The sequence below is a fragment of the Lissotriton vulgaris genome, chromosome 10, assembly GCF_964263255.1.
Source record: "Lissotriton vulgaris chromosome 10, aLisVul1.2, whole genome shotgun sequence".
Lineage (NCBI taxonomy): Eukaryota > Metazoa > Chordata > Amphibia > Caudata > Salamandridae > Lissotriton > Lissotriton vulgaris.
Genome location: NC_141698.1, coordinates 302934591 through 303006679, shown reverse-complemented (window position 1 = coordinate 303006679; position 72089 = coordinate 302934591). Strand labels below are relative to the sequence as shown.

Below are 72089 nucleotides of genomic sequence, written 5' to 3'. Positions count from 1 at the left end.
TACAGGAGAGTTCCTACCATTAAAAAGCTGAACATCAGCTAAAGAAATTAAAACATTCCTAAGTTTAAAAAACACAGTTAAGAACTATTACATATGTTGGACAAGCAGAAGGAGAGTATTACACCAGACCTCCACAAATAGTTTTGGAAAACTACACTTCCCCTAATCAATTTAAATATTTCATTCAATACTTGACCATTTCTGGGTATATTTATCGTTCAGGTAATGTGGATTTGGGGGATTGTGTACTCGAGAAGGTGCGTCAACGCGTTTCGATGGACTCAAAATTATTAAACCATCTTCATCAAGACCAAGAGATCACTCTCCTATGGGCTGGATACAGTTAAACATTTCGTGTATACCTAATATTTTCCAGGAGTAAGATATTAGGTTGACACCACCGGTTATTAGCCTCATTCACTCTGGCTATCTATTTGTGGGTAATTCTGTAGTAACGGGATACTAGGCAGACTAAAGTTGTATCTAGTCTTCACTCCTGTTTGTAAGGATTCAATTTTTCCTTTATTCTTTCCGTTTTCCTTTGGGTCCTTCACTCTGTAATTCTGAGTGTAGGGCTACCTCTTACATTCATGCCATCCGGTTCCTCCTCTTACGTTTAGGGATTTTCTTTAAGGCTAGTTTGTTCACGACTTGAATTGTTAAAGTCTGTGTCTTTGTTTTGACATCTCTCTCCGTGTCTCGTCCTCTTCAGTTACAGGGTATCTGAGCTTGACCTCTGTTCGCCACCGCTACCCTGCTTACTGCTCCCAGGGCCACCAGCAACCGCAAAACTGCTAGAGATTAATAGTTGCTGATTGTCAGTCTCTTTGGGTAGCCTAGTATTAAACTTTTCCCCCAGGGAGTTAGTAGCTAAATCCTTCTCTTTCTCTTTCTCTTGCACTGTTCTGCCCAGACTTTCCACTTTCTCGCCCCCTCCTTTGCCTCTTGCCCCCATACTCGAGTTCTCCAGCTTCTTACCCAAGGGGTCCAGGTAAAGCATTTGGTTGAGCTGTGCCTGGCTGAAGGGATAGGGCAGCGGTCTTGCCCTTACCTCCTCTAACCCCTTTGCTGGTCATCCTGACTTGGGTAGCCTGCTGCGTGCAACAATGTATCGTGGCCCTGATACAGCTTTTCCCTCCGCCACCACCGCCGTAGTCTCTGTTCCAAGATCGGGTGCTGCACAGGGTCTGTATTTTTCTCCTCCAACCACACGGGGAGCAGCCAGCTCGTGCAGCAGTTCTCTGAGATGCAGACACGTCGGGAGAGAGCAGCGCAGGTCAAACAACATCGAGGAGCACCGAACGGGTGCAGCGTCCTCGCGGCAGGGAAGGATTGCAGCGATGTGGAACATCAGTGACTTTTTCCCGATCGTGTTTTCCAGCCGCATTCTTGCTTAAGGTTCTTTTTTTTCTTACCATGCATTCCTTCAATAAACTTAATTTTTGAACTGAAAAAAAAAAAAGGTTCTTTTTTTTCTCTTTTTCCGATCTAGACGGGTTCATCCGTCACATCTGCTACCGGAGATTGTGCGTTTGTTATCTCCGGTCACAAGTCTCCATTGAACAGTTTAATTCGGGGGGAGGCTCAGCAGAGCCTCCTCACGGCGTTGTCAGTCGGCCGCCATCTTCCTCCTGACGCTGTAAGTAAGATTCTAAGCGAAATCACAAAACACAAACGTTTTCCCCTTTTCTTAAGGCAGAGTGCGGGAATAGAGGGAAACAAAAAAGGGAGAAGAAAAAGCAAGAACCACAAACAAATGCAAACAAATCACAGAGGACATTTTTTCTTTTTGCTACTTTTCTTTCCCCATTGCCTCCCAAAAAATAGTGCTACTTTCAACAAAAGTGAATTTGGAACAGTCATTACTGGAGAAACTTATTGAGTAAATTCCACGTCATTAGTATCTTTAGATGACAGTCTGTTTTTCCCCGTTTCGAGTCATTAAAAGTTATAATGTTCTTCTAACAGTTATCCTGTAGGTGGTTATTTGCCCCTCCATGCAAGTGCAATAATGAGTTTGCCAACAAGTATATATATGTATTAAATGTGTCACTTCAGAAGAGCAGTGAGGACACCTGGAATGATCTGATGCTTCCATTCAATTGTACATTGCCAGGTAACCTATAGATCACATTCAATTTGATAGAACTGGAGTCTCACAATAGCAAGGTTCAGCTAGCCTAACCTTTTAAAAAATGTTTCTGCTTTGGGAGGCACCATATTAGTCAGAGTCCATGATCTGATCTACAATTGATGTGTCTTTTGATACGCAAGTGACCCACTTCAGCCACCACGCTGCACGGTTACCGTGATTTCATGGGACTTACAGTCATTGAGACCTTTTTAAATGCTTCCATTTGCCAATTTCTGAACAATCCATCAAATTAGAATTTCCAAGTCTCTTAAACTAGGAACTCAGGTCAGGTGAAGTCTCTATTATACAGGCATTATCTTGCTTAATTTCAGTAATTACACATTATACTAGGTGCAACAAATTGACAAAATTATGCTATCAAACCATGTTGCATAATTATGCACCATTCACAACAAAAACATAGTGCAAGTGCACAGGAACAACGCAAATGACAAAAATGTGTGTGGCTGTTTGTGGAGCATGTGTTTTTTATGTTTTTTTTAAATCACAAAATGCATCGTCACAAATAAAATGAATGTGAGGAGGTATAATATAGTGTCAAAAGCTTGTTTTGCATCTCACTGAATTATATGTAATTTTTCTGAAGTTTTGAATAATTATGCAAATGCAAATTACACAAATTTTGCTCACCACTACAGGGACCAGATTGTTACTCTTTCATTTATTTCTGTTCATGTTCAAAAATCTCACTGGCCTGATGATAAGCTACTAAATCATTCTGGGTAGAAACTGTGTTGACATAATTGACAATTGGGCTCATAAATTTACTATCTGATTTTATTGAATTATTGAGATACAATAGACTCGTCATGTACCAATATCTTTACATTCCCATTTGATCCAGAGTCATGACGTTATTGGTTCATTAATTGCATATTTAAACAGATACTGAATGGAATCACTGTGTTCTGAATAGATACACTGTCCATGTTGCGGATGCGGGTGGCCCCTGTTTTTTTATTGAGCCAAAACATAAAGTGTTCCACTAAATCATAAAGAGTCAATTACCGTTATTTACTTAAAAATAAACAACATCATTTGAAACATTGGGATTAATTGTTATTTCACAATTATATTCTACAGTATTTTTAGGCATAAAATAAAGTGTATTGTGCCAAAACAACCTTAAGAAAACATCATCTTGAATTGGAACATGAAGATCCAATGTTGTTATAAATCAAACACCTATGTTATTCTAATGCATCGTGCCGAGATGCCGTTTGGAAGCTTCATTGTAGAATAAAAAATTGAGGTAAAAAATGAATTTACATTAATCAACAATGTTATTCTAGACATTAATACAGTGCATCGTAGCAGAGCTAGATTAAAAAGAAATATTGCATATTATACAGATATACTCTAATACTCATATAATCACTTTTTCCCTTCAGTGCTCAGATAGATTGCAATACATTATTAGATTTTTTTTAAAGTGCAATCGTCCCTAAGGTAAGCATATTTTAAATATTTACGCAAATAATATTGTTCTGTGCCTACATAAAATGCATCCTTCCATTTTGCACTCAAACTATACCTAGCAGCAAGTCATTCTTAATACAAAGTGCGACTGTGCCTAAATAATTTAGCGTAAGATTTCCTCATTCTATACACACAATGTACCCTGGTATAGTTTACACAATCTTACTCTTCAACACTTTCTATTCCATGCATAAATTAACATGCAGCGGTAAATCTCTAAATAGCCCCAACCCTTTTTGCAAAGGCTTCATCAAACACCTTTGTTCGATTAATTTTATCATGCCACTCTAGGTATGTTGATACTCTACTTGTCCTCGAGTTCTGCAAGATCGTATCGTGGAACTAGAGAGGCAATTGCCATAAATGTCCCCCCAAACCAGTGGCGAATTTTTGCTTCTGCCTTACCAAGCTAAATAGTACCACACCAGCCTCAGGTTCAATTATTTTCTGCAAGCCTACACTTAGAGCAGCAAATACTTTATCCCAAAACTGTACTATCACCGGCCAGGTAAAAAAAGTATGTACCCAATTGTCTCCCCTCCAGCTGCAGGCAACAAAGACAATGATCCTCAAAGTTCCGGATACATTCTGTGGAGGGCTTTAGGAGTATAATATGCCATCCATCGTGACAAAAACAACATTCTTTTAAAATTCGCATCTCTCAAGGCCTTATTGCCTAGTTGCAAGATATCCTGCCACTAGACCTCAGAAAAAGTGCATTGCGTTGTCTAAGTATTCTTATCTAAAAATCTTTTCACCAGGTGGCACTCTCCTTGATTCCATAAAAATCTGTACCAATTTCCGACCCCCCCCCCTTGTTAATAATATAATTCCTATAGGGGCATTATTTGTTGAGCTAATGCCTTAAACCATAAAAAAAACAATATCACAGTGTGTAGTATCTACCATAACCTGTATCATCTCTCTGTTCAGAGTTTCACAAATGTAAATGGTGAATACCACAATAATAATGATATTTTACATTGTTACAGGAAAGTCAAATTCTACCCCAGACAAATTGTACCAGGGTTTACTTTTATCTATAAAAAGTATCTTGGACAAATTAGTCTCAAATTCCCAATTGTGCTCAAATCTGTATTGTAGTCGAAGGGCTGAATCAGATACCAATGAAGTGAGACGTACTGAAGAAAAGCTCCTCTGCTTGCCACACTTTTAAGTATTTAATCCTGCAGTATCCGGTAGCCCAGAAAACCTGATGGTGCACTAGCCTTATTGGTGAACCCAAGAAAAGGGCGTCACCCGGAGGCAGATAGATGGAGACAAGCAGGAAGGGGTGGCCATCAGTAAAGACTCTGGACAAGATGGAACCTGCTTCTCATAACCAGGCCTGGGCGTAGTTTGCATAGCAGCACTACACGTAGCTTCACGTAGTCTGCGTAGCATAGCTGATGACACTGTGTACTTGTCTGCACTGTGAAGAAATTGCAAAATAATTGCAAATGGCATCCTGTATATTGCCAATTATGATAAAATAGGTATCTCTATCTTTATATGCTAAAGTGCATATAGTACTTTCACAAAAGTGAAACTGAAAAATTAGCAAGCAGTGAGAGTGTTGTGAGTGTATCTAGGACCCTAATTAAATATTCCTGATTCCTGCCCTTATGCGGTTATGATAAATCATGTCCTAATGAAGGCATAAGAATCTTACCCATATTCAGCCATAGCCCACGCAGCCCAAATACGGCAAGGCTACTTCCTTAGATTCCTAGAGAGCACAGCAAGTTCTTTCGACACACCAAACCTTCAGCAACCTGGGAATTCCCCATGTCTTTTGTTTTGATTTGTCATTGAACTCCTGCGAGCACTAAAGGAACAGTCAGTTCTTAGTGACATCTTTTATTGATGTCTTATGGCCAACCGTACGTCAAACACAGCATCTTCCAGGTATAAATATACCAACACTTGCCTTAAGCAAACACACGGTGGTGTGGAGCAGAGCGGCTATCTACTTATCTGAAGCCCAGCTGATGCGAGAGCTGAAGGAAGCCGCCCCTCACCTTTGACACACTGGAGAAGCTGCCTTTTCTCACGCCGAGTAATCCAGCTCCGGTGTTTCCAGTCATCCTTGCGGGTTACTGGGAAATCCAGTCCTGAGAAACGAGATACAAGACCTCCTTCATTCTATAACCAAGGTACGGAGCTGATTCAAACCTTAGAGAGAATTCTTGATTCAGATTCTTGAAAAAAAAACTAACTTAACTTAAAACTGCAACTTACTTACTCCTTCCCACGTATTAGGCTTAGGTCAGGTACAACCGGGGTAGGCGTATTTTAGAAGCACCAGTTGAGTTCGTTAGTCAATGTTTTATGTATGTAAATATTTTATCCGTTTTAAAGTATCATATGGCTAAGAAACCATATCAATGCTTTTACAGTATTATTTCATAATACTCCTTTTACTGTACGCACTTTACTTCATGATAAGTATTGCAATTGTGGCAATTCATCTCTTGCATGAGAAAGAAGACTGCTCAATAAAATAACACCTTTTATTGAAAACGCCTGTCTCTCTATTTCTCTGCACCCTGGTGAAATTAAGCATGCACGATTGACTGAGTAAAATAGTGTTGCATTCTAATCTAGGACCCTGATCGATACTGTGACCTTATGCCCCTATACGGCTATAATCCCCTTGTGCCCCTATATTGGCATAACCGATCAAATGCAATATTCAGAAACTCGTCTCTGGCCTCACACGAACAGAGCCACATTTCAGAATCGCTTCCTCTGCCACTTCCTTTGCAGCTAATTAGTGCAATGACATAGCAGAAGTTACTATCTAAGATTCCTAGATTAACACTCCGAGTTCTTCAACAAGATAAAAACTCAGCAACCTGGGAAAGCCCCGCTTGCTATGTTTTGATTAGTAATAGAACTCTAATGAGCACTGATAGACGATCACTTCCTAGTAACATCTTTATTGACGTCTTATGTCCAAAAACTTACGTCAAACAAGGCACCTTTCAGGTATAAATATTACCAACGTTGCCTTAAGCAAACGCTGCTGTTTTCGCTGAAGCTGAAGCTATCTCGCTGAAGTTACTGCTGTTATGCTGATGATACTATAGCTGCAATCGCTACTGCTATCGCTGCTAACGAGCGAACGATGGTGTGGTGAACTTAGGAGCTGAACAGCCGTCCCCTGCAAGAGCCCAGCAGATGCAAGCTGCCCGCGGACGCTGCCCCTCCTCCTCCTCCTCGACGCGCTGAGAGAGACGCTGTCATTTCTCCTGCAGAGAAATCCAGCTCCGGCGGTTCCAGCCCACTCTTGCGAGTGACTGGGATATCGAGTTCCCTGAAGGAGATACCAGACCTCCATCTTTCTATTCCAGAGGTATGGTGTTGACTAAACCCTTAGAGAGAATTCTTGAAGCAAACCTTGGCAAAACCAACTTAACTTAAAGCTACTTACTTACTCCCCTCCCAAGTATTAGGCTTAGGTCAGGTACACTGGGGTAGGCGTAGTTAGAAGCACCAGTTGAGTATTTTAGCCTAATGTATATATGAATGTATATATGTTTTATTCATTTTAAACCATTGTATGGCTAAGAAACAATGTCAATGCTTTTACAGTATTATTTCGCAATACTCATCTTACTGTACGTACTTTTTATAATAACAAGTCTTGCAATTGTGGCAATTCATTTCTCTTGTACGAGAAGAAAGACTGTTCAATAAATGTTACCCTTTATTGAAAACGCCCGTCTCTCTATTCTCTACATATTGTGAAAGTAATCTGTACTACAACTGACTGAGTAAAATAACTGTCTATTGTTTCACACGACTCTAGAGATTGACTCTTATCTGAGGAGCAAAGTTGTCATGTTGCACGGTTGTTGGAAAACTGAATCCCTTCTTGTCTGTACCAGGGAAGCTGATCACTTCCTATTCAGAGAAGAAAGTTTCCAGTGACCTCTGAGCTAGTTGGTAACAAACCCAATTAAGTTTAGCATAGTCAGTGGAGGCCTGGAAGATCCGCACTTCTACGTCGATACTACTGTTTATGTTATTCCAATGTGCAGGGCCTATTGGGACAATAGGAACTACACTACATGGCGCCCAAACGTTTGGTAAGGCGATAAACTAACGCAAGACGTTAGAGTAACTCAGTTGTGCATTTTTCACACAGACCCCTTTCTCCCGTAAATACTCCAATAGACGTCTGGAGTGGGTGAAAGGTTAAAATCCGCCCGACCTTAGTAGGAAGAGATTCCTATGTAAAGCTCTGGTTTATTCAACGTTGAAGGATACAGTGTTCCAAAATATTGTGCACCTAATCTTTGTCTCCTTGGAGACCTACTCTGAAAAAACCTTCCTGACAATAAAATGTCAGACAGTCAAGAAGAAAGGGAAGCAGCTAGATTGGCAACCCTACTAATAGAGGAAGACACGAGTCTCCTACAGACTAAACCGGATGCAATAATCATCCCGGTCAATTTAAGAAAGTCTATAACTTTAAAACTTATAGAAAACGGACTGACACCACAAGGTGGTACAGTGATTTTCGTGATAGAGGCACACGAATATCGGCAGACAGAGGTATTCTATTCATGGATAAACTTTCCAGCGGCAAACGCTAGAACAAAAGAGTTTCACTATTACAAAATAGAGAAACCACCGGATGAGTACGCTCCTTTTGAGGAGACTGAAATCCCATTAAAATACCAAGAACATTTACTTTGGTTTAAAGGCGCCCTAAAACATAATGATCATATTACCAGGCTCGGTCCACTAGGTAGACCAGGAGCAACGTGGCTGGTTCTAGCCAGCTACACACCACATCCGGACATTGAAAAATGTCAAAAGAAGAGCTGTTAGTACATCTAAAAACACTTATAAAAATACATAGGCAATTAGTCCAATATGTAATGCGGACTGCAACAGTCCAACCAGCTGTTAATGTACCACAGCTGACCCCTCACCAGGGGAACACTAATAAAATCACACCACAGAACATACAGTCATGTCTTGGTAAAACACCCGTAAAACGGGAACAAATTCCTTTCTGATTAGTGCAGACAATTACTCAAATAGAGGCAGTATTTCCGAATACTACCCCTATTGAGAAACACAGAATCTTGACCATCTGCTTTCCAATGGGGGTCGCACCACACGTGGAGGACTGTGACACTTAAGGTACAGTCTTTGCTTCCATTTACACAAAAACACATGGTGTTCCGTCTATGGCGGTAATACCAGAAGTGCTAAAACAGATTCAGAATGAATACGGTCCAGAACCTGCTTTAACTCTTGTCTCCCGTTGCGGTTGGTCGGCCGGTTTGCGCCGACGGAATCCCACTGAAGGACGAACCACTATAACCCAAAGGAACCCCTGCCGATAGCTACGAGTAACGACCACGGCTCGCGGAACTGCAATCACTGCACATCGCCTTAGTACAGCAGTCTAAAATCACGCCCGAAATCCCTGCCGAAAGCAACGAAGTCGGCCCCTGGAACCCTAAAAGCCTCTAATCACCTCCGGTGAGCAGTTTTAAAACTCTCCAGGATTGCAGTGCCCGATACAAGTGGAATCAGAAATCGCCACCCCCACTGTCCATAGGTCACCCGGCTATTATTACCTGTTTACTAAATACTAGGATCCCAACATAGTCCTTTATTGTAAAGTGTGAAACTCCTTATTCACTTCACGAATCTTGCCAGTCATCCTTATGCCCTGACATACATTATATTTTATGCCTGTCCCCCTCCCAGTAAACAACCCCCAGCCCTGACGAAGGTGCGGCCCCACCGGCCAGTCACCGAAACGCGCGTCGGCTTGCGTTTCCAGGAAAACGGCACACTGACCCATATTCACCAGGACTACTTTATACGTCGTCTGCCCCCTGGAATAACATTCTGACCTATGCAACAAACCTAACACCTTTATGTTGCAAGCACCAGGACTACATGAGTGAATGAAAGCTGAATGAAAGAACACTAGATTGATTGAAATGGAATGAGTGAGTTTGAGAGTATGAATGCAGTGTGGTATATTACTGGGTAGGCTATGTTATAGGACTAACCCTCTCCATTTTTTATCTTCCCCTTGATCATGTGTTGTTGGATGTTATAAATATAATGTGGATCTAAACAATGTAAACCAACTTTTGCACTTTTTGATACATAAAACCAAAGAAGATAAATAAATATATAAAAAAAATATATCTTCTCTGAGTATATTTGGAATGACTTGCCTCTTGTTATGTGCAGTGCTGGCTCCTAGATAGATCACCCCTTCAATATTGGTTGGATCCTTTCTGGGACCACTATATCATAGGGCAGGGTTGCTCTCTTGTGTTCTAATCATAATGTCTTGGTAAAACACCCGTAAAACGGGAACAAATTCCTTTCTGGTTAGCGCAGAAAATTACTCAAATAGAGGCAGTATTTCCGAATACTACCCCTATTGAGAAACACAGAATCTTGACCATCTGCTTTCCAATGGGGGTCGCACCACACGTGGAGGACTGTGACACTTGGGGTACAGTCTTTGCTTCCATTTACACAAAAACACATGGTGTTCCGTCTATGGCGGTAATACCAGAAGTGCTAAAACAGATTCAGAATGAATACGGTCCAGAACCTGCTTTAACTCTTGGTATGAAATTACTGAAAGACTTCAAGCAGGTCTCGGCTATATTATTAGCCAATATAAAGGGAGAAGCAGCATCTGTGGCGATCCGCCAGAAGTTGAGGGAAACAGATATAACAGATCAGCCAATTGAGCTTGCCAGAATCATAGAGAAATGCTATGAAGAATTAGGTAGAGACAGCTTGGGTGGAAAACCAGTAAAGCCCCAACTGCTCGAAAATCCTGAAAAATTATTTATTAAAAATAATTCAAACACTCCTAAAAAGAGCTGGGATGGAAATAAACAATCCACTCCCAAGGAAAAAGTTTTCCAGTCCAGAGGAAGGTCTCCTCGACGGAGGGAAAGAACTCCGACTCGAGAACACCAGTCTTCCCAGAGGGAGCCCTCTGAGAAAAGATATAACCTTAGAAATAGGGATAATTTGAAAAAACCTGATAGATATCAAAGTATTGATACACGTCCCTCTCGATCTTTTTCGCAGAAATCGGAAAGAAGAGGACGGACAGACCCAGGAGAGCACACCAAGTCCAAAGACAAGGAACCTGCTCAGAGTAAAAAATCTCAATTTCCAAAAAAGAAGGTAGCCAGTATTAGAGTAATCGAACATGCCGAGAGTACTGAGGACACAGTTGAAAAAGGGGGAGTGGGCACAGACAATGCTAGACAGTGCAGCAGAAATCAGTATAGCCCGCAAGATCTTGATGAGTCATCTGGAGACAGTGGACACGAATGAATACATTCAGGTTGAAACTGCTGACACCAGACTTAGCGAGCCCCATAAGATATACGAAATAACATTGCGTATAGAGGGTGATAAGACTAGGAAAATAAGGGGTCTATTTTGGGATAAACTCTCAAAAGGCTCTGATATTCTGTTAGCTGAAAAAGATTGGCTCCCTGAGTTTGTCAGGGAGTGCCCTCGTGGCGAAGAAATGTATATGCCTGCCTTCTCGAATCACATTCCGATTCACAAAAAATATACTTATGCAAGGAAATGGGCAGTAGCCCAGGCACCGGCATTATATAAAAATCATGTAGGATGGGATGAGGACTCTCCTCCTCACAAAATCCAGTTAAAAAGTGAACCAACTGCCCAAAGGCAGTATCCCATTAAGCAAGAAGCTAAAAAACAAGTCAGGGAGATCTTAGATCAACTTGAATACCAGGGGGTGATTGAAACATGCACCTCTCAAATGAACAATCCTTTGTTTCCTGTCTCCAAACCAGACAATTCATATCGTCTAGTTTTGGACTACAGACACCTTAATGTATGTTGCAAAACTTTTGCAGTACAAAATTCGCATAGTGCTGCACTAATGAATAACATAGTTAGGAAAAAATATAAAACGACATTAGACATATCTAATGGTTTCTTTTGTCAAAACATTGCACCAGAAAGCAGATACTTGACCGCTTTCTCCGTAATGGGGTCTCAGAAAATTTTCTCTAGGCTCCCACAGGGGTTCAAGAACAGCCCAGGACTAATCTCAGCTAGAGTAACAGAGTTACTACAAATATATGATGATGAGGCATTATCTTACGTAGATGATATCTATCTCACAGATGACGACTTGGATACTCACTTGAAAAGAGTGAACACCATTATACCTGGGTTCGCAGCAGAGGGTTACAAATTCAACTTTAAAAAGTCTCGAATTGCACATCTGACAGTATTATTTTTAGGATACGAATTATCAAGTGAAGGGAAAAGCCTAGCGGACAACTTCTTAGAGAAGTGCGCTGTACTCCAAGCTCCAAAAACTCTGAAGAATTTACAATCGATTCTAGGTTTTCTGAATTTCGGAAGAACTTACATTCTAAATTACGCAGAGAGGGTTAAACCTCTCTACGAACTAATTAAACCTGATTTTAAACAAATCACCTGGACTCAAAAACACACAGAAATTTTGAGATCACTGCAAACAGACATGTTAGCAAAAACAAAATTAGATACACGTGACAACACACGCGATCTTGTAATCCGAGTCATCCCAGGAAGATGCGGATTCACGTACCTAACCTCTAATGAGGGAGAAAAGGTACCAATTTCAATTAAATCTCACTTGTACACACAAGCAGAAAAATCATTCGGTCCCACAGAAAATACTGTGAAAGCAGTGCAAATTGCATTAGCAAATGAACGAGAACTAGCACACGGCAAACTGATTAATATCCTCATAGCGGAATCCGCCTTCGAGACGCTATTCAGCCCAGTAAACCTGCCTACAGTGTCACTGGATCCGAAATGGATACAGTGTGTAGATTCTCTTGGAGCGGGAGATGTGAAATACTATTTCGACCCGCAATTCGAAGAACTGAATGATTTAGAATATGAAGAAGAATATCCTCTGCCAATCGAACTTCTGCCTCTCCCACAATACGCCTGTATAATCTATACAGATAGATTTGTACAGCCTTTTAACGTAGAGAGCAAATCCTACGATGCAGCCTGTGCGATTATTAAAGGTCGTTGGCTGTGCGGTAAATTCAGACCGAAAATAACAAAAACTGAATCAGTAAAGTACTGTTCGGCTCAGAGAGCTGAAATCAGATGTTTAAAGATGGCGCTCGAAAATGCAGAACGTGAATTCCCGACACTTATCGTGTGTGATTCTCATTTATGCGTCAACTCTTACAACAATAAGTTGCAGAGCTGGATTGAAAACGATTACAAAGATGACACAGGTGCCACAATAAAGCATAAATTGCTCTGGAACCAGGTAGCTCTTTTACAGAAAGAACTACAAAAGACTCACGTGATACACGCACAGAGTCTTCAACGTGATGGTGTTCACGTTGCAGGGAATTCATTGGCTAACACAGCCACAGCGGAAGCAACTAAACCGGCTTCCGTAGCCACAAAAAAGCGTGCAGAAAAATACATAGACGGGGAAACTATGCTGGCAGTAAAAACGACAGTAAAAGGCGACTGTGCAGCACTACCCGTGAACTATCCACTCAATTATGCATGCGTAATCAATGCAAACTCCGTTCCTTTTGCTCGAATCCCTGGAGTGGGGGATAGGGTAATTCCAAACAGGGACCGGAGGGGCTTCCTCACACAGGAAGCACATATGGGGTTAGGTCTGAGACACCAAACAATCAGGGACTCTCTGAGAGAATTAGAACCAGAGTACTGGTGGCCGGAAACGAGTGAAGGTATTCATGAGTTTGCAAGAAACTGTGAAGACTGCAACAGAGATCGCAGTGAAGAACCTGCCAATGTAGTGTCAGAAGCCCTAATAGAAAGCATTAGGCAATCTATCCGCGCTATCAAAAAAGAGAAACGCGTCCCATTGTACATCATTAAGGCTAAACACACTTAAAAAATGTGGCCTCCAGCGCTCGGCTAACGCCAGAACGGTTATAAAAGATCTGCGAGTCTTTATCGGCACATACGCAATTGCCATGTTCCATTCTGACCAGGGTCCTGCTTTCAGCTCTCGAGCTTATAAGGAGGCCATGGCCAGCATGGGAGTTGGGTTGCGGTATTCTTGTCCGTCACACCCCGAAGGGAACAGTGTGGTAGAAAGAAAAAACCGGGACATAAAGCAATCTATAACAGCGAAGGTATTAGGTTCAGGCGCTGGGTGGGTCAAACATTTAATAAGTGTCCAAATAAGTCTTAATAATTTGCCAAGAAATTCTCTAAAAGGTTTCAGCCCATACGAACTATTGTTCGGAACTAGAATGAGAATTCAGGACCTAGATAGTCAAGTATCAGTGGTACAAGATAAGAAAACAGACTTTGACATCAAAGATCGTTTGGCTGTTTTACAGGACTTGAACGAAACAAGAAAATCCTTAAGCAACATAAAGTTAAAGCAACAGCCAGATACCACTGACGAGGCACCACAAGCAACAGCCCCAGCAAGGCCTGTCTGGATTCCAAAGATTGGGGATCTAGTCAGAGAAAAAATAGCGGTGAAGAAGGAATTTGGGCCTTCTTACAGAAAAGCAGTACCTGTCTTGGCAGTCACCGGAACAAGATCACTAGTACTACCGCCCCTTGCTGGTAAAAAGGAGAACAGAGTTGTATCAATCGACCTGGTAAAACCACAAGCATGTGGCCTATAATCAACAGTAGGCCCAGTGGACTCCCGAGAAACAACAGAATACCCAAACTTGCAACAATCCAAGAGGTTCAAACTGAAAGACTAATCACATTCGATCAGCCTGCAGTGCACAGAGAAGGACTATGCAATAATGCCATGGAACTCGTGCCTCTTGAGACACAGATTGAAACAGTTCGTCAAGAAACACCGGTCTACAATGATGTGGCATCAGAAAGTGCTACCGAAAGACAAATTGAAAGAACAATCCCAACAATTGACAGAACTGCCTCTGGTTATTTCATCAACTTCGACAACTTTTCCAAGGATCAAAGCAACCCCGAAATGATGCCAGAAACAGAAAAGACTTTTAAAGAAAAAGCAACAGAACTCTTTCATCAACTGAAGGAAATCTACCTTATTTCCCCTTGGTTAGAGTTCTGGTTCGGTCTAGGTGTATTTTTCCTCCTGCTTTGGTACTTTGTTTGGGAAAATTCATTGAGGGAAAATATAGTACAATGGACACAGCAAGTCAGAACATCAACCTAGTCCTGAAACTACACAGATCATCCCACATGAAGAATAGAGAACTGTCAACAGTAAATGTCACAGCCATTCCAATACCCGGTGGGGTAGTATGGGAGAAAACTGACTATGAGATCTATAGTCCGGTCGAGATCCTGAAGTATCCTCATCAACTGAAGGTTTCCTTAAGTGACTTTGTAAAACCTAGTACATTCTCTGATGATTGGGACTTTGATAGTATTAATAACATGATGTCTGATTTAGTAATGTCAGCTAGATTCACAGAACATGATTATTTACAAGGTTCGTCTAGTTATGAACAGATGTTCTGTTTTACACATTATGGCGATCATTATTTGCATAAATCTGCACAGCCTAGAAATGTTTTTAAGTGTAATCAATGGGAACATTGTGCTACACCACCTAAAAGCAGTTCTAAAACATTCTTTGAGAAATTCAAGTACTTCTCAGGGTTTAACACCAGTGGTGCAGAAACGTTTTATTACAAACTGTTAGATAGAACAGGATTGAAAACAATGCTGACAAACACTAAATTGATATATTCAGAAGCATTTTATAAAAAAATGATGACATTTGGTTTTGATTATTGGAAAAATAACATTGAAACAAAAACTATCTGGGGTACGAAAGATTGGCAGGTACAAGGCCTAGAAGCATTATTCAGAACCTGCATGATACCAGAACAAATGATGATTTTAAATGACACAATTCATCAAACATCTTGTCTTGGCCTAGCTAAGATCAAAGACCTAAACAAACCGTCTATTCCAAAGCCAATACCTGAAAATGCAACAACAGATATTGAGATAGACGTAACTAAAATTTTACATTTAAACAGAACACATCCTGATTGGAAAAAGTGGTTAATCTGGCCTACTGACACAAACAACTGTCAAGATAGATTCCTGAATAAAATACAGGGGTTAAAAATGACCAGACAAGACCCTAGATACTCCCAGAGACAACATCCAGGGATAGTAACAACATACAGTGTAGGGAAACTCTGCCTCGAATGGCTAGGATCATCCACACTGGCTGAAATTAAGCAACACTTGTCTTTACTTAAAGAGGGTGCTGATTTGCACGATTTTCTTATGGGACCACGCAAACAGCGTCAAAAGCGTTTCATAGCGACCAGTATCTATGCTGCATACAACGAGGCTTGGAAAGTCACACAAATTGAAACAGCTGAAAAAATACGAGAAATTGATCGTATTAATTTGGAAAAATCACTTTCTGTTGTGGACAATGGGTTAATGACTCTGTCCTCCAGAATATATTCGTTGGACAATATTGTATCCTCTGCCTTTGATATAATAGACAGAGACTTGCTAATGATACAGCATGGCCAGTCACAATTACGTTCTATTGTACAGTTAGGCTGGACGCTGCAAAATCTTCGTTCAGGCTATGTGCCTTGGCGTTTAATCAACACAACGTCATTGTTTTCCGTTTTTAACCTTACTGATAAACAAATCAGCTTGGTACAGAAAGGAGCAGACTATACAATCCTGAGCATCGAAAAACTTGAGAGATTACCATTGACAATGTCAGAAAGTCCTGTCATTGAATGGATAATACATGGGATTATCACAATTCCGATAATAACTTTCCGATTTAAAAAGTGCCTTGAGTACATACCTACTGGCCAGTATGAACGATTAGGTAAAGGTTATGTTAAGTTAGCATGGAAATTACCATACACACATTCATGCTATAGTGACAGCGACAAAAATGTATTTCTTAGTGGTGAAAACTGTAAACGTTCACTAAGCGGTATACTTTTGTGCCAGGGTATTAATTTACATGGAGCCTGTGAAGGTAATACTAACAACCTTTCATGCCACCAGCTTGTCACACCTGCAACGCAGATAGAGCCTTTCTTTATGCAACTCGCGAATGGGAGTTACATTCTAAGAACGGATCACAGATGTTGTGGCCTTTTGCCAGGGAAAGCATATCTCGTAAGCGTAACTTCCATGGTCAAATGCTGTATGCAAGCATTGTTCCCGAGCGGCCCTGGAGACTTAGAGACTCCCATCTGGCCTCGTCTGCATTTCTCTTCTATAAGAATTGATACTTTAAGCAAAATGAAGTCTGTGCTTTTGCAGACAACAGTGCCCATCACGTCATCAAAAGAGACGTATGATCTCCTAGTTGCAAGGACAGCTACGGAGGTTCATGACCTTTTATCAACAAATTGCCCCGTGCATTTCGTAGAAATGCTGAGCCAACTCCTTAACATGTCTAGTGCCACAGGCATCCCAGGCATATTTAAGACGATTTTTATGGGACTGCTAACACCATTTCAAGCAATTCTGGGAATCGTTCCAAATTTTGTCCATTCAGTCTTTGGCGGCATACCCCTATTTTCGGGACTTGTAGCAGGGATTTTATTTTTGACCCTCCTGCTCCGATATGGCAAGCCACAGCTGAGACATGACTCCTATGGGAATGGAAGAAACAATCCTAGCAGTGCGCTACCGGGACAGAATAACTAGAGTCCTTGGATTGGCCAGGCTGAGAGATCTAAACATGACCTGGTTCCTTTCATTCAGACCGATATGGCAAAACTGCATCTTACCTGTACTACGATGTATGCTATGCGGAGATGAGTACGTGTTGGACACCTGTCTTGCACTTCCATCAGCAGTACCAATGGATATCGATACTTTGCTAAGTCCGATAACGGCTCACGCATTGTGTTGTCCCCAGAGGCTACCAATCCTGAGGACGGCATTCGTTGAGACTCCTGTACTACGACTAGGTGGTAACAGTGGAGCGAGTGACAAAAGCAACATCACCCAGGTACAACCTTCTGTGAACATTGCTGATCCAGCCTTTGATGACAGCAATCATTCTCACACCTGCCAAGTTACAGCACTATCGAATTTGGTCGAACTGCCACCTGATTTTGTAGACCAATTCTTTGAGAGCCTGTCTGATATGATGTTCTCACCCAAACAGAAACAATAATTTTAGAGAAGCATTCCGACACACAGCGTTCCCATGAACTCTGAATTCGGCTTTCAGTTTTGAACAACAAAAACTGCTAAAAGCGTTGGAACTCTATTTTCCCCGTTCAAGCTAAAATTCTTTTGAATTGAACACTTTTTAATATTCACCTTTTTTCAGACACAAAAATTCTTTGCTTAAAGTAGAACTATTCATAGAGAACAGAAGCTTCTACTTCTACTTCTATTTTTAGATACATCTAGAGACATAATAATTTTACACCAGCCTCTAGCACATTTCACTGCAATGCATTTTTTGTGATGAAATTATCTCGCCCTTCTTTTCTGTATTCAGAGATATTTCATGTGTAATTCTTTTTGCAGAATCGTTCATTGATTTCATATGCTATAATTATGAATGATTTCTATGCTTCAAAAACGTACAGTAGCTACATTTTCACATATTACAAATACGCCTGTTTCAAATGCATATATGTATTTTGGGGTGGGCAATGTTACACATGCATCTTATTGCTCTAGTTTTAGTAATTTGATGGACATGAATTCGTGGAGTGGGTGTTGCGTTCTAATCTAGGACCCTGATCGATACTGTGACCTTATGCCCCTATACGGCTATAATCCCCTTATGCCCCTATATTGGCATAACCGATCAAATGCAATATTCAGAAACTCGTCTCTGGCCCCACACAAACAGAGCCACATTTCAGAATCGCTTCCTCTGCCACTTCCTTTGCAGCTAATTAGTGCAATGACATAGCAGAAGTTACTATCTAAGATTCCTAGATTAACACTCCGAGTTCTTCAACAAGATAAAAACTCAGCAACCTGGGAAAGCCCCGCTTGCTATGTTTTGATTAGTAATAGAACTCTAATGAGCACTGATAGACGATCACTTCCTAGTGACATCTTTATTGACGTCTTATGTCCAAAAACTTACGTCAAACAAGGCACCTTTCAGGTATAAATATTACCAACGTTGCCTTAAGCAAACGCTGCTGTTTTCGCTGAAGCTCAAGCTATCTCGCTGAAGTTACTGCTGTTATGCTGATGATACCATAGCTGCTATCGCTACTGCTATCGCTGCTAACGAGCGAACGATGGTGTGGTGAACTTAGGAGCTGAACAGCCGTCCCCTGCAAGAGCCCAGCAGATGCGAGCTGCCCGCGGACGCTGCCCCTCCTCCTCCTCCTCGACGCGCTGAGAGAGACGCTGTCTTTTCTCCTGCAGAGAAATCCAGCTCCGGCGGTTCCAGCCCACTCTTGCGAGTGACTGGGATATCAAGTTCCCTGAAGGAGATACCAGACCTCCATCATTCTATTCCAGAGGTATGGTGTTGACTAAACCCTTAGAGAGAATTCTTGAAGCAAACCTTGGCAAAACCAACTTAACTTAAAACTACTTACTTACTCCCCTCCCAAGTATTAGGCATAGGTCAGGTACACTGGGGTAGGCGTAGTTAGAAGCACCAGTTGAGTATTTTAGCCTAATGTATATATGAATGTATATATGTTTTATTCATTTTAAACCATTGTATGGCTAAGAAACCATATCAATGCTTTTACAGTATTATTTCGCAATACTCATCTTACTGTACGTACTTTTTATAATAACAAGTCTTGCAATTGTGGCAATTCATTTCTCTTGTACGAGAAGAAAGACTGTTCAATAAATGTTACCCTTTATTGAAAACGCCCGTCTCTCTATTCTCTACATATTGTGAAAGTAATCTGCACTACAATTGACTGAGTAAAATAACTGTCTATTGTTTCACACGACTCTAGAGATTGACTCTTATCTGAGGAGCAAAGTTGTCATGTTGCACGGTTGTTGAAAAACTGAATCCCTTCTTGTCTGTACCAGGGAAGCTGATCACTTCCTATTCAGAGAAGAAAGTTTCCAGTGACCTCTGAGCTAGTTGGTAACAAACCCAATTAAGTTTAGCATAGTCAGTGGAGGCCTGGAAGATCCTCACTTCTACGTCGATACTACTGTTTATGTTATTCCAATGCGCAGGGCCTATTGGGAAAATAGGAACTACACTACCATAGCTGCCTATTGTTTTCACACAACTCTGGAGATACACTCCTTATTCTGAGGGAGCAAAGTTGTCATGTAATATGGTTGTCAGAAGTTAATCCCTTCTTGTCTAAATCAGGGAAGTTAACCCCTCCCTATTCATTCGAGAAACTTTCTAGTGACCTCTGAGCTAGCTGGCAAAACTAATTAAGTCTAACATAGTCAGTAGAGACCTAGATGACCTCAGTCCTACGTCTACACTGCTGTTTATGTGATTCCAATGCACAGAGCCTATTGGGAATATAGGAACTACACTACAAGAGAGGTGACGATTTTGGTATCCTCCTTAACTCAGGGGGAGTACCAAACAGATGTCTTGAAAACAAAAAAGCACATCTTATTGAACGATTTGGTGGTGGTGGTACCATCCTCTTAGGACCACCCCAAACACAGTTATTGGCCAAAAAACATTCCAATATCAAAATAATTCTACAAAGAGCTGCAGTTCAACTGGTGGTTACTAGATGTCCCTCACAAGTCAAATGCAAATTCTTGATGAAAGGGTTTCAATGGCTTTGCATTTTACTCATGAGGGACATCTAGTAATGACCAGGTGAACTGCAGCTCTTTGTAGAATTATTTTGATATTGGAAACTATAATATTCACTGCCCACTGCTAATCTCGTCCCAAAATGCTTTGCAGAGCCTTTGGTTGGGATTGTTATTTTGCCAATAACTGTGCTTGCAGTGGTCCTAAGAGGATGGGACCACCACTGAAGTTAAAAAAAAATGTGCTTTTTGTTTAGGGGGAGACCAAAATCATCAGCTCTGTTATTGCCTAATGTTTTTATTGTAAAAGTTCACTTTTGTGAATTGGTTATATGTTTTTAAGCATATAAAATTGCTTTTCCAAAGCATCTGAGGATGCTGTTGATTTAGCTGCTACGCTACGTGATTAAGCACAGTTTTGGTTCTGTACTACGTGCAATTTGCGAAGTGCAAATTAGTACAAACTTTGCACGCTCCATTAGCGTAGCGTTGTATTAAGCCCAGGGTTACTCATAACTGAGGTGTCGATTAGAAAACCTTCATTTAATTGCTCATGGTAAACAGAAGGAGCAGCGTCAGTGCTTAATTTGAGGCAGTGGTTTCCAGTGCTCCGCACTGGCACTTAATTGTAAACACCGGCACTTGTGACAGCTGCCAGCTGTTTGTGTAATTTAGAAATTAGTTGGACAACAGTTGTTTTATAATTGAAAATAACTAATGCATGTCACCCATATCACTCTTTTAGCTTGGAGGGCCTCTAACAGTCTGAACTAGCTCATTTGTAGCAGTGTGATGGTTTGTAGTTGTGTAGGTACCTTCATTGGCAGCACTGGCAGGGCTAACGGTGGTGCAACTTACAGCGGCCACCTGATAAGGGCCCTGGCACTAATTGTTTTTTGCCAATTAAGCACTTAGTAGAGTTCTTCGACAGCTTCTGAGGTGTGGGTGGGGGGCTGCAGGGTTCCACAATGTGACATGCTGCTCCCTGAAGATTGAATTGATGTCTCTCAAGCTTTAGGCGGTGGATTAACCCAGCTCTCAACCACTGTCAACACAGCAAAAGACACATTACATATAATTGCTTGACAGAATAGGTTTGGTTGACCAACTTTGAATATGTTGCCAAGTAACATTTGGTGAAAGCTAAGCAGGTAGGATGCTATTTAGATTGTCCAGTGTGGAAGGGTTGCAGTTGCCAATTACAGCATTATAAAAGCACAGGAGGAAAGTTAGTGCATGCACAAAATTACTTCAACAACATTTTAATGGATTATTACACCACGTGGTAGTCACTCTCTGTTGGTTTAAATTGAATGCTGCTCCGTAGCTATGGACAGGATGCCAATCTGAATGTGTTAACATAAGAGAAGTAGTGGCTGAACCGTTTCCTCTTGCTAGCTGAGAATAAACCTGCCCATGTGACCTCAGGTACATAGGTATGACCACCAGACCTGTGAAATGCGCATCATGGAACACTGCAGTATTTTCCGGTGTCATAAACTTAACATAAAAATATGTACACATTTTAGCCTACTGCTGCATTTACTTGACTCCCTACGATGGGAATAGCTATAGGCACATCACAATGTTAGTAAGGGGGCCCTGTTTATGAAAGAACAGAGATGGGTTTACCATCTGTAAACCAATACACAAGGGTTGAATGAGGAAATTCCTTGGAGTACACTTAAAACTTGACACTCCCATAGACCAATATTGCAGAATCCCCATTCACTTTACAACTTGCACACTAAGGGGCAGATTTACAAGCCCCTTGCGCCTCTGTTATGCCGCTGTTGCGTCACTTTTGTGACGCAGCGGCAGCGCAAAAGATGCGCCATGGTGCGAGGTATTTACAACGTGAAGCATCTGGGAGATGCATCACGTTGTAAAGCCGTGCTCCAGAAGTAGGCATTCCTGTGCAGGGGGGGTGTTCTGGTGCAGGAACGCCTCCTAAAAGTGGCTGAGTGAAATCCACAAGATTTCACTCAGTCACTTAGGGGCCCATGCTGCGTCAAAACCCTGCGCCTGCTTGAGGCAGGCTTAAGGATTGACGCAGCATTAACAAGATAGGGCACCCTCGAGCATTGCTGGAGCTGCGTCGGGCTTGCGAAGCAACTCCAGAAATGCGCCGCCTTTATGACACAGATGCGTTACGCATCTGTGCGGTTTTTGCCCCATGGTGCGCCGCATTATAAATGTGGCGCATCAATGGTGGCAGAGGCATGGCGCACAATAACTGGTGCATCCCTGCTGTTAAGCAGGGATGTGCCACTTATTGTAAATCTGCCCCTGACATCTTAGCATGTATGAGCAAGGGTTAGATAACCCCTCAACCATGGAGATCACCATGACTCTTTTTGACACCTTGGAGGTTTATCACATACCAAGTGCGCTCTGTTATGATCATACAGGAATCATCTTAGAGTCTTGGTACATTTTACCTAACCTCCCCATGACTACCTATGACACCTTGGAGGTTAATCACATACCGAGTGCACTCTGTTATAATCATTTTACCTAACCTCTATAAATATGGCTTTGCTAATGGATTACAACTTCTTTTTAAATTGATATAAAGCAATATGTGAGTTATCACCACTAGACTTTGTTGGAGCATAATAGCAACTCCACATCACTCCAATATGGCAGTTCCCATGATCAGGATTTCACTTAATCCAAGATGGCCCCCACTGAATACCGGTTACCCTCCTATGACTTTAGAGGTCTAGTGTGGACTGCGAGTTAACCAGGAGTTCCCCGCCAGTTCAGCCTGAGTCACTTCCAGTATTTAATCAGGTCCACAATCCTTCCCAGTACCTCCAGATCCTGGCAGAAGTGGGTAGGTAAGAGAGCCTGTTGCTGATTCAGCAAACATGAGTACCTTGTGTCTGATAATGCTGTGCTTCTCAGGGTACACTTTTCCCAGATCCTTTGCAATTTTCCTTAATGTTGCCGTTTTTTAGTTACTTTGCAACACGCAAGCTCATCTAAAGTTTGTTTGGTTTCCATTATGTACCGTTTACCGAAACAACAAGAGCTTTTTTAAGCAGGGACCCATTATCTATGCAGTTGTTGTACCACACCAAACAACCTTTGGTACCTCCACCACAGACCAAATGTTTCTGTACTATTGTAACCTGGCATGTGGCATTTACACGAATATCTGTCCGGACAGGAAGCACACAACTTTTTAGCACACAAGCTTTACACCCAGATCATGTCTATTTCACCACCATGTGATCTGGGAGAGTCAGTTTACTTAACATATATTAATGCCTGCCTCTTGTTTACTGTTGATAGTGTTAAACAACTCCCTCGCTGCTCCATATACCTAATCATGTACCTACAACATCTTACGTGCTCTAATCTCATTTCCTTTTAACCTACAACCCACACAGTACATAGGGAAATTCCTTGTGTGAAACCTGCCGGGTATTGATGAAGTAAAATGAGAAACCCAACTAGGGTGAGTTCATCATTTCTTTATGCAGCCATGGTGGTTTTCCACCATATGTGCCTGTGTCATTTTCACGATAAAAGGTCTATGAGAATCACCCACATAGCACTCACGTCATGTATGTTTTTAGCCTTCACCACTGTGTGCTGTGAGCTTGTCACACAGGGAACACAAGAGTTTTTGTTGTGTTCGATTTTAGATTCCGAATGAATTTCTTGATTCATGCCCTTTTATAGGTACAATTCACATTGCCCTTATATAGGCATAGAAAACCAGTCCTTATTTAGGCATAGCCCATGCTACCCAAATACAGACATGGCTACTTCCATCCGTTCATCTACGTCTCAATGATTTCTTGGAAAAGCCGACTCTTAAGCGGCAGGGACTTTCCCTAGCCTGGATATCGATTTCTCTAAGATATCATCATTATGCATGGACATCTATTCCTTATGGGTTCATTCATGACGTTCATATGCCCGACTTTTACGTCAATACTGGCATTCCGAAACACATTCAAGGTATAAATATAAGTTCACTTGCTTTAGCAAAGCACAGTGTGGTTCGGTGCAGTTCGACTACCTACTTGCACGACGCAGCTCGCTACAGCAAGTGTCGAAGTAAGCCAACTCTCCCGCTGACGCACTGACCAGAAGCTGTCATTCTCCTGCCGAGAATCCAGCTCCAGTGTTTCTGACTCCCCTTGCGGGGTGTTGGGAAATCGAGTCCTGTGAAAGAGATACCAACCTCTCTCATTCTAAAGGTATGGATCTGATTAGAACCTAGAGAAACCTTTGGCAATTCTTGGCAAAACTAAACCTATGCTAAAGACAACACCTACTTCTTCCCTGGTACTAGAACAAGGTTAGGTACATTGGGGTACGCGTATTTTAGAAGCACCAGTTGAGTATTTTAGCCTGTGTTATTTATATATGTATTTTTATATATGAAATAGCAACAGACAATGCTATTACAGTATTATTTTATATTACTGTTTACGCTGTATGCATTATACTCCGAATTCTGTCTAACAATTGTAGCAGTTCATATCTCTTGCATGAGGAATAAGACTGCTCAATAAACCCCTTTTATTGAAATGTCTGTCTCTCTATTTCTATGCAACTCTGTAGAAACGAAGCATGCACGATTGACTGAGTCAACTAGTTATCTATTGTTTCCACAACTCCGAAGATATTGTTTCGGTTTTAGGGGAAACAAAGTTGTCATGTTTATGCAGTTTTCATAGACTAATCCCTTCTTGTTTATTCGAGAAAGTTTCTAGCGACCTCTGAGTTAGCTGGCACACACACAATTAAGTTTAGTATACTCGATAGAGACATACTGACCTCAGTCCTATATCAAATCTATAGTGTATATTATACCAATGCGCAAAGCCTACTGAGAATATAGGAACTACACTACATTTTGTTTATACTGAAGTCTCAGATCTTAATATTTGTTGTTATTCCATCACCAGGTTGGTCATGTTCTATCAGGTTCTACACAGAGTATGTGTTAGGCTGGTTTAAAGAGGTAGTATAAACCATAAAACCACCTGTGTGTAGATAGATTTGATTTTATAAGGTCCTGACGAATCGTCGCCAGATTAATTGACTACTAGGTAAGAAACATGTTGACCACACAATAGATCACCCTACCTGAGACATAACCTCAGACATGCGCTGTTGTCTCTTTTAATCAGGTTGTTAGACCTAGTGATTAAAATTGTTTTCATTGGTACTTCCAAACCTGTTTTAAACTTCCTTCAGGTTACACACCTCCACTCACTCATCTACACTTCTTAGGCTCCTCACCCACACGGCACCAAACGGCAATTTGGAATAAAAGATCTCCGCCAAAGAGCACCTCAAAGGGAGCCTGTCAGGTATTTCAGATGACGAGGAGCAGCCCTATGATGAAGCATGACACCCAGCTGGGTGTGTGAGGGCCCCGAATTCCAAGAGGAGGACTCCCCGTCCTCCTACATCTCATGACCCTTGTCTCATAATTAGAACAGCATACTTTCCGAATATTTACTAAGTTTGGGCATGTATGATGGACCTGTCCAAAAAGCCCAGTGCGATATTTGGCCCCTAAGAAGACTTCAGGCAGTAATTGTTTACCACAACAAAAGGTATCCAGGAGTCACAACCAAGTGTTTTTACTCTAGACTGACCACCATATGACTTACAGGTTAGATTGTGAATTAAATAGTGTTCATGTGTGAAAACCATTCAACTACTCATACACCCAAGATGCAACCAAGGTAGGAATTTTTCCCATCAGTTGCCGTTCTGTACCACCACTATCACATCATTTGGGTCCTCCTTACCCAGGAGTTAGTACAAGAGAACAGTCACACTATGTAGAGTGTGAAGACTGTGTGAGTGAGGGGACTAATGTTTGTTTGTTTCGCTGGGTGGTATCGGTATGGTGTTGAAATGATAGTTACAACTGAAAGAAAGCAGTGCAGTGAAAAAGAGTGGTAGTGAGTAAAATTAGGTGGAACTGAGTAGAATAAGTGCTTTATTAGTTTCTCTCAGACCCCCAAGTCTAAAAACAGGTGAACAGTGAAAAGTAGATTTAACAGAATATCTACTAGCAAGTGGTCGACATGTTTCTGCATATAAGCGGAAGTTATCCTATGCATTCATCAGGACCTAGATGTTGCTACTGCTTGCATGATTTAGTGATAAGGAGCTAAAGAAATAAAAGGGAAAAATTTCACCTGGATGTCAGGTGTTGATTCTCCACCACAATCTAGGAAAGTCATATGGATAAGGAAAAAGAGAAGAGAAAAACAACATTTGTCAAAGAATGCACTCCCAAGTTGCGCTATTCTTGTGGTCATGTATATACAGTTTTAGTCGACATGATAACACTCACCCAGTATTTGTAGGGATGGCGCCTCACCTCACCTGGCTGCAGCTCAGGTAAATAAGGAGCACCGCTCTGTTAGCAAAATACAATTATAGAGACACTCAACCGATTCAGTAAAACAAGGCAAGAAATGCTGATATTTAAACAGTTTAGTAGGTAAATCTATTTGTCAGGAGTCTTTACTAGTGGTACAGGAGAAAGACTTAACGGGTGAAAATTACTACAAACAATAGTTCTACCCGTTACGAGTATTTAAATATGTAACCGGTATGTCCCCTGCCACGTATATACAAGAGACCCGGTAGGGGCGTTTTTTAGTGACACGCCCGGGCGTTTAGGGTTAGAAAGCCACAAGATCGTATCGAGGCATTATCGTTTGTGTGGTCGGCACCGCTGCCAGTAAAGACATCTCACACACTCACCTCTCCGTCGGTGTCTCCCAACGTCCCTCTGGGCTATTCTGGGGAGGCACCGAACGAGAGAAAAGGGCGGGTATATCAATGAAGCTTGACAAGCAGGTGTGGTGTGTTCTGGGAATCGTAGTTTCCCTTCAAAAAAGCAGAGGAAAGTCAAAGATTCTAGATTTCAGTTATTTATGTTTTGTTGTAAAGGAAAGGATCTATCTTTCAGTGAGGTATCACGAGTGGTACAGGGATATATTTCACCTATTTGTTTACGGACAGAATCGGACCCAGTTACAGAGACATCCAAGGTATCGGTTTATTGAGACCCTCCTTGTCACTGTTTAGTTTATAGACCCATTTCTGTTCGATTCTCAACAGAAACTTGCCTATATCAGGACAGTGGTCCGGTATGGTAGGTTGTTCCAGTATGGTCCATGTGAAGTCACTAGGACCGTGTCCCTTTTCCAAAAAGTGAGCTGTTAAGCGTGTCGCTTGTTTGCGGCATCGGACAGTACTCTTGTGTTCACCAATTCTTATTTTCGTTTTACGAGTTATCATGCCCACGTATCTCTTAGGGCACGGGCAAGTGATCATATAGATGGTATTCTCACTGTTACAATTGGTGAATTTGCGCTGTTGCCATGGGCGCATGGTTCCGATGTCGACACTGGTGGACTTAGTTGTTTGGGGACATGCCGAACAATTACCGCAAGGATGGTGTCCTTGTACGAGAGGCAGATCCCACAAGGTGCCGACTTGTCTGGACGATTTGTTTTTTGGTCTAGTGTGGACCAGTTGATCTTTTATGTTGGGTCCTCTCTTAAAAGCAAATAGGGGATGAGGTAAGGTGTCTCCGCTGGTGTTCAAAATAGACCAGTGTTTGGTTATAATTTTACGAACCTCGTTTGATTTTGTATGAAAAGTATTCACAAATGTCATCCTTTTAGTCTTTTCTTTTGGGGTGGCAATGTCCAAAAGGGCGTCCCTGTTGTTGTTTGACGCCCTTTTCTTGGATTGGCGGATGATCTTCGTGGGATAGTTTTTTTCACGCAGATGTTCAGAAAGTGTCTCTGAGTGTTTCTCAAAAGCTTCTTTGGTAGAGCAGTTCCTCTTGAGCCTCAGGAACTGCCCAAAGGGCAGGTTTTCCCTGAGGGCTCTGGGATGACAGCTCTCGAAGTTGAGGAGCGCATTCCGTGCCATGGGCTTCCTATACAGCTCTGTTGTTAATCCATCATCTGTTGCCACTATAAGAAGGTCCAAGAAGGGCAGTTCTTTTCTGCTGAATTCTACTGTGAACTTCAGGAATTCATTGCAATTGTTTAGCCAGCTATGGAATTCCAATAGGCTGGCCTCGGAGCCTCTCCATACGACAAAGATATCATCTATGTACCGCTTCCAAACAAGAAGCGATACATAGTAGGGATTGTCGTGATTCAATATCTTAGTCTGTTCTAGCACATGGACGTATAGATTCGCCAGACTGGGCGCGAAAACGCTGCCCATGCTGGTTCCAGAGGTCTGGAGATAGATGGTATCTTCGAATTTAAAGTAATTTTCTTTCATCGCCAGCTCTGCTAGGTCCATGATGAAGGCAACTGGAGTTATCGATTGCAAATCACTTTCCTCTTGTAATCTCGGCAAGTGTTTGTGCGTAAAACAAACATTCACAATGGCCTCAAACAGTGGTCTAGCTTTTGAAGAAGCAGAGATTCAGAACATTCTAGATGAGAACCCCAGTTTACTGGAGAATATCCCCCTTGCAGTAAGCACCACTGATGAGGGTTGGAACAAAATCTTGATTTAAAAAAAATCCCATTCAAGAACTACAGTACACGGTATAACCATGGCACAATATCTACATGGCAACTGTGCACCTTCAGGACTAATCGTGACCAATACACCAATACTTTTCTTGGATGAGAAGGACTTTCTGAAAGATTGGTCATTGATTGCCTGGAGGTGCACTAGGGACTGGCTAGTCCTCATTATAAAAACGGCTAAACGTGTAGCTGATAAGATCCTAGTTGAGATACAACTACTTGAATGGAAAATCAAGGCTACTTTAAAAACTCCAGCCTTTAAGTCCGGGCAAGATGATACCAACAAGAAAAACACTGAATTCAAAGAATCCATTCTTTTCACGAAAATGGAGAAATTCAAAAAAGACCTAGCCAAATTCTCTAGTGAAAAAGTGTACCCATACACTAGTGATTCCTATGTAGCCCCAACATTTAATCAAAGTGGAGGTCGAAGAGGTTCTAGTTACGCCACCTCAAGCTCTGATGATAACTCCAGTGACTCTGAAACATCCCAGCGTGGCAATGGACGCCCCTTCAAGGGACGTGGCAACAGAAGAGGACGTAGAGGCAATTTTAATAACTTTGGTCAGAATCAGTTCCAACCCTTTTGGCAACCAGGCCCATGGATGTACGGTCCAAACTTTCCCCAAATGGGACCACCTTTCTTCCCTCACCAGATGCAACAAGCCCAAGGACAGCAGTCTTTTTTAGGGTTTGGCCAGAGGACCAACAGAGGAAGAAGAAGACAGGGACAAGGATCCCAAGTCCGATGGACAACGCCGGTACAACAACCGACAATGGACTTGAGGAGTGGCAAAAAGATCCCACAGGACGGAGCGGGAACGAGCGGAACAACCGACCAACCAGTCTCGTGATCAATCTGAGCTCCTACTCACTGTCTAATGAAGAAAAAAACCTTCTTAACCGTGGGTTGGGTTTTGTGGCAACCCACGAGGGTGATCAATTCAACACTCAAGTTGAAATCTCCAAACTATTCAGGAAGGTTAGACTCCACTATTTCTTTGCGAAACAGAACCCTGGAGAAAATACAGAATCTGTCGTCAACACCGGTCTAAAAAGACCGTCGACCTTCAATCCCACGACTATTGGAATACCTACCAGAGTCCAAACTTTTGAAGAGGCGGTGGAAACAGACATCGATCTGCTCTTTAAAACAAAGAAATCAAGACCTTTTGCTAATTTACCTAACAAAGAAAGAGCAGCCCTGCAGGCCTTAACAACCAATGAAGCAATCATAATTAAGCCTGCAGACAAAGGCGGTGCAATCGTCATCTTAGACAAAGAAACTTACAGACAAGAATGCCTAAGGCAACTACAAGATCGGAAGTCATATCTACCTCTAAAGGATGATCCCACAGAGAGACTGAAGACCAGGATCAGCCAACTAGTGGAAGAGGCAACATCAGAAGGATGGATTACTCCCCAAGAGGGCCAATATCTATGTACCTCCCATCCATCGATCCCTTATTTCTACTGCCTGCCGAAGGTGCATAAACCACAGAGACCACCACCCGGGAGACCAATCATCTCTGGCATTGGATCCATTTTGGAGCCATTATCGACATTTGTTGACTTCTTTCTCAATCCCATTGTCAAAGAGATGCCAACATGCCTCAAAGACACGAAAGATATGTTACGACTGCTTCCAAACATAAACTTTGACACCTCCATGGATCTACTCGTTTCATTCGATGTAGAATCCTTATATACATCTATTCCTCAAACAGAGACCCTGGAAGTGGTGGGCAACATACTCCAGGAAAGGGATTTGCAATTGATAACTCCAGTTGCCTTCATCATGGACCTAGCAGAGCTGGTGATGAAAGAAAATTACTTTAAATTCGAAGATACCATCTATCTCCAGACCTCTGGAACCAGCATGGGCAGCGTTTTCGCGCCCAGTCTGGCGAATCTATACGTCCATGTGCTAGAACAGACTAAGATATTGAATCACGACAATCCCTACTATGTATCGGTTCTTGTTTGGAAGCGGTACATAGATGATATCTTTGTCGTATGGAGAGGTTCCGATGCCAGCCTATTGGAATTCCATAGCTGGCTAAAGAATTGCAATGAATTCCTGAAGTTCACAGTAGAATTCAGCAGAAAAGAACTGCCCTTCTTGGACCTTCTTATAGTGGCAACAGATGATGGATTAACAACAGAGCTGTATAGGAAGCCCATGGCACGGAATGCGCTCCTCAACTTCGAGAGCTGTCATCCCAGAGCCCTCAGGGAAAACCTGCCCTTTGGGCAGTTCCTGAGGCTCAAGAGGAACTGCTCTACCAAAGAAGCTTTTGAGAAACACTCAGAGACACTTTCTGAACATCTGTGTGAAAAAAACTATCCCACGAAGATCATCCGCCAATCCAAGAAAAGGGCGTCAAACAACAACAGGGACGCCCTTTTGGACATTGCCACCCCAAAAGAAAAGACTAAAAGGATGACATTTGTGAATACTTTTCATACAAAATCAAACGAGGTTCGTAAAATTATAACCAAACACTGGTCTATTTTGAACACCAGCGGAGACACCTTACCTCCTCCCCTATTTGCTTTTAAGAGAGGACCCAACATAAAAGATCAACTGGTCCACACTAGACCAAAAAACAAATCGTCCAGACAAGTCGGCACCTTGTGGGATCTGCCTCCCGTACAAGGACACCATCCTTGCGGTAATTTTTCGGCATGTCCCCAAACAACTAAGTCCACCAGTGTCGACATCGGATCCATGCGCCCATGGCAACAGCGCAAATTCACCAGTTGTAACAGTGAGAATACCATCTATATGATCACTTGCCCGTGCCCTAAGAGATACGTGGGCATGACAACTCGTAAAACGAAAATAAGAATTGGTGAACACAAGAGTACTGTCCAATGCCGCAAACAAGCGACACGCTTAACAGCTCACTTTTTGGAAAAGGGACACGGTCCTAGTGACTTCACATGGACCATACTGGAACAACCTACCATACCGGACCACTGTCCTGATATAGGCAAGTTTCTGTTTAGAATCGAACAGAAATGGGTCTATAAACTAAACAGTGACAAGGAGGGTCTCAATGAACCGATACCTTGGATGTCTCTGTAACTGGGTCCGATTCTGTCTGTAAACAAATAGGTGAAATATATCCCTGTACCACTCGTGATACCTCACTGAAAGATAGATCCTTTCCTTTACAACAAAACATAAATAACTGAAATCTAGAATCTTTGACTTTCCTCTGCTTTTTTGAAGGGAAACTATGATTCCCAGAACACACCACACCTGCTTGTCAAGCTTCATTGATATACCCCCCCCTTTCTCTCGTTCGGTGCCTCCCCAGAATAGCCCAGAGGGACGTTGGGAGACACCGACGGAGAGGTGAGTGTGTGAGATGTCTTTACTGGCAGCGGTGCCGACCACACAAACGATAATGCCTCGATACGATCTTGTGGCTTTCTAACCCTAAACGCCCGGGCGTGTCACTAAAAAACGCCCCTGCCGGGTCTCTTGTATATACGTGGCAGGGGACATACCGGTTACATATTTAAATACTCGTAACGGGTAGAACTATTGTTTGTAGTAATTTTCACCCGTTAAGTCTTTCTCCTGTACCACTAGTAAAGACTCCTGACAAATAGATTTACCTACTAAACTGTTTAAATATCAGCATTTCTTGCCTTGTTTTACTGAATCGGTTGAGTGTCTCTATAATTGTATTTTGCTAACAGAGCGGTGCTCCTTATTTACCTGAGCTGCAGCCAGGTGAGGTGAGGCGCCATCCCCACAAATACTGGGTGAGTGTTATCATGTCGACTGAAACTGTATATACATGACCACAAGAATAGCGCAACTTGGGAGTGCATTCTTTGACAAATGTTGTTTTTCTCTTCTCTTTTTCCTTATCCATATGACTTTCCTAGATTGTGGTGGAGAATCAACACCTGACATCCAGGTGAAATTTTTCCCTTTTATTTCTTTAGCTCCTTATCACTAAATCATGCAAGCAGTAGCAACATCTAGGTCCTGATGAATGCATAGGATAACTTCCGCTTATATGCAGAAACATGTCGACCACTTGCTAGTAGATATTCTGTTAAATCTACTTTTCACTGTTCACCTGATTTTAGACTTGGGGGTCTGAGAGAAACTAATAAAGCACTTATTCTACTCAGTTCCACCTAATTTTACTCACTACCACTCTTTTTCACTGCACTGCTTTCTTTCAGTTGTAACTATCATTTCAGCACCATACCGATACCACCCAGCGAAACAAACAAACATCAGTCCCCTCACTGACACAGTCTTCACACTCTACATAGTGTGACTGTTCTCTTGTACTAACTCCTGGGTAAGGAGGACCCAAATGATGTGATAGTGGTGGTACAGAACGGCAACTGATGGGAAAAATTCCTACCTTGGTTGCATGTTGGGTGTATGAGTAGTTGAATGGTTTTCACACATGAACACTATTTAATTCACAATCTAACCTGCAAGTCATATGGTGGTCAGTCTAGAGTAAAAACACTTGGTTGTGACTCCTGGATACCTTTTGTTGTAGCAAGTCTGATGTTAGGGGCATGTGTCCAGTTCAGAGTCTTTAAACTAGCCCTTAGACCCTCATTTATATAGTGTGTTTAGTAATTGTTTACCCACAGAACTCTGGGATACAGTTGAAGGAAAAATGATGCAACCTTTACTGCATCCTTAGGACCATTGCTGGTTGGGAGATTCTTTTGCTGTGCTAGACCATAATGTTAATGGGTGTGGTCATGACGAGCTCAGCTCTTCATGAGCAAACGAGCACCGTGCCTCATGACGAGCTGAGCTCGTCATGAGCACTCAAGGGGTTAAAGACTGCCTTGCCACTAACTGCACAGGAATTCATTAATGTGGTTCTGAAACCACCAAACAATGATCCACTTAACGGGACATCCTATTGATGCCTATTGATGCTCAACTTAAACTATTAGATTCTGAAACAGGTCCTGGCTATGACGCTGATATGGCAGTATTGCTTAGTCTGCTCCACCCAGACCACAGGGGGTTTGTGCTAAGCAGGTGGACCTCCACAACTATCTGGAATATTTTCCATATCCTAAAGAGCTGCCATGGGGGTTACTCTGGAATTGACTACGGTTTCCATTAAGATGAAAAAAAACCTTGCAACTAAATCAATAAGCAGTATCTTTTTGATGTATTGAGACACATTTGCTGCAGTGTGTTCATCACATGGATACAGTTCTTGTATTTGCAGCCTACAGCACGCATTAAGACAGGTGCTGTTATCTCAGTTTACTTGTTAGTATGGAGAGTTGCACATCATAGTTGGCCTCTGGTGCTGCCCTCATTTACTTTAGCAATAGAGCATTTGGCATGTGACAAGACATATAGGTACAACAAGTGGTACCAATATCATTCATACAATTTTATTAAATTCAGACAATGTCCTTCTTTAAATGTCAAATGCCTTGCTGAGTTTTGTGGCTCTGATGCAACATTCAACTGTGTTCACCATTGTCATTAAGTCAATGTGAAGAAAAGCTGTTTCTTCCCCGTAATGTACCATGATTCATGTACACCGATGTCTCCAACAGATATGGTATGGGAACCATACCAATTTTGCGGCCTTGGTATTCAAATTTACAGGCAAGTCAGAGTATCTGATTTGCGAGAACTTCACTAGGGCCCTCACTAAAGCTCTGTCTTGTATTGCTTTATTTAAATTTCTCAAATATCAACAACAGATAAGGTGACCTTGACCAAATTGTTGCTCCTTCCTCAACTGTTTTTCTATTTTCTCATTGATTATATGATTCCTAATCAACAACTCTTATCACAATTTGATTCCTTAAGTGTGGAATTGAACTGTATTCACCAATCTAAGATGGTTGCTTAGGTGCACCTGACTTTGAATTTTGCTGTGTGGCAGCAAAATACATTGTGTAATATGAAGGCTGTATTCGGAGTGAGGGCTGGGTTTCAGTGCATATATAGAACATTGGGCAGGACAAATATGACAGATGCTCTGTACGGAACTGGAGGGCTTGCCTAAAGGTCCACCCACATTGAGTGTAGCTATCTACTGTTGGGTCAAATAACTAATATGGACTGGTCTTAGTAAAGTGTATGCTCCCAAGCTGCGCATGCAATGCTTCTGAGAACTTCGAACACAGGTGAGGATGGTGCCTCACAAATCCTGGGCTGCTGTAGATGTGGCTCAGATGGGCTGCTTATATCACTTGAGTGATCTTTGTTGTTCTCAAATACATGTGGGGATCATAATATTCTGATGTGTGCAATTCTTGGCACCTGCATTTCTGTTTGGGACAGATTAATAAATTGGTGGTATAAGCTCTTGAACCTACTACAGCAAACATTTTGAATGATTCAATCAATTTGGGAGAGTCTATCAAGGAGGTGACAATCTTCCAACAATCTTTTAGGACAGTGATTGCTTGTGATTTAAATGATCTAAAGATGATATGGAATAATGATAAGGGTGTTAGACTTTTGGATGAAGAATGGGCCTAAGAACTGGTTCATATAGACAAGGAATCTTAAAAATGTAGCTACAAACTTTCCACCTGAATTATGCACTACAATTATCTAATACCAAAACAATTAAACATTATGCATCCAAAGGGTCATGGATTCTTGTGCCAGATTTTGAGAAGGCAAATCAGCCTTCTTTTACTTGATTTGGGCTTGTACCTAATTAGAAGAGGTAACTGACCCCCGTTCCTGTCTTGACAGGTGGATGCAATTTGTGTAATTGTATGATAGCTCTGCTTAGACTGAAGTCCTGACACTGTGAAATGTTGGTATGTATGCTGGCCCTGTGGCTTGAGAGGTCCAACTGTAGATTTGTTGATGTTGCCAACAGATTGAAAGCAAGTAACTGACTGTCTGCTTTCAACATGGCATTATGGACATCTGAACTCTGTAGTGTACAATATCTGAAAATGAAATATGTATGTAACAGTGCAGGAGGGTGGAGATGTGGAGGTGTTTCTACTTAATCTAGTCTCAAAATACGATGAAGTCCACCATTTACATCTAGATTTCTGTCGTATTGGGTATCCTCTTGATAGCAAAGAAAGACAGGTTTTTGCTTTGCCCCTCCATCTGACATTCAATTTATTCTTTAAATAAGAGCTATGTTTTGATTTTGTTTGTATTTCCTAAGTTACCTACCACAATGTTGCCCAGATAATTTCCTTTTTTTCTTTTCCCATGTTCGGTCGTTTTATTTTGGTACGATTTTGTTATGCGCACTTTTTAACAATCTCCATATAACATGCTTAATGTATAAAAATATAAAGACCTATTTAAAATTGAATTGGTATTACTGCAGACATCAAAATGAGGACTTCAGTAGAAAAAACCCATCATTTACTAACTGAGATAGTGATAATTGGTGAGCCGGTTCAATACATATGTGTGTAGAAATGGTATGTGTTAAGTTTGTGTGCCGTGTGTGTCCATATGTGTATGTGCATGGTGTATGTGTCGCTGAAAAATCAAGCGATCTAACAATATATAACTCGTCACCCATGGCATCTTGAGGACTTGTCTACTGTGCCATACCCCCTTCTCACAGACTGGTCAATCTCTGATGTAATAAGGCCCTCCTCTGGCTTAGGAGTGGTAACCCATGGAGTAATGTGGGCATCAGTGGATTGATAGTGCCCACTAATATCTTTCAACTTGATCTTGCAAACTCAAGATACCAATATCATGAAGCTAGTTCCTGTCATGATGGTGGTTATTTTTGTGCTGGTAATTCTTACCATGATAAATACATCCATCACTAAATACAATGGTTGCTATATCTTCACTCATTAATTTGGACACTAGGAATCACTTCCTCCTCACAGAATACTAAACACTGACAGGATTGCATATTTGTGCTACTCTTTGACTGCTTCATCTAAAAACACTGTGGGCCCGATTCACAAAGTGGCTCCTTACTCATGGCAGAAGCATTGCAGTCGTGGCGGTAGGGGCCCTTTACTCATTGCTGGGCCCCTGTCATGACTGAGGGGCCTCTGCCACGAGTGTAGAGGCCATTTGTGAATCTACTCCTGAGTGATTGATGTATATATATTTTGTTGCAAATTAAGTTCCACCGATTTGGTACACCTGGATTTTTTGCTTTTTCGGATTATCCGGTTTGGGACTTTTTCCTGGGGTTGAGTCTCACTACACGTTTTTCACCCACCATAAATACATGGTAAATGGACTGCACATATTTACTTCAGTGTTCATCTTTTACGATAAGGACAGTGCACTGCAGTGACGATAAGGGGTTCTTGGGTGGTTACACGTAAACATGTGTGCACACACCGAGCACATGTGTGAGGGCTGCACATGTGAGACTGCTGTTGTGGGCAGCCCAGTAACTATGCACAACTAGCCTGGTGCAGAGGGGACTCTGCAGGGTTAGATAGTGACCTGGTGTAGGCCTTGATATATTAGTGGATAGTTATAGGGAAAGTCAGTATGATTTACTGTTTTGTCCGCAGTGACAAATGTATTATACTTATAGGGGGCAATGTGCCTTAGATTGCAATTTAGCTTCCCTTACGCCAACAAATTCATGTGAGGTATGAAATTATGGTGGAATGAGTGCACCCACTTCAAATTTACAGGTTCCCTAAACTATACATGTGTGATTCATTGGTTATTCAGAATATTTGCCTAGCTCAGCTCAGGATCAGATCCCAGTCCTTTTATCACCCTGCTGGGCCAACATAACATAAGTATTTGTAAAGTGCACATTCACCCAAGGGTATCTTGGCGCTGGACAACAGATGTTTATTGTTACCCAACAGTACTCCTTTTATTGACCTAAGATAAATGAAAGGCTGAGTGGACCTGCTTTGATTTGAACCCGTGACCATGAGGTCAAACACAGGCCCTTACAGTGGATGTATTCGTCCACTAAGCCACCAGACTGGGCTCGAGTGTAGAGGCCATTTGTTAATTTCATTTCTCCCCAGCATAGGGAACCAAGGACCCCACACAAAAGAAGTAGTTAACAGTGCTTCCCTTAGCTTCTGCGAAGGAAGGCTTGGGGAAGGTTATCTGCACCTACTAATTACCTGTCACACAGTACCGGGGCTGGGGACAGCCCAGGCACTGTGAACAAAAAAGGAAGCCCAGCCAACTTGAGCCAGCACAGGAGGGGACTCTTTTTGGAGGTTTTGGTGGGAAAGGCCGTGGCAGTGATGTCAGTAAGGGTTGGCGAAAAGGCCCCAAAAGTAGATGTGAGCAGTGACTTCTGGATGATGTCATCTTGAAGTGTCCCAGCATGCAGTGCATGAGATAATGGGCAGGGGTGGAGAGGTATTGTAGCCCTCTAGGATTGGCCGGAGGGGTCAGACTTCTAGAACCTTCCATCTCCTTTTGAAAACTCTTGCACAAGGAGGAGAGAGTACTTTTTGGTTGCCTTTGGTGCTTCTTGCTGCTGGACAACTGGAAGGAGAAACCCTCTGATGCCCAGAAGGAAGAAGGACTGTGCCCCAGTTGACCTTAGGACCATTGTGTATCTTCAACAGCAAGTGAGACTGGCCTTTATACACCTCCTGAGGACTAGTTGGGGGAAAGTTCCAGACTTCTGGGCCTAGAGACAAAGACCAGGAGAAAAGCTTGAGCATAGAGCCAGTGGAATCAGCTCCCTGCAACTCATGCATTCACGAAGGCCAGAAGGCGTACTCCTGATGACTGGAGCTTGCCACCAGGAGTACAATGAGCATAGTCTCATCCCAATCAGCCTAACAGGGACGGAGTTATTGTCTTTTTAAGGTCAGTGACCTTTCCTGAGTGACTGAGAGTGTGGGGCTCTGCCGTAGATCCAGGAATTAACTCCAGGGGTGGGGGGGGGGCAAGGACTAGGGGGTGCCAAGGACTAAGGGTTGATGCAAGTAGTGTATTTCTTTCTTGATAACCAGGGAGTAGGCGTACATGAGGCCGCTTCCCAGGCTCATTGCACACCTGGGGTCCCCATATCCCCAGAGCCTGACACAAAGAGGTAACTTGACCGCTGTCATGCCCCCCAACAAAGAAGAAAAGGGCCTAGATCCCCACTCCAGTTCTCTGATGTCACAATGATCAGGGGAGCAATGCTGCACTGCCTCAGCTGTAATGTGCCTGACCCCGCTCCCTAAGCCCATTTCCAAGAGTAGCGGGAGGCCACCATCAAGGAAGATACCCTGTTCACAGGAGTGGGCAGGAAAGAAGCATGCTGTTGGCTCCATCAAGAAGACACTGTGTCCACCGTAGGGGGCAGGGCAGTAGTATGCTGTTGGCTCCTGTTGCAATAAATAGGATGCTTCTGAGGCATGGACCCGGCTGGAGCAGCCAATGGTGGGCTCCCTGAGCTGCCCCAACAAAGAGAGCCATGAGGAGTGCCCGAATGGGACTGGGCACCCCCAATACTAAAAAAACAAAAAGGAAAATGTAGAAAAAAAACACGCAGGCACCCAGCACAGGGGGAGATATGCTATTAAAATATCCACTGCTTCCTAAGAGAAGTGCCCCACAATGCCTCAGGAGAGTTCATTTACATATACTTCTGGCTGCGGAGGCCCCACAATGGGTGGAGGCACTGCCAAAATCAAAAGGAAAGAGTAGGGAGGCTGTGAGAGGGCAGCATCTCCCCTCCAAGGATTTAAAAAAATGAATCCTAACTTTTTGGGCTCTAGAAAAATATGACTCTCCTCTATTATATTTCTTCATCATTATTTTAAGTTCTCCTGTGGCTGAAATGTTTGATCTACAGCTGAAAGAGATGTTTTCTCTAGAGCTTGGTTTTATGGTTTCATTTTAGGTGTTCTAAATGTATAGAAAAAAGACACAGACACACACACACACACACACATATATATATATGTGGTCTGTGGTCTGCACCTGATTTCCTAGGGGCTCCCGGGTGGAACATGATCGTGGTAGTTATAGTTAGGACCTATTATCCATAGGAAAAATGCTTTTTCTTTTCCCAAAAACGTTGGCGCCGTTTGACAAATCTTCGCGAAATTTTCAAAACTTATGGACCGCTCCTGTCAGCTCCTATCTTGAAAGTTTCGGGGTGATTCCAAATGAGGGGGTGAGGAAAAAGGGGATCCCAAATGTTTTTTCTGCATGTTAATTCCCTTAGGAAACATTAGACACAGCTACAGCACGGACTGCTGAACGGAAATACATCAAATTTGAAAAAAAGGTAGCCCTTGGTTCATAAAGAACTATTTTTGTTAAATGGTGTGAATCCGTTCAGTAGTTCCTGAGAAATGTAAAAAAAAATAGGTAGAAAAATGCATTTTCCATAGCAAACTTTAGACACGGCTACAGCTCGAACTGCTGAATGGAATGACACCAAATTTTGGGTTGATTTCATTCAGCATTTGTATAGTGGCAATGATGTGATGTTTGACCCAGGTAAGCTGCAGGAGGATTTGTTACCTTATGGTCCTCCGTCCGAATTAGAAATTGTTTCTGCCATTAAGGGTCTGCGCACATCTGGTGCAATGGGCCCTGATGAAGTCCCTATTTCTGTGCTAAAATCTCAAAGTAGTTTATGGGGAAAAATTCTATATCCAGTCTTTAGATTTTGCTTTACCAAAGGCATTATTCCGTATTCCAGGAAAGGGAGTTTAGGTTCCTCTGTTTAAAAAAGGGGCAAGAGATTTACCACAAAACTACCGACAAATTGCCCTCCTAGATGCCATTGGTAAGGTTTTTGCTAAATGTTAACTTAATTATCTAAATGACTGGGTATCTTCGACAGAAATATTACCATTTGAGCAGACCGGTTTCAGGAAACAACATGGTACCCTAGATAATCTTACTGCTCACCAGGTTTTGACACAAAAATACATCAAAGTCCGTGGAGGAGGTGTATATGGTGCTTTTATTGACTTCTCTACGGCCTTTGATAAGGTGGACAGATCTCTGTTGTGGAGTAAGTTATTTGATCTAGGGATGCCTTCTAGTTTACTAAGGTTAGTTATTGCCCTACATACAGACACTTGGTGCAGAGTATTAATGGGAGGAGAGAGAGGACTATCTAGGGTTATCCACACGATTAATGGGCTCAAACAAGGTTGCTTATTGGCTCCCCTGTTGTTTTCTTTATACATAGCGGATCTCCCCCGGGCTTTATTACTATCCAGAAATGGCATTGCTCCAGTTTTAGGGGGAACCCCAATAGTATGCTTATTGTATGCGGACGATATTTTAATTTTGGACCTTACCCCAAAAGGTTTGAATGGTCGCCTATACGCCCTGAATACCTACGCTGAGGCCCATTTTCTAAAAATAAATATTTCAAAAAGTAAAATAATGTGTTTCAGGGGAAGTAAAAAATCCAAATATGACAATTTCCACTGGTCTGTTGGGGGCAAAAGACTAGAAGTAGTCAAATCCTATACTTTCGTTAGAAAGGTTGTCACGAGTAGTTTAAGTGATACAGTCCATATCGAGAACAATAGCAGGAAAGCTCTCGCCCAAGGGAAGAGCCTTGTTTCTCTTTACAAGGCAACAGGTAGAAGGCACTTCTCTATATTGATCGAGGTATTCCGAGCAAAAATCCCTGCATCCCTTATGTATGGACTAGAAACAGTGGATATAACAAGTTGGAATTTTTTGGATTCCACTGAAGGAAAAATACTACGCAACCTTACCTCAGTAAATCCCGGGAATTCTACGTCCTCTCTGAGACAGGAATTTGGTTTGCGTAGTTTCTGGGCCCAGGCAGTTGCGAGTGTGGTGCGTTGGGTTTTCAATCTAGCTAAAGGAATGCCGGGTACGCTGCGGCATCTCATAAAAAATGAGCTGTTGGGTACCTCTAATACTCATTCTTTAATTGTAAGGAACTTTCGACAGGCAGTTGCATTATTACAGTTAGATGAATTAGATCTTTTTTCACTATCCGCGGGCCAACTAAAGTTGATATTAAAATCGGCTTCCTGGGAGCTAGGTTATAGAGTAGACAATGGGGTGAGTAAATTAAAGAGAGGAATGTTTTTTACCAGTAATTTTTGTCAAATGAAAAAACCTCAGTCATACATATCCTGGAATCTCCCCCATGGAGTCCGCCGATTTATCTTTTTGCTAAGGCAAAATCTACTCCCTTTGAATTGTCTTTTGTCTAAATGGTATGGCCGTTCCGATATTTGTGATTTTTGTAATTCCATTCTCCAGGACGTGTATCATGTCAGTTTTGTCTGTCCGGCACTTATGGTATTTAGACGCAAATGGTTAAGACCTATATGTTTCCAAATGGGTATCCTTACAGCCTCTGATTTTATTGAAGCAATGTTTAACCCTCCAAATGAAATGTTTTGCTTTAAATTGTTTCATTATTTTAAACGTTTCTTGCCGTTATATTGACAAATTGATATCATGTACTTTTCTATGGTATTTTATTGCTTTTAACTGTATGTTAGAATTATTATGTGGACCTCAATTGAGTTCCATTATCATAAATAAATAAACTTGAAACAAACTTGAGACACCAAATTTTGCATTAAGGTAGCCATGGCCATGGTGCCACTTTAATCCTCTCTGTCCAATCCATATAATGTCTACAATTTGCAAAGCTAGGTCTTTGTCAAGACCTCTGCTTTCAGAATACCTTTAGCACCAGAAAATAAAGCTGTGTCCCATAATCCACACTCCAAGCAACTCAAAGGGAAGTTTGGATGCACTCAAAAGATGTCTGTAGGTAAAGTAGGCAGTTGGTAAAATAAGAGGTCTCTAAAATGGTGGACATGATGCAGATCCAAAAAAGAAGAGAAGTGATTGCCTGTTTGAGAACAATATAGAGTGAAAAATAGGATGCATGTTTCTGTGTTTAAACAGCATGTTTCTTATTGGTTAGTAAAAACTTTTTGAAAGGTACATTAGATAGGATAAGCTGATAGTTTGAAAAATTAAGCACACTTGCTGTTTGAATTTGCAACATTGTATGCTGTATTTGTGACCTGTGTGTTCAGTTGAGTTTTCCATGAACTGTTACTATGGAAACAGACATTAAGCAGAATGGGGGTAGGGTTGGAAGTTATGTGTGGCATTGAAATGTGTATTTCGTATAAATATTAAAGTAAAATGTAATTGCAGTGAGATTTTCAAAGTCACTGGTATAGTTAGAAGTAGTTTGTTATGAAAATAAAAATGGTAAAAGTATTTGTAATATACTTTTAAAGTCTTGTCTGGATCCGCGGTTCCATCACTTATGGTGCACGGCCAGGCACGACTCCAGAAAATTCCAGAAGCAATTTTGGTTCAGTTAGAGGTCCGTTGGAAAGGGTTGATATGTGTAACCAATAGAAATGTGTATTAGAATTTGAATTAACCTGGGAAGCAATGTGGTTTCATATTTACATGTATATGTGTGCAAAATGAGAGGGACACTTTGCCATTTTTTGGTTTTGCCAAGAACAGTGCACCATATTCCTTGTGTGCATAAGAAAATCTGGTGTGCCCCGAACTCCAAAAGCAGTAGACTTTCACCCCTCCACGGAAGGACGCGAGCAGGACCATGCAGGGTCCAGGGAAGCCAGTCCTGTATTTGTATTTCAGGAGCTCCTGTTCCTGGAGGGTGCGCATGGCACTCGTTCTGAAGGATATTGAGTATGACTTAGTCCCTTTTAACCTGATCAAAGAAGGCATCCAACAGCTCACCAGTGACTGCAGCACAGTAAACCCAATGCAGCAAGTCCCTGCATTGACCATAGATGGTATCACCCTTGGTCAGTCACTTGCAATCATCCAGTACCTGGGCGATACACGACCAACCCCAAGACTCCTGCCACAGGACCCTAAAAAAAGGGCGCAGGTCCAGATGATATCTGATCATATTGTGTCTGGGATCCAGCCTCTGCAGAACCTGGCTGTCCTAAAGTGAGTAGGAGAAGAGAAGATGAATTCATGGGCTCAGCATTACATCACACGTGGGTTTCAAGCTCTGGAGCAGATTCTGCGAGGCTCCGCCGGAAAGTACTGTGTTGAAGATGAGGTTTCAATGGCAGATCTCTGCTTGGTCCCTCAGGTGTACAATGCCAACAGGTTTGAAGTGGATCTCTCACCCTATCCACCCATCACTAGGATCAACAAAGCACTTCTGGAGCTGGAGGCTTTCAAGCAGACCCATCCATCCCGGCAGCCTGACACCCCACCAGAGATGCGAGCCTAGCAGCATTGGTGCATCTCTAAGTTCAATGTAGACTTTCAGCTTCTTCTCTTCATTGCAGAATCCAACCTCTGAATCTCATTTCAGCTCAGAATCAGATGTGCCCCTTCAGCGCCAGTGCCAACACAAAAAGTAGTTTGCTAGCATAGCACCATGTCTTCATCAGAGACTCCCTTGTAAGCTTAGAGCCATCCTGGAACTCATTCTACCCATCTGCAACACTTATGCATCCTCACACCACTAGCAACATCTTGGATTACAAATTAGAAGTCAAGTGGCATTCACCCTGCAAATTTACAACCAGCCACTTTATCACACTCTCCTACTTGTGAGTCAAGCGCCATCAGAGCACCCACTATGATAATTCCAAAGAGGCCTTTAGTGGACAAACTCAACGGTATGCAGCAAGATGCCGAACAGCTCCCTAATATGTAGTAGAAAATTCAACATTTCTGCGCACTCTGATAATTGCTCAGCCTCTAGAAGATATGTACTTTTTTCAAGTTTTATAGTAGTGCTGCTCCTATGGAATGAGCACTGAGTATCGCATTTGCTATTCTTGGAGATAGAGTAGTCTCGGCCTGTATACCATGCTGAAGCTGCTGTCTTTTTTTGTCCTTTATGGATGCAGTAATACAAGCAACTGCAATTCTAAATGGAAGATGAGAGAGTTCAGCAAATCCTAAATGGATTGAATTTATAACCAAAGTAGTCCAGGTACCTGTTTTTTTGCGGTGGTGGGGAAGCGTGGGTGAGGGCGGCCTCTTCATAAAAAATAAAAAAAATTAAAAAATCTGGTGTGTGATTCAGATTCTTCTTAATCTACAAATTAATTCGAAAGGTGAGTTATTAATTTGTAAGGTTTACTATGTCCTGCCTTCGTTTTTTAAACATGAAATATAATTCATAAAATTTGAAGTTACTCATATATTTTGTAATGAAGAAATATCAATTGTAGTTTTTTGAAAATGTGTTTAAATGTTACTTAATATACACTTTGTATAGTATTATGTGTGTTTTGGAATAGGGATTGCTGATTATGACAGAATGTTTTAATGTGTGGATATGTACATTAGTAGTATAGTGCATAATTGTAGGTGTTGATTTTATATTGGAAATGTAAATGTTGAGTTAAGGTATTAGAGATGATAGTAGTTTTTATAAGTGTCTAAAGAGGTATAGTTAAAATATGCAACATCATTTGTGGTGTTCATTTTCAATTTGAAGCTTGTATTGTGAATTTATGTGGTGTAGATAGTGCTTTGTAGAGAGATGCTCATTTATGTTTTTCAGTGAAATGGTGAGACTTATAGTACAGAAGTGTGAAAGGTTTCTGCTTTGTATTTGACTATGTGTAATATTAAAAGTAGTTGTAGAAGCGTGATGTAACAGTAGAGATTTATGCAGTAATTTTGTTTTATAAAGAGTTTGCTTGCTGAGCAGGAATTGCCTTGTTAGTACTTAGACACTATTCTGTAGTGTAGTTCCTATTTTCCCAATAGGCCCTGCGCATTGGAATAACATAAACAGTAGTATCGACGTAGAAGTGCGGATCTTCCAGGCCTCCACTGACTATGCTAAACTTAATTGGGGTTGTTACCAACTAGCTCAGAGGTCACTGGAAACTTTCTTCTCTGAATAGGAAGTGATCAGCTTCCCTGGTACAGACAAGAAGGGATTCAGTTTTCCAACAACCGTGCAACATGACAACTTTGCTCCTCAGATAAGAGTCAATCTCTAGAGTCGTGTGAACAATAGACAGTTATTTTACTCAGTCAGTTGTAGTGCAGATTACTTTCACAATGTGTAGACAGGCGTTTTCAATAAAGGGTAAAATTTATTGAACAGTCTTTCTTCTCGTACAAGAGAAATGAATTGCCACAATTGCAAGACTTGTTCTTATAAAAAGTACATACTGTAAGATAAGTATTGCGAAATAATACTGTGAAAGCATTGATATGGTTTCTTAGCCATACAATGGTTTAAAATGAATAAAACATATATACATTCATATATACATTAGGCTAAAATACTCAACTGGTGCTTCTAACTACGCCTACCCCAGTGTACCTGACCTAAGCCTAATACTTGGGAGGGGAGTAAGTAAGTAGCTTTAAGTTAAGTTTGTTTTGCCAAGGTTTGCTTCAAGAATTCTCTCTAAGGGTTTAGTCAACACCATACCTCTGGAATAGAATGATGGAGGTCTGGTATCTCCTTCAGGGAACTCGATATCCCAGTCGCTCGCAAGAGTGGACTGGAAACGCCGGAGCTGGATTTCTCAGCAAGAGAAAAGACAGCGTCTCTCTCAGCGCGTCGAGGAGGAGCAGGAGGGGCAGCGTCCGCGGGCAGCTTGCATCTGCTGGGCTCTTTGCAGGGGGACGGCTGTTCAGCTCCTAAGTTCACCACACCATCGTTCGCTAGTTAGCAGCGATAGCAGTAGCGATAGCAGCTATGGTATCATCAGCATAACAGCAGCTTCTTCAGCAGCGATGGCATTGAGGCAGCTAGCAGCCTCAGCGAAAACAGCAGCGTTTGCTTAAGGCAACGTTGGTAATATTTATACCTGAAAGGTGCCTTGTTTGATGTAAGTTTTTGGACATAAGACGTCAATAAAGATGTCACTAGGAAGTGATCGTCTATCAGTGCTCATTAGAGTTCTATTACTAATCAAAACATAGCAAGCGGGGATTTCCAGGTTGCTGAGTTTTTATCTTGTTGAAGAACTCGGAGTGTTAATCTAGGAATCTTAGATAGTAACTTCTGCTATGTCATTGCACTAATTGGTTGCAAAGGAAGTGGCAGAGAAAGCGATTCTGAAATGTGGCTCTGTTCGTGTGAGGCCAGAGACGAGTTTCTGAATATTGCATTTGATCGGTTATGCCAATATAGGGAATAAATGGATTTATAGCCGTATAGGGGCATAAGGTCACAGTATCGATCAGGGTCCTAGATTAGAACACTACACCCACTCCACGAATTCATGTCCATCAAATTACTAAAACTAGAGCAATAAGATGCATGTGTAACATTGCCCACCCCAAAATACATATATGCATTTGAAATAGGCGTATTTGTAATACGTGAAAATGTAGGTACTGTACGTTTTCGAAGCATAGAAACCATTCAAAAATTATAGCATATGAAATCAATGAACGATTATGCAAAAAGAATTACACATGAAATATCTCTGAATACAGAAGAAGGGCGAGATAATTTCATCACATATAAATGCATTGCAGTAAAATGTGCTAGAGGCTGGTGTGAAGTTATTATGTCTCTAGATGTATTTAAAAAATAGAAGTAGAAGCTTCTGTTCTCTATGAATAGTTTTACCTTAAGCAAAGAATTTTTCGTGCCAAAAAGGGTGAATATTAAAAAGTGTTCAATTCAAAAGAATTATTGCTTGAACGGGGAAATTAGAGTTCCAACGCTTTTAGCAGGTTTTGTTGTTCAAAACTGAAGGCCGAATCCAGAGTTCATGGGAACGCTGTGTGTCGGAATGCTTCTCTAAAGTTATTGTTTCTGTTCGGGTGAGAACATCATATCAGACAGGCTCTCAAAGAATTGGTCTACAAAATCAGGTGATAGTTCAACCAAATTCGATAGTGCTGTAACTTGGCAGGTGTGAGAATGATTGCTGTCATCAAAGGCTGGATCAGCAATGCTCACAGAAGGTCATACCTGGGTGATGTTGCTTTTGTCACTCGCTCCACTGTTACCACCTAGTCGTAGCACAGGAGTCTCAACGAATGCCGTCATCAGGATTGGTAGCCGCTGGGGACAACACAATGCGTGAGCCGTTATCGGACTTAGCAAAGTATCGATATCCATTGGTACTGCTGATGGAAGTGAAAGACAGGTGTCCAACACGCACTCATCTCCGCATAGCATGCATCGTAGTACAGGTAAGATGCAGTTTTGCCATATCGGTCTGAATGAAAGGAACCAGGTCATGTTTAGATCTCTCAGCCTGGCCAATCCAAGGACTCTAGTTATTCTGTCCCGGTAGCGCACTGCTAGGATTGTTTCTTCCATTCCCATAGGAGTCATGTCTGAGCTGTGGCTTGCCATAACGAAGCAGGAGGGTCAAAAATAAAATCCCTGCTACAAGTCCCAAAAATAGGGGTATGCCGCCAAAAACAGAGTGGACAAAATTTTGAACGATTCCCAGAATTGCTCGAAATGGTGTAAGCAGCCCTGTAAAAATCGTCTTAAATATGCCTGGGATGCCTGTGGCACTAGACATGTTAAGGAGTTGGCTCAACATTTCTACGAAATGCACGGGGCAATTTGTTGATAAAAGGTCATGAACCTCCGTAGCTGTCCTTGCAACCAGGAGATCATAGGTCTCTTTTGATGACGTTATGGGCACTGTTGTCTGCAAAAGCACAGACTTCATTTTGCTTAAAGTATCAATTCGTATAGAAGATAAATGCAGACGAGGCCAGATGGGAGTCTCTATGTCTCCAGGGCCACTCGGGAACAATGCTTGCATACAGCATTTGACCATGGAAGTTACGCTTACGAGATAGGCTTTTCCTGGCACAAGGCCACAACATCTGTGATCTGTTCTTAGAATGTAACTCCCATTCGCGAGTTGCATAAAGAAAGGCTCTATCTGCGTTGCAGGTGTGACAAGCTGGTGGCATGAAAGGTTGTTAGAATTACCTTCACAGGCTCCGTGTAAATTAATACCCTGGCACAAAAGTATACCGCTTAGTGAACGTTTACAGTTTTCACCACTAAGAAATACATTTTTGTCGCTGTCACTATAGCATGAATGTGTGTATGGTAATTTCCATGCTGACTTAACATATCCTTTACCCAATCGTTCATACTGGCCAGTAGGTATGTATTCAAGGCACTTTTTAAATCGGAAAGTTGTTATCGGAATAGTGATAATTCCGTGTATTATCCATTCAATGACAGGACTTTCTGACATTGTCAATGGTAATCTCTCAAGTTTTTCGATGCTCAGGATTGTATAGTCTGCTCCTTTCTGTGCCAAGCTGATTTGTTTATCAGTAAGGTTAAAAATGAAAAACAATGACGTTGTGTTGATTAAACGCCAAGGCACATAGCCTGAACGAAGATTTTGCAGCGTCCAGCCTAATTGTACAATAGAACGTAATTGCGACTGGCCATGCTGTAACATTAGCAAGTCTCTGTCTATTATATCAAAGGCAGAGGATACAATATTGTCCAACAAATATATTCTGGAGGACAGAGTCATTAACCCATTGTCCACTACAGAAAGTGATTTTTCCAAATTAATACAATCAATTTCTCGTATTTTTTCTGCTGTTTCAATTTGTGTGACTTTCCAAGCCTCGTTGTACGCAGCATAGATGCTGGCCGCTATGAAACGCTTTTGACGCTGTTTGCGTGGTCCCATAATAAAATCGCGCAAATCAGCACCCTCTTTAAGTAAAGATAAGTGTTGCTTAATTTCAGCCAGTGTGGATGATCCTAGCCATTCGAGGCAGAGTTTCCCTACACTGTATGTTGTTACTATCCCTGGATGTTGTCTCTGGGAGTATCTAGGGTCTTGTCTGGTCATTTTTAACCCCTGTGTTTTATTCAGGAATCTATCTTGACAGTTGTTTGTGTCAGTAGGCCAGATTAACCACTTTTTCCAATCAGGATGTGTTTTGTTAAAATGTAAAATTTTAGTTACGTCTATCTCAATATCTGTTGTTACATTTTCAGGTATTGGTTTTGGAATTGACGGTTTGTTTAGGGCTTTGATCTTAGCTAGGCCAAGACAGGATGTTTGGTGAATTGTGTCATTTAAAAACATCATTTGTTCTGGTATCATGCAGGTTCTGAATAGTGCTTCTAGGCCTTGTACCTGCCAATCTTTCGTACCCCAAATGGTTTTTGTTTCAATGTTATTTTTCCAATAATCAAAACCTAATGTCATCATTTTTTCATAAAATGCTTCTGAATATATTAATTTAGTGTTTGTCAGCATTGTTTTCAATCCTGTTTTATCTAACAGTTTGTAATAAAACGTTTCTGCATCACTGGTGTTAAACCCTGAGAAGTACTTGAATTTCTCAAAGAATGTTTTAGAACTGCTTTTAGGTGGTGTAGCACAATGTTCCCATTGATTATACTTAAAAACATTTCTAGGTTGTGCAGATTTATGCAAATAATGATCGCCATAATGTGTAAAACAGAACATCTGTTCATAACTAGACGAACCTTGTAAATAATCATGTTCTGTGAATCTAGCTGACATTACTAAATCGGACATCATATTATTAATACTGTCAAAGTCCCAATCATCAGAGAATGTACTAGCTTTTACAAAGTCACTTAAAGAAACCTTCAGTTGATGAGTATACTTCAGGATCTCGACCGGACCATAGATCTCATAGTCAGTTTTCTCCCATACTACCCCACCGGGTATTGGAATGGCTGTGACATTTACTGTTGACAGTTCTCTTTTCTTCACGTGGGATGATCTGTGTGGTTTGAGGACTAAGTTGATGTTCTGACTTGCTGTGTCCATTGTACTATATTTTCCCTTAATGAATTTTCCCAAACAAAATACCATGATGAGCCAAAGCAGGAGGAAAAATACACCTAGACCGAACCAGAACTCTAACCAAGGGGAAATAAGGTAGATTTCCTTCAGTTGATGAAAGAGTTCCGTTGCTTTTTCTTTAAAAGTCTTTTTTATTTCTGGCATCACTTCGGGGTTGCTTTGATCCTCGGAAAAGTTGTCGAAGTCGATGAAATAACCAGAGGCAGTTCTGTCAATTGTTGGAATTGTTCTTTCAATCTGTCTTTCGGTAGCACTCTCTGATGCCACATTATTGTAGACTGGTGTTTCTTGATGAACTTGTTTCAATCTGTGTCTCAAGAGGCACGAGTTCCATGGCATTATTGCATAGTCCTTCTCTGTGCACTGCAGGCTGATCGAATGTGATTAGTCTTTCAGTTTGAACCTCTTGGATTGTTGCAAGTTTGGGTATTCTGTTGTTTCTTGGGAGTCTACTGGGCCTACTGTTGATTATAGGCCACATGCTTGTGGTTTTACCAGGTCAATAGATACAACTCTATTCTCCTTTTTACCAGCAAGGGGCGGTAGTACTACTGATCTTGTTCCGGTGACTGCCAAGACAGGTACTGCTTTTCTGTAAGAAGGCCCAAATTCCTTCTTCACCGCTATTTTTTCTCTGACTAGATCCCCAATCTTTGGAATCCAGACAGGCCTTGCTGGGGCTGTTGCTTGTGGTGCCTCGTCAGTGGTATCTGGCTGTTGCTTTAACTTTATGTTGCTTAGGGATTTTCTTGTTTCATTCAAGTCCTGTAAAACAGCCAAACGATCTTTGATGTCAAAGTCTGTTTTCTTATCTTGTACCACTGATACTTGACTATCTAAGTCCTGAACTCTCATTCTAGTTCCGAACAATAGTTCGAATGGGCTGAAACCTTTTAGAGAATTTCTTGGCAAATTATTAAGACTGGTTTGGACACTTATTAGATGTTTGACCCACCCAGCGCCTGAACCTAATACCTTCGCTGTTATAGATCGCTTTATGTCTCGGTTTTTTCTTTCTACCACACTATTCCCTTCGGGGTGTGACGGACAAGAATACCGCAACCCAACTCCCATGCTGGCCATGGCCTCCTTATAAGCTCTAGAGCTGAAAGCAGGACCCTGGTCCGAATGGAACATGGCAATTGCGTATGTGCCGATAAAGACTCGCAGATCTTTTATAACCGTTCTGGCGTCAGCCGAGGGATGGAGGCCACATTTTTAAAGTGTGTTTAGCCTTAAGGATGTACAATGGGACGCGTTTCTCTTTTTTGATAGCGCGGATAGATTGCCTAATGCTTTCTATTAGGGCTTCTGACACTACACTGGCCGGTTCTCCACTGCGATCTCTGTTGCAGTCTTCACAGTTTTTTGCAAACTCATGAATGCCTTCACTCATTTCCGGCCACCAGTATTCTGATTCTAATTCTCTCAGAGAGTCCCTGATTGTTTGGTGTCTCAGACCCAACCCCATATGTGCTTCCTGTAATAGGAAGCCCCTCCGGTCCCTGTTTGGAATTACCCTATCCCCCACTCCAGGGATTCGAGCAAAAGGAACGGAGTTTGCATCGATTACGTATGCATAATTGAGTGGATAGTTCACGGGTAGTGCTGCACAGTCGCCTTTTACGGTCGTTTTTACTGCCAGCATGGTTTCCCCGTTTATGTATTTTTCTGCAGGCTTTCTTGTGGCTACGGAAGCCGGTTTAGTTGCTTCCGCTGTGGCTGTGTTAGCCAATGAATTCCCTGCAACGTGAACGCCATCACGTTGAAGACTCTGTGCGTGTATCACGTGAGTCTTTTGTAGTTCTTTCTGTAAAAGAGCTACTTGTTTCCAGAGCAATTTATGCTTTATTGTGGCACCTGTGTCATCTTTGTAATCGTTTTCAATCCAGCTCTGCAGTTTATTATTGTAAGAGTTGACGCAAAAATGAGAATCGCACACGATTAGTGTTGGGAATTCACGTTCTGCATTTTCGAGCGCCATCTTTAAAGATCTGATTTCAGCTCTCTGAGCCGAACAGTTTCTTACTGATTCAGTTTTTGTTATTTTCAGTCTGAATTTACCGCACAGCCAACGACCTTTAACAATCGCACAGGCTGCATCGTAGGATTTGTTCTCTACCTTGAAAAGCTGTACAAATCTCTCTGTAGAGATTATACAGGCGTACTTTGGGGGAGGCAGAAGTTCGATTGGCAGAGGATATTCTTCTTCATCTTCTAAATCATTCAGTTCTACGAATTGCGGGCGAAATAGTATTTCACATCTTCCACTCCTAGAGAATCTACATACTGTATCCATTTCGGATCCAGTGACACTGTAGGCAAGTTTACCGGGCTGAATAGCGCCTCGAAGGCGGATTCTGCTGTGAGGATATTAATCCGTTTGCCATATGATAATCCCCATTCAATTGCTAATGCAATTTGCACTGCTTTCACAGTTCTTTCTGTGGGACTGAATGTTTTTTCTACTTGTGTGTACAAGTGAGATTTAATTGAAATTGGTACCTTTTCTCCCTCATTAGAGGTCAGGTACGTGAATCCGCATCTTCCTGGGATGACTCAGATTACAATATCGCGTGTGTTATCACGTGTATCTAATTTTGTTTCTGCTAACATGTCTGTTTGTAGTGATCTCAAAATTTCTGTGTGTTTTTGAATCCAATTGATTTGTTTAAAATCAGGTTTTATTAGTTCGTAGAGAGGTTTAACCCTCTCTGCGTAATTTAGAATGTATATTCTTCTGAAATTCAGAAAACCTAGTATGGATTGTAAATTCTTCAGCGTTTTTGGAGCTTGGAGTACAGCGCACTTTTCTAAGAAGTTGTCCGCTAGGCTTTTTCCTTCACTTGATAATTTGTATCCCAAAAATAATACTGTCAGATGGGCAATTCGAGACTTTTTAAAGTTGAATTTATAACCCTCTGCTGCGAACCCAAGTATAATGGTGTTCACTCTTTTCAAGTGAGTATCCAAGTCGTCGTCTGTGAGATAGATATCATCTACGTAAGATAATGCCTCATCATCATATATTCGTAGTAACTCTGTTACCCTAGCTGAGAATAGTCCTGGGCTGTTCTTGAACCCCTGTGGGAGCCTACAGAAATTTTTCTGAGACCCCATTACGGAGAAAGCGGTCAAATACCTGCTTTCTGGTGCAATGTTTTGACAAAAGAAACCATTAGATATGTCTAATGTCGTTTTATATTTTTTCCTAACTATGTTGTTCATTAGTGCAGCACTATGCGAGTTTTGTACTGCAAACATTTTGCAACATGCATTAAGGTGTCTTTAGTCCAAAACTAGACGATATGAATTGTCTGGCTTGGAGACAGGAAACAAAGGATTGTTCATTTGAGAGGTGCATGTTTCAATCACCCCCTGGTATTCAAGTTGATCTAAGATCTCCCTGACTTGTTTTTTAGCTTCTTGCTTAATGGGATACTGCCATTGGGCAGTTGGTTCACTTTTTAACTGGATTTTGTGAGGAGGTGAGCCCTCATCCCATCCTACATGATTTTTATATAATGCCGGTGCCTGGGCTACTGCCCATTTCCTTGCATAAGTATATTTTTTGTGAATCGGAATGTGATTCGAGAAGGCAGGCATAATCATTTCTTCGCCACGAGGGCACTCCCTGACAAACTCTGGGGGCCAATCTTTTTCAGCTAACAGAATATCATAGCCTTTTGAGAGTTTATCCCAAAAGAGACCCCTTATTTTCTGAGTCTTATCACCCTCTATAAGCAATGTTATTTCGTATATTTTATGGGGCTCGCTAACTCTGGTGTCGGCAGTTTCAACCTGAATGTATTCATTCGTGTCCACTGTCTCCAGATGACTCATCAGGATCTTGCGGGCTATAGTGATTTCTGCTGCACTGTCTAACATTGTCTGTGCCCACTCCCCGTTTTTCAACTGTGTCCTCAGTATTCTCGGCATGGTTGATTACTCTAATACTGGCTACCTTCTTTTTAGGAAATTGAGATTTTTTACTCTGAGCAGGTTCCTTGTCTTTGGAATTGGTGTGCTCTCCTGGGTCTGACCGTCCTCTTCTTTCCGATTTCTGCAAAAAAGATCGAGAGGGACGTGTATCAATACTTTGATATCTATCAGGTTTTTTCAAATTATCCCTATTTCTAAGGTTGTATCTTTTCTCAGAGGGTTCCCTCTGGGTAGACTGGTGTTCTCGAGTCGGAGTTCTTTCCCTCCGTTGAGGAGACCTTCCTCTGGGCTGGAAAACTTTTTCCTTGGGAGTGGATTGTTTATTTCCATCCCAGCTCTTTTTAGGAGTGTTTGAATTATTTTTAATAAATAATTTTTCAGGATTTTCGAGCAGTTGGGGCTTTACTGGTTTCCCACCCAAGCTGTCTCTACCTAATTCTTCATAGCATTTTTCTATGATTCTGGCAAGCTCAATAGGTTGATCTGTTATATCTGTTTCCCTCAACTTCTGGCGGATCGCCACAGATGCTGCTTCTCCCTTTATGTTGGCTAATAATTTATTTATTTATTTACTTATTTATTTACTGGCATTTTTAGAGCGCAACCAAATACCAGACCTGCTTGAAGTCTTGCAGTAATTTCATACCAAGAGTTAAAGCAGGTTCTGGACCGTATTCATTTTGAATCTGTCTTAGTACATGTGTTTTTGTGTAAATGGAAGCAAAGACTGTACCCCAAGTGTCACAGTCCTCCACGTGTGGTGCGATTCCCATAGGAAGGCAGATGGTCAAGATTCTGTTTTTCTCGATAGGGGTGGTATCCGTAAATACTGCCTCTATTTGAGTGATTTTCTGTGCTAACCAGAAAGGAATTTGTTCCTGTTTTATGGGTGTTTTACCAAGACATGATTGTATGCTCTGTGGTGTAATTTTATTAGTGTTCCCCTGATGAGGGGGCAGCTGTGGTACGTTAACAGCTGGTTGGACTGTTGCAGTCCTCATTACATATTGGACTAATTGCCTATGTATTTTTATTAATGTTTTTAGCTGTACTAACAGCTCTTCTTTTGACATTTTTTCAATGTCCGGATGTGGTGTGTAGCTGGCTAGAACCGGCCACGTTGCTCCTGGTCTACCTAGTGGACCGAGCCTGGTAATATGATCATTATGTTTTAGGGCGCCATTAAACCAGAGCAGGTGCTCTTGGAATTTTAGTGGGATTTCAGTCTCCTCGAAAGGAGCGTCCTCATCCGGTGGTTTCTCTATTTTGTAATAGTGAAACTCTTTTGTTCTAGCGTTTGCCGCTGGAAAGTTTATCCATGAATAGAATACCTCTGTCTGCCGATATTCGTGTGCCTCTATCACGAAAATTACTGTACCACTTTGTGGTGTCAGTCCGTTTTCTATAAGTTTTAAAGTTATAGACTTTCTTAAATGTACCGGGATGATTATTGCACCCAGTTCAGTAGTCAGTCAGTCAGTCAAAATGGCTTTATTTCGATATAAAAAATATCTTAAAAAGCATACAGCATAAAAACATTGTTAAAAACACATTGTTAAAAAGAGAACCTTCCCACACATATAATGAGTTGAGAAACCCACAGTATGCATCAATAGCACAATCCTAACTGCTATACGGTGGGGTAATAGATTAACTTAGACGGTCTGTATATACAGACCTTAATTAAACAATTTGGCGAAGCCAGTTTGACCTTATGCGCCAAGCCCATTCTAAGAACTTGGCTATGGCACATACATATAACGAACGAGTGTCCGTCTGTAAAATTCTTAGGGCAACACAGCACTGCCTGGTGCCCAAAACCAGGCACACGGGTTTGATCCACCATCCACGAGGTGTCTTGTAGGCAGGGCATTCGAAGAGCATATGAGGAATGGATTCAGGCCTGGAGGGACAAAAGGGACAAGAGGAAACAGTTTGGTATGGTGGTTTCCACCGGGAAGTGAACTCCCTTACCGGGAGCATGCCAGTTCTAAATTTAAAATAGAGGGCTCTGTCCCAAGGGGTTGTGATAATATCCAAGTAGATCTCGCGCAGTGGGACATCTTTAATCAACAAAAAAGACCTGGATGATCTGCACAAGTTGGTGTTGGTGTTCCTTTTGGCCGTAATCCAGGACCAATAAAGTTTTTTGAGTTCTAGCTTTGGAGGGGCAGTCCGCTGGTGCCAAGCCGCTCCCAGCCCTAAGTTCAACAATAGAGCTTTGATGTCTCTAAGCCATTTCACTTTCGCCCAGCTTGGGGAATCCAGGATTTCTCGCAAGCCCTCCGCATAGCTACTAAGTTCCTTCACCCTCCAAATGCGAGCCCATAGGAGGAGGGGGCGGAGCCTCGTGTGATCTTCTATAGAGCGACAACCCATGTCCAATTGGAGGGGAATGATAGGAGTGGAAGCTTGGAGACACATGAGGTTCCTGAGGAAAGTGTTTTCGGAAATGGTCAGCTGTCCCATATTCAATGCACCCCAGAGCTCCGCACCGTAAAGCGCAGCGCTGACGCCTCTGGCATTGTAAATCTCAAGCACCGTCGCTATTGGCTTCATTGTCGAGGCTCTCTGCTCCTTCAACAAAGCCCCCGTTACCCTTTTGTGGCTCAGGAGCATTTTATTCAGATGGCTGTCCCAGCTCATTGAGTCCACAAGTTGAATACCCAAGTAATCAAACTCCCTCGTTCTCTCTAAGGGGACAGTGCCCAACAAGGGAGGTGGACCAAGTTTTTTTGGGGGGTTCAAGATGAGGTATTTAGTTTTATCAGTATTGATCTTGAGACCCCTGAATGCACAGAATTGCTCAAAGCTGGTTAACAGGCGCTGGAGACCCACAGGAGATTTCGAGAGTAACAGGGTGTCGTCCGCAAATAGGAGTGTGGGTACTAGCCGCCCTGCCAAACGGGGAGCATCAGCCGGAGATGACAAAAGGTGATCGACTACCCCGTTTACATAGAGTGAGAAGAGGGTGGGGGCCAGTACACACCCCTGGCGGACACCTCTGTTAACCTCGATACGACCTGTCTTTTGCCCCTGGGTCCCCCAGCGCACTTGCGCATAGTTGGATTCATGGAGCCTCATAATCAGGGACAACAGATATTCGGGCATTCCCAATTCTAATAAAACCCTCCACAATTGATTCCGGGTCACAAGATCAAAAGCGGTTCGGAGATCGATGAATGCTAGATATAAGCTGCCTTTCCCCAACAGAACAACTTTCCAGTATATCATGAGTAGTCGCAATGACTGCTCGATTGTTCCAGTTCCTACCCTAAACCCGGCTTGAAAGTCAGATAAGATATTGTTATATTCAACCCAGTCTAAAACCCGACCCAGCACAACCTTACCAGCCACTTTTTGGGAAGAGTCAATTAGACTAATAGGCCGGTAGTTGGCTGGGTCGTCCCGGCTGCCTTTTTTATAGATCGGAACAACCTCGGCGCCCATCCATGAATCCGGTAGGGCAGCGCCCTCAGCGGATGCATTGAGCAGGGAGGCAATCATAGTTCCCCACTCCTTGGGATTCATGCGGAGCAGGTCCCCTGGCAAGCCGTCAGGTCCAGCAGCTTTTCGTGGCACAAGACTGTTCACTACATTCTCAACTTCTTTTGGGGTGAAGATAGTGCCCACACCAAGTAAAGGGCCAAAATTGATTGGCGAGAGGGCAAAGTCCCCCTCCTCCTCCGCTGCTACATTGTACAAATTAGAGAAATGACTGTACCAGGCTGCCTCAGGGATATTACAAGTGAAGAGGGTATCAATGGGTCTGTGTTTCTCCCTAATGCGTTTCCAGAAACCTCTGGAGTTCCTATCCCCACTGGCTACTTTTAACTCATTCCAAAAGATGTACTCCCAGTCCTTTTTTGCAGAAATTAGGGCAGCCTTATAGAGTTTGCGCTTGGATGAGACCTCGGCCCCGTCCCCGCGTTTGACTGCCATAATGACTGCTCTCCTCGCTGTCCGACATGCAGGAGTATACCAGCCCAATTTCTTTTTTGGGTGAACTTGCCCATGTGCCCTTCTCTGGTTGCTCGTTACAGTGAACATGTCCCCAATGGACCTTACGGTCTCACAAAATAAGGAAGAGATATCCTCAGGACACAGTTTCCCATGTTCTAACTTCAGCATAGCATTAGCCATAATCCCCATAATGTTGCTAACCTTCTCGGAGTCAATAGCCACCTTATCCCATTTTAGGCGTCTAAGGCAGTTAGCTGGTACCACTTCCCCGGTTTCCCTTATGGAGATTGTTGATGGTACAGCTACAGTGGGTCCATTAGACCTCCACAAGGGGGTCAGGGATAGAGAGAGGGGGTTGTGGTCACTGTCAATAGAAGCAACAACCGTCATGTCAACTAGATGGGCCCAAAGGTTGAAATTAAGAAATATATAATCAATTCTAGAGGTGTGTCCCACCCTATTATAGGTGTGGGCCCCATTTATGTCAGATGTAGTTCTTCCATTCGTCGCCCTTAACCCAAATTCCAGCGTTAGTGCGTTCAATTGCACAACCCTCTGTGACCATCTTTTCACCGAAGGAAAGCTAAGAGAGGGTATGCCTCTCCTTGAGTCCTCTTCGATTAGGTCCAGGATGTCATCGGCCGATAGTGGCTCGAAGGTACAGTTGAAATCACCCATCAAAAGGATGAGTGAGTTAACTGGACACTCTCTCAATTCTGCCTCTAATTCCGACAGGGTCGGAGAAAAAGAGCTCCCCGTGGCCCCTCTGGTGTAGATGTTAACGATTTCCAGAGAGGAGCCTCTCGCGGGGCTCCTCACGGAAAGCCTCTGCAAATCCGGGATTTTGAGGGTGTGCTGCTTCACCCGAAGACCAAGGGCGACATCAACCCACACAAGCAACCCACCCGAGGGCCTGCCTTTACCTGCTACAGGAGGACAAGCAGGAACAAAAAAGGATGTGAAACCTACTCTATGACGTGGCTTTAAACACCAAGTTTCTTGGAAGGCACAAATTCCGTGTGGTTCAATGAGAGAATTCCAGTCAGGCAAATCTAAGTTGCGACTAAGCCCCGCAACATTCCAACTGACTACTTTCAGAGTAGGGTAGAGAGTATCCTGAGCAACCAAGGTATTCAATGCAGGCGATCCAGAACGACGGGCGCCAGGTACAAGACCCGGAATGTCGTTGGATGGCCCCAAGTCTCTCTCGGGGGTCTGCACGCAGGTCAGCCCATCTGGATCGGAAAAATTTGGCAAGGGAGCAGTGTTAGGGGTAATCGGGATTGGAAGATTAGGAGAGGGAAGATCGCGCAGTTCCCCAGAACACCTATCCAATGTGAGCCTACTGCTAAATAAAGGGGTTGCTAACAGTGGATCCTGCCCACTAAGTCAACGGCCCCAACCATGGGAGCCTTGTACTTGGGAGAAATTCCGAGCCATGGCACTTGCATCGAGAGTTTCATGGCGAGGGTACCAAGCACCACTGCCCTCACCATAAAACGACAGGTTTGGCCGGGGGGATGGCAAGGGGCGATAAAAGTATCCCAAGTCACTAGTCTGAATGCCATGCGGGTCACTATTAGAAGTCTGGCTACAAATATTGCCTGCTGCTCTTGGGTCATTGAAGTTAACCAGTACACAATCTCCTCTAAGATTTTTGTGTCTATTACCAACCCAGCCTACTCGTCTAACATGAGAAATCCTCCCATCTATATAGCCTGGTAGAGGCCTGTTTTCCCTAAGCCAGAAGATGGTTTTGTTTTTGAGGTCAGCAAAGGACTCATGTGTCCCTGGCTTAAGGACAGGAACCCCGGTTAGAATCACAACAAAAGGCTGGCACCCAGGCGGAAGGCTGGCATGAGGGGCCTGCTTGCCTTTTTTTTCTCGTACTTGTGTTAGAGGGGATGGAGCAGGTACCTGCTTAGTGGAGGATGATATACTAGCTACTCTGGGACTGGCTGCAAGGGCGCTATTCTCGGTGGGAATACTACTAGGGGATCCTGAATTGCTGGGTTTAGAGGGAATTTTGGATTTTGGGGCCTGTTGGGAGGAACTAGTAGGGGAGCTCTTGGCATTTGGCTGTGAATGGATTGTTGCCGCTGTAACAATACGTTCCCGCACACCTGCCGAAATAGCAGAGGGTGGCCCAGGGGGTTGCCCTTGTTGGCATGAGTTAGGAGCTGGGGATGAAGTGGAAGGGGTGGACCCCTGAGGAGGAGTACTAGATTCTTTCCCAGACTTATCCTCAACTCGAAGTTTTGAGTGCAATTTTATCAGTGATTTGACAGAAAAGAAGTTATCCAACATGTTTTGTTCTAGTGTGTCAACACGTTTTGATAACCCCTCCAGTTTGTCAATTAACGGCAGGACCATTGACTTCATTAGGCACTCTATGTTAAGAAGTAAGGGGGGATCACCCGGAGCAGCTTCCTGGGCTGGCTTGTGGGAAGTTCCAAACACAAAGGGCTGTTGGGTACTGAACTGCCCTTTGTTTGCAGCACTCATTAAGAGGTCTTTCCCCTGACTAGTACCAATCTTGGAGAGGCCCCCACTAGATGCGTTTTTTCTTCTGACCTTATTAAGTGGTTTTAATACCATTCCCCTGCGCGGGCTGGTTGGCCGCTTCCTTTTGCGTGGGATGGCAGACGGCGCGTTCCCAGAATGGGCCTCACCCATAGCTGAGGGAACAGGCCCTGTGTCATCCAGCGCAATTTCCTCTGGCGTCGGTGGAGCATCTACAGAGACAATGGAGGAAGGGACAGTATGCACAACACTAGATGCCGAAGGGTCAGGAGTGGGAAGTGTAGCCCTGCTGTGTGAGGTCATGGACAGCCTATCAAGACTCGCCCTAATCCTGATAACACGTTCATCTATATCAGGGGATGGGGATGGGGCCAAAGACAGTTGGGAACTAGGGGCGTGGCTTGGGGAAGGAACCAGGGCCAAGCTTCCCATGGATGAGCGCTTATCTGCAAGACGGGATGATTCCCTCGAAAGTCTGCGCTCAGTCAAGGCGATCTCCTTTTCCACGATGGAGAAGGCCCGGGTAATGAATTGGTCCATGGTGCCGGGATTTATTAGAACGCGTACCTGTAGCCATTATGGGCTTTTTGTCCTCCGGCCAAGAAGGGTGGCCCGGCCTGGCCTCTTCTGGCCCCTGGTGGCCACAGATGGCCCCGCCCTTCTCCCGGGCTTCTCCCGGCGCTCGACCGCGCTGCGGGAGTGAGGCCCAGATTTGTACTATGTGTGGCAGCTAGGGGCGGGGCTAACAGGGGGCGCCGAGCAGGTGATCCGGGTCACGCAGGGACTCCTGGTAGAGCGAGTCCCTGCAGCGCAACACCCCTGTAGCTGTTGGACTTCCCCGCCGGGGTCACAGGCTTCTTCTTTAATCGGCTCCCAGAGTCAAAATGCCGCGAAGCGGGTGCAGCGAGGAGCGGCAGCAGCAGCAAAGCCTGTCACAAGGCTGAACAGGGCTGGTTCCAATGGCTAAGAGCTTCGTATGGATCAGCAATCACAAAATCACAATGGCCCAGTCTCTGAGAGAAAAGTTCAAAGGGGTGAATGCAGGGGATGTGTTATTTTCTGTACATATCTCACCGTAGAATGTCCAGGTATGGTACCTCTGCAGTCACAGTTTCCCAAGCCGCATAGAAGGATGGCCCCGCCCTGCCTCCACTGGCCGCGCTGCGGAGGGCCGCAGTGATTTCACCGCGCTATGGCAGCGTCACGTCACGGGAGAGCAGGGGCCGCTGGGAGATGTAGTTTTGTCAGGCCATTCCCCTGACGGTCGGTAGTGGCAATGTCCAGCCGTTTCCCTCACGGCTGCTCATTGGTGCCCAGGTTCAAAGAAGCTTCCTGAGTCACTTTTCAGAGTACTTTTCAGGGTACAGGGGCGGCAGAGCCTCCTCTTTGTCTGCGCCAGGATCTTTGTTGCTTCCAGTCAAGCCTTGGCGCATAGTCCCGACTCTTTTTCGCTGACTCGGTCCCAGTGTTCCACTTCTCACTTCGAGCCCATTGTGGCAGTGTCTCCAGTATAATGCTGCTTTAATATGGCCACCCAGTTCCACAGTAGTGCACTCCGGACTCTGCCCGCACCCCCGGTGGGGGAACTCCACAGGTGCACACTTTACACCGCACCTCTGCCGCAGGACTCCTCCTTGAGTGCTCCCGCTATTCGAGGTGGACCGATTGAGCCGAACCGCCGACTCGGGTATCCCAGCGCATGCCTCTCACCCCTCAAGGTACCTGCAATCAATTCCAGCGTTTCCCCAAAGGCCCGGGGTCGGAGCCGGAAACAGAAGTAGTGTCGGGACCCTGCTGAGTCGCATCTGCTGCGGCCCCAGTGGTTCAGTTTTCTCCTGGCATTGTATAAATGCAAGGTTTGCAGAGCAGGTCTCCAAGGAGACAAAGATTAGGTGCACAATATTTTGGAACACTGTATCCTTCAACGTTGAATAAACCAGAGCTTTACATAGGAATCTCTTCCTACTGAGTTCGGTCGGATTTTAACCTTTCACACACTCCAGACGTCTATTGGAGTATTTACGGGAGAAAGGGGTCTGTGTGAAATATGCATGACTGAGTTACTCTAACGTCTTGCGTTAGTTTATCGCCTTACCAAACGTTTGGGCGCCATGTAGTGTAGTTCCTATTTTCCCAATAGGCCCTGCGCATTGGAATAACATAAACAGTAGTATCGACGTAGAAGTGCGGATCTTCCAGGCCTCCACTGACTATGCTAAACTTAATTGGGGTTGTTACCAACTAGCTCAGAGGTCTCTGGAAACTTTCTTCTCTGAATAGGAAGTGATCAACTTCCCTGGTACAGACAAGAAGGGATTCAGTTTTCCAACAACCGTGCAACATGACAACTTTGCTCCTCAGATAAGAGTCAATCTCTAGAGTCGTGTGAACAATAGACAGTTATTTTACTCAGTCAGTTGTAGTGCAGATTACTTTCACAATATGTAGAGAATAGAGAGACGGGCATTTTCAATAAAGGGTAACATTTATTGAACAGTCTTTCTTCTCGTACAAGAGAAATGAATTGCCACAATTGCAAGACTTGTTCTTATAAAAAGTACATACAGTAAGATAAGTATTGCAAAATAATACTGTAAAAGCATTGATATGGTTTCTTAGCCATACAATGGTTTAAAATGAATAAAACATATATACATTCATATATACATTAGGCTAAAATACTCAACTGGTGCTTCTAACTACGCCTACCCCAGTGTACCTGACCTAAGCCTAATACTTGGGAGGGGAGTAAGTAAGTAGCTTTAAGTTAAGTTGGTTTTGCCAAGGTTTGCTTCAAGAATTCTCTCTAAGAGTTTAGTCAACACCATACCTCTGGAATAGAATGATGGAGGTCTGGTATCTCCTTCAGGGAACTCGATATCCCAGTCGCTCGCAAGAGTGGACTGGAAACGCCGGAGCTGGATTTCTCAGCAAGAGAAAAGACAGCGTCTCTCTCAGCTCGTCGAGGAGGAGGTGCAGCGTCCGCGGGCAGCTTGCATCTGCTGGGCTCTTTGCAGGGGGGCGGCTGTTCAGCTCCTAAGTTCACCACACCATCGTTCGCTAGTTAGCAGCGATAGCAGTAGCGATAGCAGCTATGGTATCATCAGCATAACAGCAGCTTCTTCAGCAGCGATGGCATTGGGGCAGCTAGCAGCCTCAGCGAAAACAGCAGCGTTTGCTTAAGGCAACGTTGGTAATATTTATACCTGAAAGGTGCCTTGTTTGACGTAAGTTTTTGGACATAAGACGTCAATAAAGATGTCACTAGGAAGTGATCGTCTATCAGTGCTCATTAGAGTTCTATTACTAATCAAAACATAGCAAGCGGGGATTTCCAGGTTGCTGAGTTTTTATCTTGTTGAAGAACTCGGAGTGTTAATCTAGGAATCTTAGATAGTAACTTCTGCTATGTCATTGCACTAATTGGTTGCAAAGGAAGTGGCAGAGAAAGCGATTCTGAAATGTAGCTCTGTTCGTGTGAGGCCAGAGACGAGTTTCTGAATATTGCATTTGATCGGTTATGCCAATATAGGGAATAAATGGATTTATAGCCGTATAGGGGCATAAGGTCACAGTATCGATCAGGGTCCTAGATTAGAACACTACAATTCCAATCACCCATTGAGCACCATACACTTATTCATTCAGTGTAGTAATACCTAAGTACTCATAAATTCTCTATGCACTGTGTTTAGTATGGTCAAATGTGCACAATGTATGCGTCCCCCTAACCCCTTGCAGACTACTGAGTCACTCCTGCAAGCATCCAGGTAATACTCATGCTTGACTGGAATCACACTTTGACTCTGTGTACACTCCTACATTCATCCTGACAAAAGTATGTCTTTATATATTCACTCTGGTGAAACATAAGCACTTATAAAGTCACCTTGCTGTCAACTACTAGCACTCTAGGTACCCAGTCACTGTCTTTCCACTTGCACAATGACTCAGGCATTGAGACAAGCAGTGGTACAATCAAATGTGCACAATGTATGCGTTTTCCTAACCCCATGCAGACTACTGAGTCAGTCCTGCAAAAACCAAGGTAATAGTCATGCTTGTCTGGAATCACGCTGTGAGTCTATGTACACTCCTACAATCATCATGACAGAAGCATGTCCTTATCTAATCACTCTGCTAAAACATAAGTACTTATAAACTCACCTAATGCCAACCACTAACACTCTAGGTACCCAGTCACTGTCTATGCTTTTGCACAATGACTCAGGCATTGAGACAAGCAGTGGTACAGTTAAATGTCCATTCCCCTAACCCTCTGCAGACTACTGACTCAGTCCTGCAAAAATGTAGGTAATACTCATGCTTGTCTGGAATCACATTGTGAGTCTGTGTCCACTCCTACAATCATACTAACAGAAGCATGCCCTTATTTAATCACTCTGCTGAAACATAAGTACTTATAACTCACTTTGCAGTGAACTACTAGCACTCTAGGTACCCAGTCACTGTCTTTTCACTTTCATAATGACTCAGGCATTGAAACAAGCAGTGGTACAATCAAATGTGCACAATGCATGTGGTTTCCTAACCATCTGCAGACTACTGAGTCAGTTCTGCAAAAATCTAGGTAATAGTCATCGCTAGTCTGGAATCACACTGTGAGTCTGTGTCCACTCCGGCAATAATTCTGACAGAAGCATGTCTGTATTTAAGCACTCTGCTAAAACATAAGTACTTATAAACTCACCTTGCTGTCAACCACTAGCACTCTAGGTACCCAGTCACTGTCTATGTCTTTGCACAATGACTCAGGCACTGAGACAAGCAGTGGTATAATCAAATGTGCACAGTGTATGCTGCACTTTGCGTTGAGGGGGCATTCAAAGGGTGTTGCTGTGTCTGTTCTCACACAACACCCATGGAATAACACATCTCAAGATTTACGAGAAAGTGTAAATCTGTAGATATGTGTGAATGGTGCGCCACCCTAGAGGTGCTGTAGCAGGCACAACAAGAAGAAATGTTTTCATTTCTCCTAGATTTTTCCCCTTTCAATGCATGCTGCATTCCACAGCACACATTGAAGAGGAAAATGCCTTTAGTGATTGTTTTTGTGCAGGAAGTAGTCTCTTCCTGCACAAAAACAATCTCCCCATGACACAGATATCCTTGCACCATGGTGCAAGGGTGCCTGCGTCACCGCATAGCTGCAGTGTGTGTGCTATTGCAGAGGGAAGCACAGAATTGTGACATATTCATGTAAATATGTCACATCCCTGTGCTTCGAAGTGCCACAGCGCAGTGCAGCTAAAGGGCTTGCAGTGTCACGCTGCAGCACTTCCTCATAGATCTGCCCCTATAAATTCACCATACAGTATTAATGCATTCTTTCAGTCAATCATGCTCTACACATACATTCAACCAAACCTTCAGACATTACCATGTAATTATAGTCGCTTTTTTTAACCAGATAAGGTATTTCTGATAAGAACTTTTTTTCTTCTTTTTTTGTTTTGTAATTTTTTGTATTTTTTCAACAATTTTTTCAGTTCATTTTGTCTTTATTTCGAATAAAATTCATAAAAGACAGCATACAAAATACAATATTTAAAAACCTCTAAAAACAAGCCCCCAATTTAGAAAAAGAATGTGTCTCAATCAACATACAATCATTTCATAATAATTAATTTAAAGGGTTTTCAATTTCTTTACACGAATCAGCCACACCCACCCCAAAAATTTGGCTACACAGATCACAGACATTTCGATACGTATATCACGTAATTTCAACAGGGCTTCACGATTTCCCCCACAATTCAAGGTTTTGCAAATAGGTTTCAACCATTTCAATCGAGGCAATCGATATGCTGGGCATGCAAAAAACAGATGACCAATACTTTCTACCTGGTCCGGACAAAAAAAACATTTATTACTTGTTTTCTTCGCCCACTTTGCAGTAAAGGAGTTGGTCGGCAAAGTGCCCACCCGAAACTGATGATACAGTTTACGGTCTAGGGTTTTGCAGATCAAGTCCCAATAGGGCTCAAGGGACGGTGTTACCTTATGCGTTAAAAAAAGTCCCGTTAAGCTGTTGTCTGACGAAAGAGTGACCAGTGCAGATTTCTTTGCAGCCCAGAACTGATCTTTAAATTCTTGTTTGTATGGGAACCTAGAGCATTCAGGATGTAACCATAATTCAGGGAGGCCCATTGAATACAAAATTTGTTTTACTTCCCGGAGCCATGGGATTTTGTGAGCACCCCACAATGATTTGACCTCGCCCAATTCATGAGCGAAAAGACTAAGCTCTGTGGTCGTCCAAAGGCGACGCCAGAGTGCTACGAGACGATACTGCGCCATCTCATTCAGAGGTCTACAGCCTAGGTCTAAAAGCAATGGTTTTATTGGTGATGACTGTGGAAGCCCCACTAGGTTCCGCAGAAACCTATTCTGTGCTGTGGTTAGTGCTGACAAGTCTTTGTAACCCCATATGGCCGCTCCATACAGGGTAGCAGCAATAGCCTTGGCCTCATAAATTTTTACCGCTGGTATAATGCGTTTGGTCAAGGTTTTTTTTTGTTCCTGCAATAAACATCCTGTAAGGCGAACAAATTTAAGTTTTAAAACCTCCAACTGGGGGTTCCAGGTAAGTTGGTGATCACGAGTCACGCCCAAATATGTCATGACCTTGACCTGTTCAATTGGGGCACCATTCAAAGAAACCAAACTTTTAATTGGTTTATTTTTGTTAAAAACCATGAATTTGGTTTTGTCGACATTGATCTGTTGGTCATTGTTTATACAAAACTCAGCAAATCTATTCAGGGCTACCTGTAACTCGCTCCGGGTTTTGGAAAGGAGCAGGGTGTCGTCGGCGAATATTAACATGGGATATTTTAATCCCCCCAGGGTAGGTGCATCTGTTTGCGTATCACTAAAGAATGCAACCACCTGGTTGATAAACAGGAGAAACAGGGTATGGGCCAACACGCAGCCCTGGCGCACCCCTCGTTGGACTGGGAAGCTGTTGGTCACCTGACCCTGTCTCCCCCATCTTACCTGAGCAAAATTATCCTCATGTAAACGCCTGACTAGTTCTAAAAGTTCAGGTGGGAGACCCATAAGTCTGAGGGCTTCCCATAGTTTTGCCCTAGGGACCAAGTCGAAGGCCGACCTAAGATCAACAAAGGCGGCATAGATGACTCCACCGCCCAAGAAAACCACCTTCCAATACAGCATGGTAAGTCGGAACACCTGATCTAGGGTGCTGGTGCCTGATCTAAACCCTGCCGGCTTGGGGGAGAGTATGTTATTCTGCTCGATCCACCCCTGTATTCTTGCTAGTGCCATTCTTGATACAACTTTTTGAATAGAGTCGATCAGGCTAATGGGGCGATAGTTGTTCGGTGATGAACGGTCCCCTTTCTTATAAACTGGAAGTATCTCAGCGCCTTTCCAGGATTGTGGTACCCTTGCCCCTGCTGCGATAGAGTTTGCTAGAGTTGTGATATAAGGAACCCATAGATCAAGGTCCGCTGGTATGGCATCTAAACCTGGGGCTTTACCAGACTGGACAGAACCTAGGGCATGTACAGTGTCTGAGGTGCAGAAAGTAAGCCTATCCCCATACGATATTGGTGTTATCCCCACTGTAGGCTCAATTGCCAGCTCCTGTTCAGTATTTGTATCTTTAAATTGGGCGGAGAAAAATTCCACCCAATCCATAGCGGAAACATGATTTACAGGGGTTTGGGAATCCGAATCCCTGCCCCATCTAACTATCTCCCAGAATTTTACTTGGTTAGACGACTCACAGGCTTTGAGGAGATCTAGCCAGTACGAATCGTCCCAATCCCTCTTAGCTTCCCAAAGGGTGTGTTTATAAAACTGTCTAGCTTTCCTGATATCAGGGGTTATTCTGGTTTTGACAGCTGCTATTAGATTGCTGTGGGCTTCTCTGCAGTTCTTATTATACCATCTTTTGTATGGATTGACTTTCTGATTTTTAGATGGCCTAGTGAGAAGATTTTTGAGAGCCGCAAAACATTTCTCGTGGAGATCAATAGTAATGGAGTCTACCCCGCCATTCGGAGATAATGCAGTCATCCTATTTCTTGTGTCTAGGACCAACTCCTCTATTTGACAGATAAGCTCTGGGTCAGCTGTGACCCTTGACCATTTGACCCGTCTTCTGTTATCACACAGGACTAGGTCTGATGTTATACAAGCTGTTTCTGTTTGGGGGACACCTAATCCAGGATCCCTGAGCCCCAGGGAGAGAGGATTATGATCACTCTCTGGCCTGGTCTCTATTAACATATCTATTACGTGTGACCAGGATTCTATATTGACCAATATATAGTCAATGCGACTTGCACTAATCCCATTGTCGAAGGTTGGTTTCCCCAGCTTATCAGATGGACTACGGCCATTCACTGCCCGGAGCCCCCACTCCAGGCAGAGCCCCAGCCAGTGGAGAGCAGCCTCCGTTCCCCTAACACCCTTAGTTATAGCTAACGGGGGGATATTCCAGGCGGTATCTTCATCAATCCCCACATCCTCAGCTAGACTCAGGATGGGTTCGAATGAGCAGTTCAGATCACCAGCCACTAAGACAAGATGATCACTTTTATGCTTATTCAGGAGGTGTTCCAGGTCATTAAGAATGGGTTGCTTCCTCCCACCCTGACAGCCTCGGGCGTAGATGTTAATTAAAACAATATCCTTACAATTGTCCTTACTCAGGGAGATACAAAGGAGGTCAGCATTCTCCACCAGGATTTCCTTAACGCTGAAGCCCAGGGAGTTTCTAATCCATATAGTAAGACCTCCCGAAGCCCTACCCCTGGGGCCCTGTGTGGCTGGTTTATAATAATTTAGGAAGCCTACCCTAAATAGGGGATCGATTGACCAAGTTTCCTGAAAGACGACGATGTCATGTGTAATAATGAAGTTTACCCAATCGTCGTTATCCAGGCGACCCCTCAATCCTGCTATATTCCATGAGGCCACCTTGATTGCATTAACCGGGCTACTGAGGGTAATAGTCTCTAATTGTCCCGGAGCCCCTGACTCAGTCGGAATGGGAGTATTAACATGATCCAGTGTTATTTTTGGGCCTAATTGTGGTATAGAACAATCCACACAGGATACTGGCAGGGTGTTCGGGGCAGTCGGAATTCGTTCCACTGAGTGTATAGAGGCATCAATCCCCCCAAGTCAGTCAACCTCATCCAGACAACCAAACATATTAGTAGTAGGAACCCCTTGCCACCGGTTATTTTGGTTTTGCCAACCATTCCTACGTCCCCTCTGTCTAGATTTTTGGACTGTTGACCAAGACCCCTCCATTTCAAACTGTTGTCGAGGAGGATAGAAAAAGGTGAGGGGTCTAACAACAACAGAGGGGTCTTCTTCACGTAGGGCCCATGAACAAAGATGCTGAGCTGTATGGGGGTCTGCAAATGACACCACTATACAATCGCCAGCAATGGATTTGCGTGTGGGCCCAACCCATGGTACTCTACGCACCATTAATACCCGACTTCTTTGGTGATTGGGGAGCTGTCTATTTGTATTAAGCCAATGTATGACCTTGTTTTTTAAGGACCAATGATTCTCTTTGGTTTGGGGGTCAAGAGCAGGTACACCAGCTAGTACTATGACATAAGGGCTAGCCTCAGGTGGTAGATCAATATACCCACCGCGAAAGTTTGGACGACTAGATTCATGAGGTGGTAATTTCTTATTTGCCAATTGATTAGACTGGTGTACGACAGCTTGTGGCCTGGGTTTAGATGGTGGTACATTCTGGGGGGGACAAACGCTAGGGGTAATAGGTTTTGAAATGGTAGCAACAGTATCACCAACTTTGGTACGGGGTTTAGGTATAAGTTTCAGTCTTGGGGGTGTAGGGGCCGGGGATTCTGACTCCTGCGCCTGAGGAGTAAAACCCTCACCCTGGGAAAACCTAGCTTCCATTTGTTTAAGACTAAAGCTAGCCAATGTAACTATAGTCCTATTCATTTCTAATAGGTGGTTTTCCATTCGGGAAAGTCTAAGTTCCAGGGGGGTAAGTAACTGTTTTAGTGTGTCCCAGACAGTTTTAAGGAATTCCTCGTCCCCCCTCCTATCCCCCTCCACCACACTCAACCCACCCTCTATTGACCCTTCCTTGCTCTTGTCTGGGAGAGTTACCACCGGGGGGTCAAGCACAACACAGCTTAAATCATAGGCGTAATCCTTGCCCAGTGTGGCAGTGTTGATTTTGGATATTTCTTCCCCTACCCCAAATGTGCCCAATGGTCGTCTACTATTAAAAAACTGAGATCTCGCTATTTTTGCCTTTTTGCGAGCATAAGTAGATCTAGCGAGGCATTTCTTCTTTTGTAAGGCAACTTTTTTAGCATTTACTGCAGTATTGGGTAAGACGATTTTAGAGGAGGAGCCTATACCGGCCACAGGGGTAGGGGGTACAAGCTCCTCCAAGGGCTTTAAAGGTGGTAATATTGGTTTCTGAGTAGGCTCGGGTAGGGATGTGGTTGGGTGATGGTGGATGTCTGCCAATGTTAGCAAGGGGCGAGGGCCTGACGTACGCTCAGGGGTTAGAGCTAGGGCAAGGTTACCTAAAGATGATTTCTTGGAGGAAGCTAAGTTGAGGGAAAGTTTTTGCGCAGCTTCTAATTCTAGGGAAACCCTATGTTGCATTTTACTGATTTCCACATCAGTGGCCAGATTGGTCTTTGTGAGGAAATCATCTAGGGTCCCATTGGGTTTATTAAGGCCCTTAGCAGTTTTGCTGCGACTACCCCGTGTACACATAATGGATGTTTAACAAAATAATGTGACACAAGTGAAATTTATCACGATAATCAACAGTCCAGCCAAGGGGAATGGCCCAGCCCAGACCTCTTAGACCTCGAACGGCCTCAAACGGCCCGCTCTTAGCCCGGTCTTCGCCCCGAGCTGCGTCCCGCGCTGCGGGAGAACAGTACCTTGATATAATGGGCGCACAGGGCGGT

General features: G+C 42.9%; 1 pseudogene; it reads left to right on the top strand.

Moving 5' to 3' along the window:
• Positions 1 to 43427: 43427 nt before the first annotated feature.
• LOC147685165 (maleylacetoacetate isomerase pseudogene) lies at positions 43428 to 44880 on the top strand (annotated as a pseudogene).
• Positions 44881 to 72089: the final 27209 nt, after the last annotated feature.